Source organism: Chinchilla lanigera, unplaced genomic scaffold, assembly GCF_000276665.1.
Source record: "Chinchilla lanigera isolate Chin_1 unplaced genomic scaffold, ChiLan1.0 scaffold00013, whole genome shotgun sequence".
In the NCBI taxonomy this organism is placed as follows: domain Eukaryota; kingdom Metazoa; phylum Chordata; class Mammalia; order Rodentia; family Chinchillidae; genus Chinchilla; species Chinchilla lanigera.
This window is the reverse complement of record NW_004955414.1, coordinates 24,080,794-24,148,586: the sequence shown is the minus strand read 5'-3', so window position 1 is coordinate 24,148,586 and position 67,793 is coordinate 24,080,794. Positions and strand designations below refer to the sequence as shown.

At 49.9% G+C, this 67,793-nt stretch overlaps 1 long non-coding RNA gene across 1 annotated transcript; it reads right to left on the bottom strand.

Moving 5' to 3' along the window:
* Positions 1–18,633: 18,633 nt before the first annotated feature.
* LOC106148004 lies at positions 18,634–32,790 on the bottom strand. Its single transcript, XR_001233082.1, has 3 exons — positions 32,666–32,790; positions 20,597–20,664; positions 18,634–20,316 (listed from the first exon to the last, which is right to left on the bottom strand). It is a non-coding gene; the product is annotated as an uncharacterized LOC106148004 (long non-coding RNA).
* Positions 32,791–67,793: the final 35,003 nt, after the last annotated feature.

The following is a 67,793-nucleotide window of genomic DNA, read 5'->3' as shown; positions in this document are numbered from 1 at the left end:
TAGGGCTAGGGATAGGGATAGGGATAGGGATAGGGACAGGGATAGGGATAGAGACAGGGACAGGGACAGGGACAGGGACAGGGACAGGGACAGGGATAGGGATAGGGATAGGGATAGGGATAGAGATAGGGATGGGCGACAAATGTTCTGAAGTTCAGTGGGAGGAGAGACCCCTGAACAAGGCCTGGAGGTTGAGAGGCGCCTGGCACTTGGTCAGGAACGAGGGTGAGGAGGGCAGCAAGGAAGCTGGAGCGAAGGTGGGTGGACCAGGGGCTGGAGGAGGGGCCTGGGCTCATTTGCTAGCCCAGACTGGGGCAAGTATCTGTGGACATCTAAGGGCCAGGAGGGCTCCGGTCAGCCCTGAGGTGGTGGCTGCCCAGGAGGAGCTGGCTGTGAAGTAGAAAGAAGACCGGAGGCTGGATAACTGCCCACAGTGAGATGCAACAGGGAGCCAAGGGGGGAGGTCAGACCTCAGATCCGGCCCCAGGCTGTCCTGGGAAGAGGACAGTGACAGAGCCTCTGGGGAATGGGGGAGGAGCGTCCCCTTTCCCTCAGCCCTGCCCAGGCACTGCTGTCTGGAGCACAGGTGGTGGCTTTTCAGATGTTCCAGGCCCCTGTAATGGACAGGGTGATGCATCAGGATTTTTCATTTTCCTCTTCTTGAAGGTGTGTTTTTCCCATCCACAGAAATTCAGCTTGGCCGTATGTGGTAAGCAGAATTCTACAGATGGCCCATAAGCTTCCTGACCCTAGTTATTCAGTGAAAGTCCAGTCTGGGTGCTGCTGTGGAGTGGTCTTGCAGATGTAACTCAAGTCCTCTATCAGCTGACCTTAACAGGCGGGGGTTATTGGTTTGAGCCCATTAGGTGAGCCTTTAAAAAGCGGAGTGGTTTCTCTGGATAGTAGCAGAAAGGGAAGTCAGAAAGACACAAAGCACAAGAAGGATTTGTGAGGTACTGTTTGTAGTGTAAAGATGGAGGGACCACATGACAAGGAATGAAGGTGGTGTCTAGAAGCAGGGGCCATGCTTCAGTACTCCAGGGATGTGGATAGTCCCACAGCAGCAGCAGCAGCAACAGGAATGAGTTTGGAAAAGGAGTCCCAACTCCAGATAAGACACAACCAGTTGACACCTTCATTCTAGGTTGGGCAGAGAGAACCAAGACTTCTGTGCACTAGTACATGGGTGATGTTTGAAACCAGTAAGTGGATGGTCATTTTTTAATGCAGCAATAGAAAGCCAACACAGCGTGGGACTTCTCTTGGATGGTAGAAGTCTGAGGAACAGGTGTCCATGGAGTTGTACTTCCTCTGCTGCACCCGAGGAGCAGTCCTGGACCCAACAGAGCCCTGCAGCCCTGTGTGGCTGACCTGCCTCCTGCAGAGGAGTCAGCAAGAAAACAAACATTGTGGCTGTAGGCTCCAGGGTTCTGAAGTGGTTTGTCACGTGGTGATGTCGCAGAAGCATTACGGACACCTTTGTGTGAGCAGCAGCCAGGAGCTGCCTGGGACAGGAGCTGTGTGGGGATTCTGAGCAGCCCCTGGCAGGGGTGGGCCTTGGAGGTGGAGGCCTGTGCTGAGCAAGCTCAGCCCGAGCATTCAGATGTCAGCAGTGTCCTCCTGCCACCAAGGGCATCGTGTGTGCTTTGCATCAGCATCACTGCCTGAAGTCACCATGCACTGCCAGCGGCCTCCCTGGGGAGGGTTCCTCTGGGCACCTGGAGCCCCCTGGCCTTTTCCTTGCTGCTAGGGATATCTTTGTCTCTGTCCAGCCAAACTCTGCCAGCACAGACCCCCCACCCACAGTGGGGTGTTCTTTTCTCTCCACAGCCCAGGCAGCTCCCGCTGGTCTCTGGCCTTCAGACTTTCCAAAAAAGTTTCTAGTAGGTGTCCCGGAACTCACCATGACCCCTCAAGAACCCCTGGGCTTGCAAGAAAAAACTCTTCCAACACTGAGGGGTTGGAGGGTTGAGGGCACAGAAGAACAGCAGAACCGCCTGATCTTTCCAGGGAAACTTTCACTCCCAAGTCACTGGTCTCTGGCTTCGCACCTCTGCCAACTGCAGACAAGTGGCCCGGGGCCAGCAAGGGCCAGCACAGGCAGTTTCTTAGCAGGCTGGGGCTGGACCACTCAACATCTCCCTTAGGATTTGGGCGTCTGAGCCTCTGTATTCCCAGCTCTGAGCTGTAGCCAAGACAAAGACATCCCCCTCCTCTTCTAAGACTTACTTTGAAATAACCTCAACTTTGCAGAAAAGTGGTAAATTTAGTACATATAACTGCCTCTTGTTCCCTGAGATATTTGATAATAAGGTGGCTACAGGATGTCACATCACCGCCCCCATGCGTGCTTCTGTGTTTTTCCTTTGCTACTTCCTCCTTCAATACAGCAGCAAAACCTGCAAAGTGTCATAGATACACAACTAGTCTTCTGACCCTGCTCAAGTTTCACTGGTTGTTCCGATGATGTTCCCTGTAGCAAAAGAATCAACTTGTTGGATGATGTGTCTCATTTAGTTGTCATTTTTTTTTTATTCTCCTTCAACATGGGACAGTTTTCTGATCTTTCCTGATCTTGCACCTTCAAGACGACAGGCCAGGTTTTGGTAAAATGTCCTCAACTTCAGTCAGTCTAACTTTTCTCAGGATCCGACTTGGCTTGCACTGGGGTTAGGTGTACGGCGATGGCTCATGCCCCTCCCTCCACTCAGGGTACAAGGTGCTTTTGGGCCGGCATCTCCAGTGTAAAATTGCCTTTTCCTTTTTAATTAATAACCGCGTTGGGAAGGTCTTTGAAACTATGTAAATATCCCACTCCTCGTTAAAATTTCAATTATCCATTCATGTCAGTGTGGATTCATGGTATTCTGTTTTTTTCAGGTTTTAAACTGCTAAAATCATTGTTTATTTTGATGTTCAAATTGCCCCAGATTTGGGCAGTGGGAACCCCACCAGGCTGACATTGTATCCTTTTGATATGTCCCCATTATGCTTTGCATATATACTTACTTTGGGGGCAATAAGGTGTCCCAGGCTGGTCTACTTTCCTGCCTCAGACCTGGAATCAGCCAAGTCTTGGACGTGGTTCCTTTGAGTGGACAAGTATATTTAGAGTCCAGGAGTTGCGTGCAGGGTATGCTTTTGCTTTGGGTGCTGCTGCTCAGAGGCTTGTGCTAGGGAATGCATGCGTGTGGATCTAGATCACATTCAGAGATCACATTCACAGAGATCCAGAGATCACATTCACAGCTATCTATTTGCTCTGTCTTATCTATATCCACACATGCGCCTCAACCTAAAATGGGGTTATGTCCTGCTCTCTGCTTCTGCCCAGCCTGGCTCCAGAGAGTCTTGTACTGAATATTCTCAGACTGGGAAATAATCAAAATTCAAACTATGGTTTTTACTCAATGCCCATCGCTTTTTCATTACCATAAAACTGAAAATATTGTCATTGGGGATGGTCTGTATATTGAAAGTTACGTGTTCACATTGATACCTGGAGCTATAACCCAGGTCCCTTCTTTGAAAGGATCTGATTTTGGATCATGGGTATCACACGACTCAGGAAGGTCTTCTCCTCTCCCTTGTGGTCACTCCCTTCTTCTACCGAGAGAAACATGGATCCGCTCAGCTTTGATTATTTACATATTGGATCAGCCCCTGAGAGTGCTCAGTCCGCCTGCTGCACCGCCCTCCCGCACGGGTGCTCCCCTCACCCCATCTGCTCTGGTCCACCGTAGTGGACACCCCTGTCCAGATCAGGCTCTGGGCCACTGTGGTGCCCTGGCCTCTGGTACAAACACTGGCCTTGCTTGACCTCCCAAAGTTTTAGATAAAATTTTTCATAAAAAGAAGGAAAGGACAAGAGGGAGAGTGAAAATCCCCCCTCTCCTGCTGACCCCATGAGGCACTGCCTTTTGCTACCCTGGGATGTGAGACCAGTAAGTGGCTCTGCTTGTGCTGAGCCTTCCTCCGTGTATCCCCTCTGTGCCTCAGTCTCCTCATCTGTGAAACAGAGATGAGCAGAGCGGACTTCTGATCCTGTCCCTCCCTGGAGCAACCTGGACTCAACTAGCCCCTGCCTGGTGCCCCACCCACCAATGTGCCCAAGGCAGGACTGGGCTGTTGGCACTAAAATGTCTCTAAGCTTCTCCAGGTGTGGCCAGGTACCCCACCTGGCTCATTCCTGGGGCTGAGATGCTCTCCCATGGGCTTTGGCCCTGTTACCGCTGATGTGGGGCTTCCATGCATGGTTCTGTGACCTCTTACAGGAGCCCTATGAGTTGTAGAGGACGGAGAAGGCTACGTCTGGTAGCAGCCCTGTCATAATGGAGGGCATGAAGGCTTCTTTGAGCCAGAGCTGGGAAGAAAGGCTGAGTGACACCAGCAGCCTGGCTGAGGAGGGACTGATGTCCCTAGGGCCATACAGGCTGGGCCCTGGGAAGCCAGGTTTCAGAGGCGGAGCCCACTACCTAACATTTACTGACCTCAGTTCCCGTAACCTGCAGACATTTTCTGTGTCTCCCAAAGTCTTCAAGCCTTTAGAGGTTACAGACATGGCGAGAGCTCTTCTGAGCCAATGGCCCCACATCAGGGACCCCAGCTTCCAGAGTCAGTGTGCATGGCTCAAATGGGAGTGGGCAGGGGCTCCCTTTGAAGGCTGTAATTGCCTGCGATCCCTGTGGGATTCTTGAAGGAAGGCTGCCGGCCTCCTCTTCCTTCTTGAGCTCTCTCCTTCAGGGAAGGGGTCTTAGGACAGGAGACCCCTCAGGCACTGGGCCGGCCCTGGGCACCAGCCCCTGCCCCGTCCTCAGTCCTAGGCCCAGGTTTTGGCTGTGCAGAGGTCTGGAGCTCCAGGCTAATTGTGAATTAGGAGCCCAATTATGCCCGGCACAATTGGCTCCACGCTGCCTCCTCTTCCCGACAGACATGTATATTAATAGTTGGCACTTATTGAACCAAATATGAATATTCATCTTCATTTATATTTCAAGGCCTTTCCTCCTGGAGGCCCGCAGGGCTGCGACCAGCTCCAGCCCCGTCACAGCGCTGACAGCTCACACTCCTGGGCCCTGACTCCTGGCTTGAGGGCCGCCGGGCGGGCTCCCAGCTGTCCACAAACACTCATTAGGGGGGCCGGACCCAGCGAGCTGCGGAGAATGTGTAATCGCGCTGTGCGCTGCTAATTAGGGAGCTGATGGGGCATTGAGGGCGAGAGGACGAATTCTTTAAACAGAGGACGGGAAACTTGAAGAGCTGTAATTACTTGGAGCAGAGTTCATTTCAGAACTTGGGAGCCAATGAGTCTGATGACAGCCCTGCCTGGAGGAGGGCGGAGAGGAGGCGTGAGCAGCTGGCCTGGGCATGAGGAGTGGGTTTGGGGTTGGGGGAAGGGCTGGGGCTGTGCCGCCACCTTTATTTTGTTTAGTGCAGTCCAGCTGTGTGACCCTACCCACCCACCCACCCAGGGGACTGCTTCCTCTGCCTCAGGAGCCAACTTGGAGTCGGGCTGCTCAGCTCCAGAGGGCTTCCCTGGCATCATGGGTGTGCTGGGTACTTCCAGATCTTCCACAGGCCTTGGATCTTCACTGACGGCCACCACTGCCCAAGACAGTGGGATATAGCCCAGCTATCTGCCAGCTGACGCACCTGTTTCTCAGAGCCTGCAGAGATGAGGGACCTCAGCTTGCCCAGACTGGGGCCAACAGGAATAAGGCACGTTTAGGGGTCTTGCCAATGGCATGCTTTCCAATCTCCCTAAAGTCTTCACTCCTTTAGAGACTGCTTTTTTTTTTTGTACCAGAAACACACTCAGTACCTTGTGCTTGCCAGGCGGGTGCTTGTGCCGCTGAGGTATATGCCCGGTCCTTCAATCCTTTAGAGGCAGTGTTGACTCCTGGGGTTTGTCCTGCTTCAAACCTGCCTTCCAGTTCTGATGTCTGTTCCGTCCACCAGGGGTCTCCTTTAGATCTGTCTGAATCCCACCCTTGTCTCACAGGAACGCACCCCCCCCAGGGCTCCCCCCTCCTCTCCCTCCTGCCTCCCTGTACTGGTGGCAGGAGAGGACAGGGGCAGGGGACAGCTTGTCATTCCTCAGGCATCCGGCAACTGTGAAACTATGCAAGATTTTTCTCTCTTCTGCCTAGAGCTGTGCTGTCCAGTCCTACAGCCACTGACCCCAGGTGGCTATTTAGTTCATGAAATAAAATCATAAGTTTGGTTCCTCACAAGAGCCACTTTTTTATGTGCAGTAGTTACATGCAGGATGTCATAAGCCTGATCTGAACACGGGTGACCTGCAAAGCGTGTGGTAGAATTCTGAGCCCAGAACCTACAGGAATCTTCTCTCAAGTGCCCTCAGGGTCTCAGAGCACCAGCTGCCTGCCCGCGGGAGGGAACTAGGGCAAGGGCTCCGAGGAAAAGGTGGCGGAAAGACCCCACCCCCACCCAACTCCCACTCAAGCCTTAGGAGCTGCAATTAGCTGCTGCAGCTCGCTTGAGCCTGGAGCCGGCCGTTCTCTCCTCCTGGAGCTGCAGCTCCCAGCAGCTCTGTACCTCCCCTGCAAGAAGAGATCAGAAGCAAGCACTCAGGCTGCCCCCAGCTGGCTCATCTCTAGGCATGAAGTCTGTGCCCAGTCCTGCCAGGGTGGGCTTCCAATTATGGAAGTGAGGCTGCAGCACACAGGGGCAGGCGTCCAGCCAGCAGCCCACCTGACCTCTCCCCACTAATCAGGGTCTATTTGATATGGAGCGTGATCTGCAGAGGTCCCCTTAATTTTGCTCGCCCCAATTGATGCTTCTCAGAAGGAGCTCGGCCCTTTGCTCCAGCAAGTTTGAAATCATCTGGACAGAAGATGGCAACTCCGTCTTCATAGCATTCCACTTTTTTCATGCCCCTGGAGGAGACTGCGGGCACAGAATGCTCAAGCTGGTGGGGTTGAGCATGATGTGAGTATTTCAGGGATGTGTCTGTGTGTGAGTTGCCCCCCCCCCCGCCACTTAACTGAGGATTGAATTCAGGGCTTTTGGTACATCCCCAACGCTTTTGAGACAGGGTCTTGCTAAATGGCTCAGGCTGGTCTTCAGCTTGCAAACCTCCTGCCTCAGCCTCCCAAAGTGCAGGGATTACAGGCATGTGCCACTACACCTGGCTTCCGTGTGAGGTTTTATAAGCACATATTCTAGAGTGTCAGTCTGCCAAGGGTTAGGCTTCCGGCTTTGGGTGTAAGAAGGTGAGTTCAGACCCAAGCAAGGATAAGGAAGGGAGATGAGGCCTAGGAGTTAACTTGGAGGTGGAGCGGGATTCCCGGTGTAGCAGAGGAGGATTCCCGGTGTAGCAGAGGAGGATTCCCGGTGTAGCAGAGGCGAGGCCTGGCAGGGACTATTCCTCAGCAATATTGCCTCATCTTAGGAGCTAGTCCACACAGAGAATGTGTCTGGAAGGAAGGAGGGGACGTGGTTATACAGCTGCCTCCTCCTGGCATGTTTTTCCTCAGTTCATCTCCACAACTTTGATGGGTATGCGGGGCAGGGCTGTCATTTTTATTCTGCAGGAGGGGAATGGGTCTGAACCTGCTTCCCTCCTCCTCCACACAGCGCTCCTCCCACAGGTGGAGACACCAGGCTGCAGTTAGAAGTGCCAGAGCATCACTCTGCCCCAGGACGGCCCCTGCTACAGCAGTCACACTGGGCTTCTATGGACCTGGACTTGGGGCCATGGCTCATATTTCATTTCATTTTAGGAAAACTAGCACATTTGATTTTGAGTTATCTCAGTGCAGTCTTGAAACTACTCCAGAACTGTGCCATTCGGCTACAAGGGTAGCAAGGTACCTGACGTCCTCCCAGGAGGTCCCTGCACCTGAGGCAGCCAAAACAATAAGGAAGAGAGCTCGGGATGCGGATTAATACACGAAAAGGATTTCACTGAAGTTGAAGAATGTGAAGTTCAGATTTGGGGTGCTTTTTCTATCATGCCTAGGCTCCCATGGCGTCTCTTCTGTGGGGTTTGTGGCCTGCACAGGCAGCTGGTTGTACCTTGAGATGGTGGGTTTTTGGCCTAAGGGTGCAGATGGCTGAGTCTCTTAGTGTCCTGTCCTAACCTGTTTCAGAGGCTATAGGGTTGGGGCATAGCAGTGCTCCTTCAGGCCCAGAGGGAGGCCTTAGGGAGCTGGAAACAGAGCTGTATGGGAGCTGCTGCTGGTCCATAGGGAGGCAGCTGTGTCCCTGCTGGACAGACCGGAAGCCAAGAGAGACACAGCCTGAATGTCTGGAGAAGGAAATGTTTCTCTTTCCCTTCCCATGTCACACCTTCCCTGCCCACTGTCCTCCCAGCTTCCTCCACAGGGCCTTTGCAGGGCCATGGGAACAGCCTTAGCAGATCTATGGCATCTTGGTGACCCAGGCAAGTTGCGTGCCCACAGTCCTGTGGCCATCTCTCACTGCTCAGCCCTCTGGGTCCCGGTCGGTGGGAGGAGATGTGGATGCCAGAGCCCAGGCATGTCTTTCATCAGGCCCACCTGGAGCTACTGAGGCTGCACCTATATTTGGGGGAGTGAGAGGCCCTGATAAGGACCTTGAGTGACTGCTCCATGTTCCACTAAGACCTCTCTGGGAGGGGACCCTGGGAATTCACGCAGCTATGAGTAAAATAGGCTCTGCTGCTGCTTCCTCAGGACGCCTGCTGGCAAGGTGTTGGGGCATGGGGCAGGATGCAAGCATTCCTGGGTCCCCAGCAGAAAAACTCTGTAATGGCACCCAAACCTCACCCTGAACCTAGAATGGATATTAGCATATTAATTAATATTTAAAAACTCATTATGCCTTGATGATGGCTTCCTTAATCTGCTTTTATATTAATTGCAGCCACCCAGGAGCAATAACCATACTTATGTGGCAAAATGGAGTCGTTCTACTTAATTACCGAGGAGGTTTTACAGGCGGTCTTCAAAGCCCACAAACAATCAGAGAGTTGATGGGATGTCTTCTTTTTAGATTTTCTTTCACATTGGAGGCTGTGATGGTTAGGAGATTTTTCTTATACTGAGATAAAATCTCCCCATCTATACCTTTACCTTCTTCCCCATTTTGCCTCCTGGAGCATCTCATCTCCCCAGCTTTGGGACCCAGGAGGGCCTGTCCTAAGGCTGTGCCCCTGGGGAGTAGGGGCTCTAACACCCACCCAGTATCTTGGGCTTGCCAACCCCGGACAGTACCACAGGCCGAGGTCCCCAGACTGGTAACTCTCTTCTCTTTGTGGTAGGTTCTGCCTCTGTCCTTGGTGGCCTCAAGCTTTTTAGGGTGAGATTTCAACTCTTTCAGTCACCTGGAGTGATCCTGCCAGGCTCTGGCTGCAGCCTCCATCCTCCCTGGTGCCTGCAGGCCTGTTTCTGAACCACGTTTCCCTCACGCATTCAGGTCTAAATGAGTCAGAGATGCACTCGTTACCCACCAGCTTTGCCCCTACCCCTTCGTTCTGTGATAGCAGTAGAGGCAGCTTATGTTCATTTTGTTAGGACAGAGACCACGGCACGCCTCCTTGTATCCCTCCTGCCTGTCCAGGCAGGTGTCAGTCCTCAGTCTCTGGGCAGTCAGGGCATTTAGGGTCTCTGTCATGTTGCAGTGGGGCCAAAGACATGGTGCCAGCAGGGGTCCCGAGCATGTTGCTGCACCTGTCTCCTTCACAGTGGGGTGATGGAGGTGCATCAAGGCCTTATATAAGCCAGGAGTATTGCTGAGGCCTCATATAAGCCAGGAGTATTGCTGAGGCCACATCCCAGTAGACCTAGTGTGGAATGAGCCCAGGAGACCAGCAGAGAGTCACTGACAGCATCTGAAAGTGATCACACACCTGGGGCATCCCTGCTAGGACCTGGCCCCAAAGAGGCCGGAGGGGCAGGGACAGAGTCAAGTGGTGCCAAGAGATGGAATCTGCTTCTTGTGAGTCAAATGGTGTCAAGAGATGGAATCTGCTTCTTGTGCTTTGGAAATTATGGGGAAGTGACAGGCAGGGAAATTGGTGACTCCCTCCCATGGGGCTGATAACACCGAGCTCATCCATCACCCAGGCAGGGACAGCCAGAACCATTCACAGAACAAGTTGCTGCAAAGGGCCTCTTACAGCCCTTGGGGCAGGGCAGGCAGAGGCTGTTGGCCACCAGGTGTCCAGCATGGTCCTGATGAGGGTGTGGAAAAGCTGGATATCGGGCCCAAGGTCTCAGGGTGAGGAGCAAGGGCAGAGTAAGACGTGCAGTTGGGTCCGAGGTCAGTCAGGATGTTTTAGGGCAAGGCTGGGTCAGGTCAGAGGTCAAGGGAAGCTGCCAGGCAGAACTAGGAGAGAGGCTATGACTAGGGAATAGGATCGGCATTCAGTTTTGGATAGAAGGTATTCTGTGATGGGTGAGGGTAGAGCTGTGGTTATGTGTACATCAGGGCATGGGGGCTCCTCATTTAGGTAACACGGGCCTAGTATCTTGTCTGGGCACCTAAACAGAAGATATGACGTGGATGTGACCCCCAGGTATCAGCTCAGGAATACCTGGGGGCCCTCGTCTTCTTTCCAGCCCAGTGCTCTGTGCTTTCATTCCCGTCCTTGCACAGTTTCCTGGGGCAGGGATGCTTGCAGCTGATGACCCCATGGAAATCCCTGTGACTAAAAGTCCCCAGTCACTCGATTGTACCAGCATGGGCAGTTAGTCCATCACTTCCCTCTTCCCTTCCCCTCTCTACCCTTTGTCACACCAGCTCACACCTGCAGCTCAGCTGCATGCTCTGTCCTTGGTTCTGGTGGAGGTTCTTCTGTGACGGCCCTGATAGTCCTGTCTTTGCTCACCCCTTTCTGAACCGCACTGTCCAGCCTCTCCCTTCACCTTGGAAGGCCAGGCCACTCTCAGAGGCTTCTACAGCAAGATGAGTGTGGTACAGAGAAGACCAAAGGCTGTGCTAGACAGAGTTGAGTTGTGTGTTTGTCTGGGCCCCATTCCCATCCACCGTGCATCCTGGTATGGGGGCAGGGGTGTGCAGACTGCACTGTTCTCTGGCATGGACTCAAGTCCTCCTCTACTATATACTCACTGGATGGCCTTCAGTGAGTCACCTGACTGCACTAAGCCTCAGTTTCTCCATCTATAAAGTGGGACTGCTAATGTGCCCTATAAGGTAATGCAGTTGTGAGGATTTGGTAAGATATGGCATGTGAAGTGCCAGGTATACGGCAGGCACTCACCGAACAGCTGGTCTTCATGCCTTTACCTATGAGTGAGTACAATTCCTGCAAGCAGGGGGCAGTCTGGTCCTGCGGGGAGGACGCTGGGGTGAAACTGTCCTTCCCACTTGTCCTTCATGGGAGTGAAGGAGCTGTGCTTTCATTTCTCGGGCCCTGTTGGCCACAGTGTGGAGAGGTCAGTGGAGAGTTGTGTGTGAGGTGGTCAGAGGGGCAGTCTGCACACCAAAGCCGGAGAAACTCACAAAAATGGTGGTGATGATGTGAGGGGCCTCGGGGGGAGAACACCCCCGGTGCCCGCTGTGATAATTTTGACTACGGGGTCCAGCTGGGGTAGGAATGGGCTAACTCCCCAGTGGACTGAGACAGATACTGGGACACAATCCCACAAAGTACAGACGGTTCTCCAAGGAGGGAGAACTGGAAAACGACCATAATGAGAGTAGCTGACACTTGCTTATCCCTCCCTACACCAGGCGCTGTTGGAGGAGCTTTGTGTAATTTAGCACAACAGTCCCATGAGAGAGAGGCTATTGCCTTCCCTGATTCTCAGATGAAGAAAATGGGGCTTGGCTAAGCAAACAACATACTGGAGGCCACGCAAATAGAAGGGGGCACGAGCAGCAAGAGTCACCAGAGAGAAAACAGAGGCCGTCAGCAGCGAGACTCAGATCCCCAGGGCTGCTCTGTAGCAAGAAGGTGCTCGCTGGCTGGTGGGGAGCTGGCCGGGACCCAGCTCAGTCAATAGATGCCCTGGGATGCTGGGTTAAATGACCCGCTCAAGGGCACACCTAAATTAAAGGGATGGCGGAGCGAATGGAGTCGTGTGGCTTTCTCCTACTTCTTGTCCCACCGCCCCCAACAACCCTTGCTCACCCACTTCTCTGGGCCAGGGGCACCAGCTGTTTAAGGGGTGCTCAGGGTGGTGAGCAGGAAAGCAGAGGCAGACTCAGCGTGCAGACTCCCAGTGGACACATCACTAGTCAGGCTTAGCTGAGAAAGAAAGGTTTGCAAAGCTCCTAGAGCCCCTTTCACACAACTGGGTCAGGCCTATTGGGCTCAGGTCTTAAAGCTTTACCGCAAGTCATGGCATATGGAAGGTGGAGGGTGCAACACACAGAAAGCTCCTCAGACAGGAAGCGGAAGTGGAGCCAGAAGGGAGGCAGAGACTCCACCCTGGTTGCTCCTGGTGCTGAAGCCCAGGTGGAATGGAGTCCATCGCCTGGATGGGTTTGGGCCCTCCTAATGAATGGAGTTGTCTCCTGTCCTCTCAAGGCCCAGGCAAGGGACAAGGTCAGCTCCTCAGTGAAGCTTCCAGCTCCCCAAGCATGGGGCAGCAAGCACCACCCAGGCAGCGTCTAGAAATGGTGGTGGGAGGGAGGGGGCAGTAGGTGTGTGAGCCAAAGTGCAGCCTCACAGCGCCTCCACACACTCCCACACTCAGACAAGGGGAGAAAATACTCCGCTTTCCCAGGCCTTGAAGGGGTTCCAGGGAAAGTGATGATAAATTCAGAAGTCTGAGGTCTGGTCAGGGAGTGGAGGCTGCAGAACGTTAGTGCTGCTTGCCAGGTACTAATTATGATTTCTCTCCCTTTCCTGGCATGGGGTAAGACTGAGCTTCCGCTTCATCATAGGGCCCCATGACAAGTTTCTGGCCCAAGCACTGTAAGCAGAAATGACACGAGCCGTGTCCAGGGTGGAGCACTTCAAACTGCTAACATGAAGTCTTCGATGGCACTTCTTTCCCTCTGCCGCTGGCCACTAGCACAGGGGCTGCTGCATCAGCCCGGGGCCTGAAGTAAAGACAATGAAAACGTGGGACAGAGTCCACGGCCGACCCGTGCTGAGGTGTAACATGGACAAGAGGCAAACTTCTGTTGCATGCCACTACGAGGGGGTTCTGGGGTGTACTGGGTGGGGATCATCACAGTATAACCTGGCTTTTATGTACAGATACAGACTTCATGACCTGGGCATGGACTGTGTTTAGGACTCAGCACCTCAGTGAGCACCAAGATTGGTCCAACTACACTGTCTAAAACCAGTGAAGGCCAAAGGGCAGCAGGCTACCTGACACATTTTCCCTACCACCAGGAGCAGCATGAGCTGTTCTTGCCGGTGGCCGCGAGCTTAGGAAGAGGGTAGTAGAATGAAGCTGTACTGAAAGAAGAAACCATCCCCCAAGGGGGGATTGAATCTGAAGGACGGAGCATTTATGCACAAGCTGCTGAGGGAACCTGAAAGAGACAGTTTTCACCTGGAAAATGGTGAGCTCTCTTTAATTGGCAAGTTAAAGCGTTTCTTCTGCTCTTTCCCAGTCATCTGGGAGAACACAAGCTCAAGAGCAAGATGAGATGAATTATAGAAAACAAAGGTCTATGGTTTTACATAGACCTAATATATAAAATTTCACAACTTTGTGCATGACAAACAGTTGGGTCAGATTCCAGAGCCTGGGCCTGTTTGCCCCTTACTGTCCCCGTTCGTCTTGTCTCCATTTGTCCTCAGGTAGCTCACGTTCCCGCAGGTGCTGCTCCTCATGGGGCTCCAAGGGGCCATGTGCCTGGCTGAGAATGATGACAGCAAGAAAGATGAGCACTGGGGTGGGGGTGAGTAAGACAAAAGGAAGCCCTTTCACATGGGTGATGAGTCATTTGGTCCAGAAATAGAGACCTAGGACAAAATGACATGGTTCCATAGGGTCACAGAGTCAGCAAGGGCCATGTGGATCCTCGAGGTAGATGCGGGGCTTCCCCCCAGAACTATCTTGCTGTCCTTTCTCTTGGACTCTATCACAGACTACCCCACCAAGGTCCATGTCGGAAACCTGGGGCACCCTTGATTTCTCCTTCCACTCACAGCACTCACATTCTGTCCCCAGCCCTCTGGCTATGACTAGGTACTGGGCTCCCAAGGACTACCCTGCGTCTATGCCCCAGGAGGCTGATGGCAGGGACTGCCTTTATGTTCTTCCCTAGCTCCCACCCCAGCACAGCCACCAGGGGTTTACTGTGTCCCCAGCTGAAGGGCAACACCTTCTGTGTGACATTCGCCTGATCCCCTCTTGGGTTCCAGTATCCGTTCCCTCCCGTGTCCTCTCTGGTTTAGAATGGTAGTGGCACCACACTGTCCCTAACCCTAAGGTATGACACCAATCTTTAACATTTTTCTTAAGTCTGGTCACACTTGGGCAAATCAGTGAAACTCCTCTCGTAGTACTCAGTTGGAGGATGCCACCTGTTTTCTGCCAGGATGTAACGTACAGAAGCTCCCTTGAAGGATTTCGGTAAGGAGTGAAGATACTGGATCTAAAGCATGAAGATCAAACACTAATGCACAGTTGTCCCTTGATGCTTGCGAGGAAGCTGTAATTAACTGTTACCTCCTAAGTCCCTCTGTAAGCACCATTTCTCTCTGTTTTCACTGCCTCTTTCCTGGGAGAGGTCTCTGTTGCCTTTATCCTGCCCATCTTATCTTCTTGGTCTCCTGTCCCTAGTCTGCCCCTTGCTCCTCTGCAGAATGGTCTTCCTGTGTGCTGAAGCCTCCTCTCACCCCTAGACTCTCATAGGTGCAGCTTTCCAGCACCTTGGTGGAGCTCAGATTCCTTAGCAAAGCTCACGGGGACCCCCAGCCCTCCTTTCAGCAACTTTGGGCTGACTTGGAGCTGTTGGGTCCACCCTAAGGGTCTTGGCCAGGTAGCAGCTAGGACGCTCCAGAGGGGTAATGAGTAAAGCCTGGGTGCTGAGAGGGACGGAGGTTGCAGGTGGTGCCTGGGAGGAGCCCTTCCAGGATGCTCCTACTGAGGTAACATGGCCTTGGAAGGCAGGGATCAGAGCCTCCCCACCTCCAGAGGCATCAGGCAGCCATGGGATCTGACCCCATTCGTAGGGGAAACAGGTTTGTAATAACATAGATACAGATTCAAGGGCTCCTTTCCACGCAAGAGAAGGAAACAAAACCTGTAACCAACACCCAAGCCTATGAATATAACGTATAGTAGCCTTCTCTAGGTGGAGGATATATCCTAAGACCCCTAGTAAGTGCCTGAAATCTCAGATAGTACCAAACCCCACATAAAAGTACCTTGTTTTCTTCTATATACCCTGCGATATTGCCACATAATGCCAGTATTAGTCTGTCCTTCCATGTTTTATGCCTTAGTACCCACTTTGCCTCACTTCCTGTGCACTTTGGCGACATTATTAAGTAAAATAAAAGTTACAACATTGCAATACAAGGACAGTCACTCTGATAACTCAGAGGGTTACTAAGTGGCTGCTATGGTGTGTATCTAGATGTCCCCTCAAAGCCTCATGGGGTCATAGGTGGGGCTTTTTGGAGGTGGCTGGATATAGGGTGTGTGATACTGGGATTAAGTACGTGATCTGGATTAAAGGTATGATACTGGGATTAAGGGTACCCATCCTGGATGTGAGTGCTACCCACCCTAAGTATAGGTAACCTGGATGGAATATAAGGGACAGAAAAGGCGCTGCTGCTACTGCTGCTGCTGCTGCTGCTGCTGCTGCTGCTGCTGCTGCTGCTGCTGTTTGTTGCTGCCTGCCTGCCCTGCAATGGATTATTTCTCCCTGTGATGCCCCTGTGCCATGCACCCTGCCTTGGAGCCACCTGACTATGGTCTGAAATCTTTACTAATTGTGAGCTAAATAAATCTTTCCTCCTTTAACTTATGGGTGTTAGGTATTTTGTCTCAGCGACAAGAAAAATAACTAAAGCAATGACTAACAAGCATGTAGCATATACAGTGTGGATACTCTGGACACAAAGATGATACACATCCTGGGTGAGACAGAACTCAGAACAGCAAACAATTAAAACTTATGAATGATTTATACCTGGAATTTTCCTTTAATATTTCCTGACCACAGCTGTCCACCACTAACTGAAAGAATGGAAAGCAAAACCACAGGCAAGAGAGAGATTGCTATAATGGTTAAGACTCTGGAATGAGGACTTCTGAATTTGAATATCAGCTGCACTCCTTACTGGTGGTGTAAAACTGTCCCGAAACTGCTATCACATAGCAAGTGCCCCAGCAATGTACACTGTGGTTTTGATACTATTGCCTGGAAACTCCAAAGAGGAAGAAAGGGGCTCAGACAAAGCTGCACTGGGGCTTTGGAGGATTAACATATTTCCTGTGGAGGAGAGAATGAGTGGAAGGGCATTCAAAGCAGAGGGCAGAGCTAGGGTTGGTGATTAGATTGCCCTTTTGGGGAACAGGAAGGGTGTGAGGTACCTGAAGCCCAGGTGGGAAATGAGGCCAGACTGAAGGGTGGGAGCACGGCCCCAGGGGTGCTAAGAAGCCTCGTGAAGGTTAGTGCCAGGGTCAAGGTATGGTCAGAACTTGTTCTGGAATGATCAGCCTGGAGCTGGTGCTGGGTAACGGGATTTTCAAGTGGGGGTGGGGAGCAGGCCAGAGAGAGCAGCTGTGAGGTTCCCCCCATCCCTCCAGTCTCCCACCCACTCTGGGGCGGGTAGGGAACCCCTGCAGTAAGGAATGAATGCAGCGCTCCAGTATAATGGGGAGAACACCTCCCAGGTCCCCCACCCCACCCTTAAACCTTCTTCCTCCCTTTGCCCTGGGAATGCCCAGGACTCAGACACCCTCTGGGAGCTGTCCTTTCTTATGCCTGGCTGGTCTTGCACTTTTCCCTTTCCCTTCCTGGACTGCAGAGTGAGAAGCCATCTATTTCCACAACTTCTGCTCAGCCCATTCTGCTGGGCTTCAGCAGGCAGCTGCAGAGCCCTGACCAGGAGGCACCTGGCTGTGTGGGAACTGAATGCCCTTGGGCCTCCACTTCTTTCCTGAAGGCGGTGCTCACTTACCCATACTTTGCCTGTATGGAGGCCACAGACTGTGTCCAGCAGGAGGCCACCCAGCCAGCAGAGCAGGACTTGCTTGGACCCTAGGAGCATTCCTGAGCCCCTGTGTAGTGGCCTCAGGGACTCAGCTCAGCCATGAAGGACACTCAGGTGCATTACCCTGCATGGCAGGAGACAGCCTAGAATGAGGACAATGTAGGAACCTGGACTCAGCATCTGCTCCTGATGCCACTCCTTCCTAGCAGTGGGATGCTGAGCAGTATCTTTGGCCTGCCTGGGTCTCAGTTTCCCCATCTGTAAAGTGGGAATAACCATGCCTGGCTTACCTGGCTGTGAAAGGGTCAGCAGTACCCGCAACACTGCAGGCGCACAGAGGCCCCTGTGGAAGTGTCAACTATTGTTACTGTGCTGTTTTTCTGCTCCTGGATACACAGAGAGCCAACCATGTGAGAGTAACAACTGGTCCAGGAGAGAAGACATTGCATGGGAATTTGGTATCATGGGGTGGGAGACGGGGGAAAGAAAGGAGGAAGCAAAGAGAAGCAAAGAACGGATCGTGAAGGTTCACCTCAGCCTCTTCAGACCACACAAGAAGCCCCACGGCAGCAACCCTGAGAAGCTGGCTGGGCCCCACCTGCACACTTCCAGGGATGGGAAACTCATCACCATTTCAGATTACTTGACTTATTGTTAGACTCTCTGACGTTAGTGAGTTCTTCCATGTGTGACACGTGTCTCAGGCCTTAGCAAGACACCCAAACTTCTCCCCAAAAGTTCAGGTCTCTGGAGACTTTCCTCCTCCAAGTAGTTCTGGGGATTTTCAGTGGGACCTTACGTGACGCTGAGCTCACAGGGAAACTGACCAAACCAGACTTCTGGCCAGCCTTTCACAGCCATGGGCACCACACCAGTCCGTTCTTAACAATAAGCATGGTATTTATCTAGCGCTTATAGTGTGCCAGGCCTGTTTCCATATTTCCCCAAAAGTAAGACCAGGTCTTAACATTAATTTTTGCTCCAAAAGACGCAATAGGACTTATTTCAGAGGATGTCTTATTTTTTAATGTACAACAATCTGTTTATTCATGTATAACAATCTACACTTATTCAAATACAGTCGGGTCATCTGGAACATCATCATAACTCTCTAAACCCCAAATTCAGGCTTCAGTTTCTTGTGACTCCATTTCCCATAGACCCTTGGCCCCAATCTCTCATGCCCAGCAATAGCGTGATCCTTAATTGAGCACTTCTTGTCCATGTAGCCTGCTTGTAGTGCATTGGCAACACAGCGGTCAGTGATTTTATCCCACGAATTCTTCACCCAAGCCATGAGCTCTTGCAGGCCAGGCCTCCCAAAATTTCCATTAAATCAAGTGTTAACTGAAGACTTACGAGACAGGCATGGTAACAAAAATGATGACACGTTAAGAATAATGCTCCACACGAAAGCGACAAAAAATTGCAGGCACCAAAATTCAGAAAAGGTTTATTTCACATGACTGCATTAATCATGTCTGTTACAACACAGGCCACATTGAATTATGAAGATTCATGTTAGACACAAGCACATCTGTTCGTTATCAGGTGCACACATTATTCATGCATTGTATTGGTACTCTGATGGGTCATTTGGCAATAGGACTTGACTTTATCTGTTTACATAAGCATTTACCTCTTCTCCAAGGGTGGCCACTTGGGTATTTACAAAAACTTAATTATAATGTATGTTATCATTTAAGTACTAATAACAATAATATTATTTATATTTAATTACATGTTAGTATTATTACAATGGTCCTTTGGTTCATGATCATGATTCCAAAGCAAATTGGATGAGAACTGAATCAGATTTCCCCATAAGATCAACATTGAATCCAACCATTGAATTTGATTGGGTACCACTGTATTTTATAATTCCATAGGTACGTTGTGTGCTGCCATAGATGTTCTAAATGGGACTGTCAGGCTGACAGTCTTAACTAGGACTTATTTTGGGGTAGGACTTCTATTAGGAGCACTCTAAAGAATCATGCTAGGGCTTATTTTCTGATTAGGTCTTATTTGGGGGATATCCATTAGAAGAAGGGTACTTGCTTTCTGTGTGACCTTGGACAAAGTAACTTAATCTTGTAAAGTGTGTCTTGTTTTTCTGTTAAATGAGATAGTAGCTATGTCACAGATGTGGTGCAGAGTAAATGAATGGGTAGACTTAAAGTGCTTAGAATAGTACTGGGCATCTACCAAATGTTCCAAAAAATGTTAGCGGTCATTATCACAACTTAGTAAGTTAGGTTCTAGTAATCATTCCATTGTTCAGGCAAGGAAACAGTCCCTGAGAACTGGCGTACTTTCAGAAGTCTCACGGTTAGTTAGAGCACCCAGTCTCTCCTAACCTCTAACTCAGTTAGAGGCATGCATGCAGCAGAGGGCTGTTTGTGTCACTGAAAGCTCTAACAGGTTCGCCATCACTGCTCTAACTGATAAAGTGCTTCCCCTTACGGAATCTGGTCTCCTCTGGGTGAAACACCCCCAATTATTCTAGCTGTTGACCTCAGCTTTTTTTCTGGGCAAGTGTAGCACCCAAGGGGTAGTATCCAAGTTTCTTCTCTACAGCAGGTGAGGCCTCCGTCATTGAAGGCTGAAGGACTCCAATGGGTAGAGTGTGATAGAAGACAGGCCAGGAGTTGGTCTGGATGCCCAGGGTAGAAGCAAAACGTTTCAGAGGGACAATGGGAGGGTGTGGGACAGGTAGGTGCCTTTTGGTTGTCCAGAAGCTGCCTGGGATGGGTGAGGACAGTGGAAAAGCCTAGAAATTAGAGCCCAACAGAGGCAGCCTCCTTGCCCTGTGTGTTCTGCCCTCTAACAAAGTGGTCTTGCAAGATAAAAGGGGCCCAAGCCCTGGGACCTCCAAGAAAACCAAAAATGATGGGGATGGGATGCTTAGGCTGCATGTCAATGCCTAGAGCCTGGGGACTAGATCCCTCAAATTTGACCAGGGACAAGACCCCACCCTGGAGCCTCAGTTTCCCTGACTGTAAAATGGGTGTGTAGAGCCAAAAGTGCACTCTGAGGGCCTGTTTACTGCTAGGGGGTCTTCTAAACACTTCACAATGAGGGGACCAGGCTGATGTTGGGAAGTGGCCTGGACCAGAGATCAGGAGACCCGGGTTGCTCCCTTGCTTCCTGTTCAGATCCGCTTTGTCGCTGGAGCAAATCACTTAGTTTCTCCCAGGTTCAATTTTCTTAAGTGGAGAAAAAAAAAAAGACAGAGGAGAAATAGTCACAGCTCCAAGCTCGCTAACCCTCCCCTCTGCTACGCTCTGCCCCGCCGAACCGCATGCCTGAGGGAGTGAGGGGCACCCAGCCTCTGCGGTGAGGCTGGCTGGCGCGCACCATTTCAAGGCACACGTGTGGACACACACCAGTGCCCAAGAATGAAGTTCCTTGCCACGGTAAAGACTACCTGGGCCATGCATGGATTGGGGGCTTTGGGTTACAGTGTGCCTCGTGGAAGGCGCGTACCTTGATCTCCGAAAGCAGCCACGCTGGAATCCCTTTTGTAAATCAAGGGAAGCCCCTTCGTTTCTTTCCTGGAAAAAAAAAATAGCTTTTATAAATTGTATTTGCTTAAAGGGAAGCGATCAGAGACCAGCCCGTTTCCGGGGCTGTTGGGTGTGCTCATTTGCATATGGATATGCTATTTATAAAAGCACGTCTATTCATTAAAGCAGCTTCCCCAAGGCCCTCAGCTGCTCAGCAAGGTGCTGGCTGCACGGGGCGCGCCAGCCTCGCATTCTCTGGTTCTACACGACCTCACCAGCCCTTGCGATAAGGCGGTCGGTCAGGGGCCAGGAGAGGGAAGGAGGACTAACCTGGCGCGGGGCGAGGCGGTGGGGGGTGGGGCTGGGCGGGTGGAGGCAGGTGCAGAGGTGGGCTTCGGGGCTGCGCCCTGACCCCAGCCGGTGCCGGGGGTGGTTGGGGAGGCTTTAGCTTTCTCACCCGGCCTGGCGATCCAGGCCGGGTAACGACCTCCAGCCCGCCCCTCCCCAGCTTTGCAGACCCTTCCGCAGAGAAAGCCTGGCTGGTCGCGGTGTCCGAGCCCGGGTCAGCCCGGGAGGCTCCTGCCGGTCACCGGCGGGAGAGTCCACTCCACGCAGGGCCGCCTGCCTCTCTCGGCGCACCGCCCTCCACCTCTAAGCGCACTCTTTTCTAATGGGATTAGGCTTCACACGGGTCAGGGAACAATTTATTATTCTGCTGGCTAGAGCCAAGTTTCTCTTTGAAAAATGGTTACTCCCGGAGTCGGCAATTACTTCAAAATAAATTTACCAAAGACAAAATTGTGCCTCTTGGGTCAGTAAACGACTTGCCTGTTTGGGGCTGAGGAGACAAGGTGTTTATTAAGGACCACCTTCGTTTCCTGTGCAGGTTTTTCAGTTTGAATAATTGTCCAATTAAATATAATTTGGAAGTCAGTGCTAACCCAGTGGCTGGATTGCAGGAGGAAGAATCACTTGGAGGCGTGCATTAATAAATCCCTCGGAGCCCCACCGCTCCCTAAGCCCCTCCTTTGGTTTAATTTTGAGAAATTTTTTTGTCTTCCCACAGCCTATAGCCTCCCATTTGGAAGTGAGCTTCTTTTCCCCAGAAGAATTCCTAGGCCTTGCTTCCATCTGTCTGTCCGCGTCTCTCCAGCAAGCAAGGCCTGGGGTTTCTTGCCTGGGGCCTGCACGCTATGCTGAGGCTGACTGGGCGATTCTTTTAAGGCCTGTGCACTTATGGATTTCCTCTTTCGTTCTTTCATCCATTCAGTCAACGAACACCTCCTGAGAACTTCCTCTGAGCCAGGCCTGGGCTGGAGGAAGAGAAAAACCAGACATGGTCCTGTCCCTCAAAGATGACTCAGTTCAATGAGAGAGGGACATACGAAAAGGTCATTGACTCTCAGACCAAATCAAATTTCCCATAAGGTCAACGTTGACCCTAACCACGGAATTTGATTCGGTCCTCATCCGATTAGTTTGCTACCAGAATGGTGGAGAGAATTAAATTCAACAACTGAGGTACCACTGTAGGTGGCAGCCCTGGGGACCCCGCAAGATGCTCAGTCCCCTAGGAGTGGCTTGTGGAGGGCAGCTGAGGGATCCAAGGATTTATGTGGCACCATTCTGGCCAGCTGGGTGTGATGGTACAAAACCCCAGCACAATGGCCTGTCCCTGTAGGAAGGGATCAGAGACCTTGTCCTGGACGTAGAAGCCATCTTTCCTGAGGGCACTTTCCTTTCCAGGGACAGAGTCTAGGCCAAACCACTGGCCTAGGAAATGGTCTGAGCTATTTTTCTGGGAACCTGTGGCCTTACCTGGGATCCTTCGTGGTGCTCTCTGGAAATTCCTGGAGCACAGGAAGTGGGGCGCCAGCCCTGGATGGGTCAGGTATTGGCCCACCATAGCTGTTCATGCATTGTACAACGACTTACTGAGCACCTCCATGTACTTAACACTGTTCTAAGTGCTGGTGACACCGTGACAACAACAGGGGCATAGATCCCTGCTGACATGAGTGCTGAGATTTTAGTGTGGGGTAAGCAAAGGAAATAGTGTGTCAGTTGTAATGAATGCTGTTCAACAAACTATAATGGGAGGATGGTTAGGGAGCTCAGGGGCTGGGTTACAACTGTGAGGGGGGTGGTTGGCGAAAGTTTCACTGAGAACGTGGTATTTCAGTAGAGACTTGAGGGTGAGCTGGGAAAGGGAAGGAGAAGAGCTTTCTGGGCCTGAGAATGGAAGTCCCCAAGGCGGTAGTGCTGGGAGGAATATGTGGCTAGGTGGTAAGTGCTGGTGGACTGAGGAAAGTGGTGTGGACCCAGGTTGGGGAGTCACAGAGGAAGAGATGGCAGAAGACACAGGAAGTGAGGGAATAAGCTGAGGGCAAGGGCTTTGTCTTCTGGCTTCCTCTTCTAGGTTAGACACTGCCACTGACTGCCGCAGAGCCCCGTGGCTCCACGGTCCACCGTCCCAAAGGCTCCCCACAGGCCCACAGTGGTGTCCCCTGGCTCCTCTGAGGTAAGTGCTGGCTCTCAGGCAGCTCTGTGGAGCCCTGTGGGAAGGAGGCACAGAGCTGGTGGTGAGGGGGTACAGAGCCCCAGTCAGCTGGGCCCCCCTAGCTGCCACTCCCATTCTTCCTCAGCCCCACAGGGAAGGAAGGAGCAGTGTTTGTCTGCCCATATTCACAGCTATGGAGGTGATCCAGGTTGAAAGAAAATCAATAAGATGTGTCCATTTATGTGGCACAAAGGAAGAAAGGTCTGCAGACAGAAATAGGCCGGGATTCACACGCAGGCGACTTAATAAGACTTTCCCCCAGTTTGAAGAGGACGGTAATTTAGATTTGCCTTTGAACGTCTCCTTTTTTGTGCCTCAATAACTCTTAGGATCAGCCTGCTTAGGAAGCAAGGAAAGGAGATTGGCCGCCTTCTTAGAAGACAAGCCCGTTTGGGAAGGCCGCTTGCTCGGAGAAGTTCAAACAGCGGCCTTGAGAAAAGATGAAAGTGCCGCATCAGCACATCCTCGGCCCATTGATCACGATGGAGGCCTGGGCCTGGTGCATTTGGGCTGGGGCGGGACAATGAGAACAAGGCCAGGCTGCTGGGAGGCCTCCTCTGAGCCAGAGCAGCGAGAGAGACGCTCATTACTGGCCGTGGGGCTCAGTGGCCAGGTGGGGGCATGAGGCAGCTAGGCTCCAACTGCAGAACCTGGGCCCAGCCCGCAGGTCCGACAGCCCACACCCAACTTTGGCCCAAAAGGCAGGTGGCCTCCAACAACAGGCTGCGGCAGGCAGGGCTCAGGCTGCCTCTCCGGCCCAAGCCCGGCCTATGAGCAGAGCCAGTTCATCCCCTTTCACCAGGGATGTCTGCCAAGCCAGTCTAGAATGCCTTCAGGAAAGAGAAGAGGCTGAGTCCTGGCCTGCGGGGGCTCTGCTGCCATCTGTGGGAACATAGAGCTTTGCCTGCCTCACAGGACTGTGGGCGGGGCTGGCGCCCACTCTGTGCTACCTGAGTGGCTCTCTCACCCGGGCTGTCCACCCTGACAGGAAAAGCTTGGGCCCCAGGGCTTCCGTAAGCTGGGTGGGTCCTAGCTGCAGAAAGAGGGTCTGGCCACGTTCTCTGTCCTTCTTCACAGACCTCCTTAAGCTTCACCTCTGTCATCTCAGCCTGAAAGACAAACACCGTGTTCAGTGTCCTCGTCACGCCCCAGGCCCTCCCTGCTGCAGTCCTTATCGCAGTGTCATTGACTCAGTTCTTATCACACTGTGCTGTCCCTGACCCAGCCCTGACCATAGGCTCTTTCAGAGTGGGCACTGCCCGGAGCATACGCCTGGTGCAGAACAGCTGCTGTTATGTCTGTAGTTCCTCCTTCCTCAGCCAGCGAGGCCAGGGGGCAGGGACAGCTGGGGCCCTGTGCCCAAGGTGGTTCCAAATCTGCCAAGGTCACAGGTGACTGGGTGAGCTGCAGGCCCAGCATGCGGTGCCATCTAGCTTCAGCACAAGGCTCTTCCTCCTCAGTGACCTGGACCCCCTCAGAGTCTCCCAGGGCGCCAGAAGAGGCCTGGGAGCAGGAGTCAGGGGATTTCACTCCAAAGCCCAGTGTGCATTGGACCCTGCACAAGTCCCTTCTCCTCCTTCACAGTTTCCTCTTCTTAGACCGAGGTGCTGCTGTCCAGGCCTGGTACAGCAGCCATCGGTCACAGGGAGCCTTGGAGCCCTTGCAACATGGCTAGTCAGAACTGAGATGAGATGAAGGTGTAAAACACACACTAGAGCCCTAAGACTGATTACATAACAAGAGGATGTAAAATATCTAGTTAGATTCCCAGTACCACATATATACAATGTTATATGGACCATATGTTCAAATGACAATGTCTTAGGTTTCATAAACCCAATGATAACATCAGGTGGAGTAAATTATTAAAATTTATTTAATCTTTTTTTTAATGTGACTACTAGAAACTTTAAAATTACGCACATGGCTTTCAATGTAGTTCTGCCCAGCACTGGCCTACACGGTCTCTGAGTGGGAAGGTCCCAAGCATCCACAGTGTGAGATAGTAGGTGTGAACAGAGTCATTTTCCCAGGGGTGACACTGGCTCCTAAGAGAGACCAGACCTGCCTGGGGAAGGGTTAATGCCAAAAGCTGAGCCTTTTGGAAATCTTTAGGCTTTTCTAGTACTGGGAGCCAATGGCCGTTGTCCCGGATGAGGTAATGCTTGCAAGGGCTCTCTCATTGGTGGTTGAGGATGTCACTGGTGAGCAGAGGTGGGATCCTCCCATCACTTCCTTCTTTCCTCTCTGAAGTTCATCTGCTGTCCAATACTGTTGCCAGAAGGGGTAACCAAGACTACTTGCTCCTCATAAAGGGCCTGGAGACCTCTGCTAAGAAGCAGGAAAGAGGACCAGGGTGATAGGAGCTGAGAGTCTGGATCCTTCAGCCCCAGGCTCCTCTGGCCCAACCCTACTTGCACATAACTCTTCAACTGGAAGGGCCTTTGTTCCCTCGCCCCTGTATGGTGACCTCCTCCTGAAGCTCTGAGGCCCAGCTCACTAGCACCTCCCACAGGTCACTGCGCCCCATGGAACTTTCTGCTGTTCCTGTCTTTCTGCTTTACTGGCCCAGCCCTCCTGCTTGTGTCTCCCATTTGCCTGGCAGCAGCCCAAGAGTGGGACTGGACGCTGTGTCCTATGCCAGACACAAGCCTGGGCACAGAGCAGGCCTACACTGAAGAAGCAGTTGAGCAAATGAGCAGACACTAGATTTGGGTCAGCCCTGGGGGCGGGCAGAGGACAGGGATGGACAGAGAAGTATGACACAGAAAAGCGGTGTGTGTTAGAGGGGACAGGCCAGGGGGGAAGGCTGAAGGTCCAGGAAACCTCCTGGCTCCTACACGGACACTCTCTGAGGTGAGAGATCCTCCCTGGAGGTGTGAACAAACAAGCTGGGCAGCCCGGCCTAGGGGTGCATGAAGGAGCCTTGTGCCTGTCACCAGGCCCTGCCATGTGGCTTCTGGGGCAACCCCAGCGGGAACCAACAGAGAAGTGGGGAAGCTGGGTCAAGGGCCCTGGGATCCCAGGAGCTCTGTGGTACCCGAACCACTTTAGAAAGGAAACAGCTAGACACTGGGAGAGAGGAGTGTCCTGTCTGGAGATGGGTAGCTCCCAGTGGCCTTGGAGGCTAGGGTCTGAAACAGAAAGGTCTCTTGGGAGATGAAAATGTGGGGGGACTGGTGAGCGAGGGCTGGAGAGGCTCGGGGAGGCTAGGTTTTATGGCAGGCTGGGGTGCAGCAGTCCAGCAAGTAGACAGAGTGGACCTGGGGGTAGGCAAGGACACAATGGGTATAGGAAGCGAGGCCGTGGGAGTGGAGGGAAGTGTTAGAATCCCTGGAGTAGGACGCAGATGTGGCCCTGACATGGGCAGGTGTGTTGGCAAGACAGCCGGGCTTCATCCTCTGCCATTCACCGGTCCTGGGACAGCTGTGAACCTCTCCACACTCCTACAAGCCCAGGGAGCAGAGAACACCATTGTGGCCACCCTGGGGGCAGACACCTGGCCTTCACTGCAGCTAGGTTGCTGATGGCCTGTTATGCCGCTGCCCCCTCTAAGCCTTGGACTCCTCATCTGCAGAATCCTGGAGATCAGGTCCCCTGTGCATCCACCCTGAGAGCCCAGGCTGTGGCACAATCTTGCCGCTTTGAGGAGAGGTGGTCATGCCTCTCGGCCTGTGGGTGCAGATCCCAAGAGCTCCTGGGGTGGGCAGATGAAAGGCGCTCGCCTCCACCTCCTTCCCCCAGCCTCAGGGCCAGTCACTTCACCTCTCCTCCTCTCCCCTGCAAAACTGTAAGAATTATTATTTTTTAAATCCTCATTGGAATGCTAATTTTGATTTTGAGTGTCTGTCATGGGCTCTTTGAAGTTTTTCAGACAAAATGAGTATCTCCTTAACAGAGGGGATTAGCGCCTACTTGTTTAGAATCCTCAGACTGAGAGTGACAACCAATTTCAGAATCTGTTGGCTTTAGGGAGGCTGCAGGAAGAAGGGCTGTCTCCCTCCCTGTGGTCAGCTTTCCATAAATGGCTTAATGGGGTTAGAGTTTAACCCCTCAAACAGGGATCAGAGTCCCCAGCTTGAAAGCCAGTGAGCAAGGAGACAGATCTTGCTATTTAAATCCAGCAGGACTTAGTTAGAACTCTTTTATTCTCTTAAGTTTAAAGACAATAAACCCATTTCCCTTGCAGAATTTAGGACCCACTCCAACCAGCTGCTCCCAGCCTGCTCCCCAAAACGCAGGCCTTCGCTCCACAGGTAATTCATGGCCCCAGCTCAGCCCAGGCTGGGATGCTCCTGGCTTTATGATTCTGTTCAATCCGGGAGGGCTAATGGGGCAATTTGTAAAGGAAGAAATATAATGAGTTATCACAAAGCCCAGCAAGGACTCGACAAACTAGGCACTTCCCATCCATCAAGCATCCTAGCGTGGTCGAAGACCAGCAGCGCCAGAAATCTTGTGAGGCCCCTGGGAACACAACTGCGCCTCTGTCTGGATGTGCACACCCGGCAGCCACTATAAGCTGCTCCCTTTGCTCCATTGCCCAGGTTACAATCCTTAAGGGCCAGGTGACCTCGGTAGTGGTGTGAGATCCATGGAAATAAAAGGGGAGAGATGTAAGGGTTTATCCACTGAAGCAAATTATCATGTAGGTGATTTTTAAAAGAGCATTAGTACTATGTGAGGCCCACCAAAACCTGAGCGTATGGTGACATTTGCCCAGAATGGCCACTGTCAGCCTGTACCGGGGCTGCTAAGGCTATGGCTTGTCCATCCTTAAGCCTGTCATAGATGATACCAAATCCATCCATGTTACATGATGACAAGCTCCACCTGGACCTTGTGGGAATACCCCTTCAGAGAGCAGGTGACATGCTGAGGGTCCACTATGTGGAGAGATCAGGCTGTGAAGTTGAATCATAGACCCACAGGCAGTCCCCTGCAGAAGCGATCCTCCTTCAGGAGTGCACAGTGAGGCGTAGGAAGGGGACATGAATTCCCAGAGGACTCCCTTTGAGGAGTAATAGCTTGTCACTCTGTGCACACCATGGTCTGGGACAGAGTGTGGTTGATGGTGGGGGACAGCAGGGAGCAGTAGGAAGAGCAAGTCCTAGGGGCTTCATCCAGTAGGCGAAGATGCCAAGCCTGTGGGCTCAGCACCAGCCCAACCTGCTCATGCTTTGTGTTGGGGTCCCCCTCTTCCCTGCCTGGTTACCCACTGCCCTGCTCTAGCTCAGGGTGGAGACCGAGACCCAGGGAAGCTAGGGAAAGAGGTCTGCCCCATGAAAGGCTCTCCGGGCTGAGGTGGCCCTGTGCCTCTTTTCCTGCCCTACTGGTCTTTGCTGGACCCTGGGGATCTGCCTCACCTCACTGGGCCTTTTGCCAGAACCGAAGGCCCCAAGATCAGCGATGGGACAGGTAGCAGTCTGGCTTCTGTGGGGACTCCTTGATCCCAGGCTTAGTGTGATGGGATCCAGATTTGGTCCCCAGCATGGCCATGTCACATCTATTCTGGTCCCGCCTTTTTTCCTCTTGTATTTATAGACTACCTTGGGATCCCTCAAACCCAGGGAAAGTTAACCTGGAGCCTCAGAACAGGCAGGTTCCGTGGAGGGGGCCACAGTCATCTCTCTTGTATGGATAATAAATGACAGTAAAGCTGGTGCTGACTATGCACCAAGTGTGCTTCTGAAGACTGTGTGGTGATTAACTTACTCCTTTTCTTAACAGTAGTATGATGAGAGACTATGGCTATTATTCCCATTTTGCAGATTAGGAAACTGAGGTGTAGAAGGCTAACAAGCTTGCTTAAGTCATCCCACTAATGATAGAATAAAGGTTCAAATCCACTCTGCCTGACTCCAGGATGGGTTCTCTATTACAGAGCCCAGCAGAAACCTGAGACCCAAGCTTGGCACCATCTCTGCCAGTCCTACCATGTAAGGCCAAGCCAAGGGCACAAAGGCAGATTTCTGGGCAGAGGGATTCTCCTGGGAAGAGCACTTTGGCCAACCTGTTGGACCTTGAGTCCAGGTACTGAGGTTTCCTCTGTGAGGGATGAGGGAGAGGGAGAGGGCAGTGGACACAGGGCTTTGACTCAGGATTGAGGAGACCCCCAAAAAACTAATAACACCTGTGTGTGCCACGTACCATGTGCGGCACTTCACCTACATTAGTTCACAAAATCTGACAGAGCTGCAGGGTAGGAGCTACTGCCTTCACCGAACTGAAAAGACAGAGACCCGCCAAGGTTAAGTAACTGGCCCAAGGTCACACAGCAAATAAGGAGCACAGCTGGTTTTCAAACAAGTTCTATCTAGTTTCAAAGCTGGGTCCATGCCACCAAGCGCCAGAGACAGGTGGGAGGGGATGGGGGCAGAGCGGGACAGCGAGAACTCAGGTGACAATCCCTTGGGAGTGTATCGCTGGCGTGCCAGGAAGTCACACTTAAAGGCAGATGCAGACTTTAAAGAGAAGGAAAGACTCAGCTTTTGGATGAGGGCAGGCCTGAGTGGAAGCCATGGGGCCGCAGGGATTGACCTCCACACCTGCCTGTCACTCCAAGCTCCTCTGCGGCAGCAGCAGGAGGAGTGGAGACCTGTTGCTCGTGGGCGGAAGGCTGCACCCCGCCCATGCGGGCCAGGTGTTCTACCCCCCAGAGCTCCTCTGCTGCTTCAGGATCCCCTCCCCCATGCCCTCCCTCTGTGCAGCACACTTGTAGGCGTCTGTGTGTCACGGGGTCACCACTCCCCACATCTCAGGCTCCTGTCCTGGCGTCCTGTGGCCATCCTGGGAGCGTAAGGGTTACGGCTTCTGCTGCTGAGTGGAGGCTGCTGTTCCCCAGCATTAAGCAGCTTTAGTGTCTCCTACCCCAGCCCTGATTTAAAATTCATAAATGCTAATCCTTCATAATTTACGGTTTAAAAGCAGCCCCACTCACAGGCCCCGTGGCTACAGCTCTGTCAGTGTAATTATGCCGCCAAGCTGAAATTGGACTACTAACTGAGATATTAAACAGGGGGGGAAATCCTCGCGCTGGCAGCCGACCCAATTATTCCAAATAAGCAAACAGATTAGTGAGTAATTTTCCAGTTAAATTTGGTGATTGGTGCCAGAATTGTATGTTAAATATTCAGAAGTAAATAGATTAAAGATGAAATGTGGCCCCCCTCCCTTTTTCTGGGCTTAATTTACTGTGTATATTAAAACTTTTTCATGAGGAGAAAAAAAGTAAAAAATGATAATTAAAAAATCCAAATAAACCCCTCTGGGCCTCCCGGTGCAGCTTGGCAGAGGCCAGAGCTGGGCCCTTCAGTCTCCTCACTTCTTAGCTCTCCCAGGCAGGGCCAGCCACTTCCTGTGGCCCAAACTCCAGCCCTGTCCAGGGGAAATCAGAGGGGACGTGGGATTCTAGGCATCTGGGTGGGCCAGGGACCTCCTGGCCCCCATGTGCTGTGTGTATATTTCTTTGCAGAGATATCTCCAAACTACCAGTGACAAAGTCAGACAGGGCTGGGAAAACCCAGGCCTGGGTGGAGAGGGAGAGGATGCTGGTGAACACTCCCTGCTCCTGGGGGACTCAGAATGCTATGCAGCTCTTAGGTCTCTGTGATCAGGCTGGGCCCCTACCACCGTGCCCCCCCGGCCTGGCTATGGCACGGGTCTGCTCCTGTGGGACTGCGGCTGCCCATGTGCAGCCTCTGGGGGGCCCTCACCCCTGCACACACACCTGACCAGGCTCCTGCTGCCACCTTCTGACATTCCTTCCCTCTTCTCCTTGGTTCTTCACAGCAGCCCACAGATGTGTACCTGACAGTATGACCCCAATAAACAAATATGGGAATGGAGGCCCAGAAAGGCCCATGGGTTTTCCCAAGGTCCCCAGCCCTTTAGGGACGGAAATGAATCCAGAACAGGGTTTCTGGCTGTTCCGCCTGTGTTCTCTCTGCTGCCACCTAGAGGACACAGGATTGTAGCACAGGCTTACCCTGAGCAGGGGCACAGATAGCCAGCAGAGAGGGGCAGGAGCGGGGAAGCAAATAGCAGGCTGGGTCAGGACAGAGGGTGGAATGGATGACGGCCCATGGGCCCAGCCTAGGAATCAGGCGCTGTGGTGAGAAGGGCCTGCCGGTGGGGAGTGGGCAGGGAGGACAGTGTTGGGTCAGGGCCTCCAGTCTGAGTCCTCACTCTCCTGCCCCTCAGCATGCCGACTCCAGGCCTGGCACCAACCTCAGGCCCAGCCTCCTCCAGGGCAACTCCCTTTGTGTCAGGGATCCTCCCATGAGCCACATCCCAAGCCAGGAGAGGGAAGAGGGAGAAATCTATGGAACACAAGAGCTGCCTGTGCTCTTCAGAGCTTCCTTCCTCTCCCATCAGAGGTCTCCCTGTAGCCCAGCAACATCGGGAAGACCTGCTGGCCTATGGGCCCACCTGAGAGGTGGGGGTGGCTCCAACTGCTCCTCCCTAGGAGGACACTCTGAGGTTGGAATCACAGGACGGCCTGGCCCACATCGCAGCATCCCACATAAACACAGGCCGGGCAGGCCGGCCTTGGAGCCCACAGTCCAGCAGAGAAGATGGTGTGGGAGACCAGAGAGGATGTGTCCTGCCCACCTTGGGGCCACCCCTGTCAGCTCTCTCTGACCTATTAGGCCTGGGTCCCAAACAGGGCGTGCAAGGACTCCCTGTGAATCTTTCATAAAACACTCCCCCTATACACATGGAATCCCCTGAGGGTATTAACCAACCTGCACAATGAAGTTGCTCCTCCTAGACCAATGCTTTGAAATTTTTAAAAAGTGGTCAAACCCCTTCTGCAAACAAAATGTTATACAAGGCCTTCATGCAGTGCAAGTAAGAGCAAAGCTCGGGTAAACGTCTTAATTTTCCATTCCCTGCCTCCCACAGCCTGAGTCACCTCCCAGGGAAGCCCCCAAATTCCGTTATGGAGGAGGCAGCAATGCGAAGTTGATCTTCCAGCTCTGGGTGCCCAGATTTCTCCTATCAAAGGCCCCTTTATCAACAGGTCCGGCCAGCTAAATGTGCTGGTAAGCATCAGAACTGTCGGCAAGTAGAGGCAAAGCCCTGTCCATCAGGGGGCTCCCAGGACAGTCATGACGGCCTGGAGGGCTTGTCCAGCTGGTGGTCGGCTATGGCCTCACTCTCTTTCTCAGAAAGTTTATAACTAAATTCTTACAGAATTCCCAAGGAGCCACCAGGTAGGACTTAGAGAATGAACGGGCCTTACCCTCTTGCAGGGTAGAGGTCTCCCTGGTTTCTTTTCTGTGGGGTCAAGGCAGCGAAGGCCTCCCTCTCGGCCCCTTGGGGAAAGATGGGAGGAAGGGCCTGCATCATTGTCTGTACATCCTGGGCTCTGACCAGGGTGCAGGGAACCCAAAGTATACAGATTTCCTGTTTTTTAGTTCTTCTTTCTCTAAAGAAAAAAGAATCCACAAAATAATACAACACCACAACAATACATTTACTTACCTCGTGCGGGGAAATGACAGGTTACTCATCAGCCTGCCCAGTGGGAGCGCTCCCAGGTGTGCCTGATGACCTCTTTTGACAGAGAGAAAAAGTTCTCACTTTCTTCCACAAGCGCCTGGCCCAACTGAGTCTTGGCATAGCCCCCTCCTCTCCCAGTAAACAGAAAGGCTTGTTGCCATAGTAACCAGTCCTCTCCATTTCCACCTTCTCATTGATCTGCTTTGGATTTGGTAGAAATATAATTTGGCATGAAAAGCTAAGATTATTCCTTAACTAATTTCCGGTATTTTTAACTGTTTCCTACTTAAGACTTTCCAAGGGAAGTAAGCTTTATTTTCTATGAGTATTAAAGATAATAATAACCACCAAATGCAGCAGAGCATTATGGTCAAAAGAGTTTGCAAGTGACTCTTTGACCGGCTGCTATGAGTCAGGGGCTTCTGGATTCCTTTGCACAAAAGCCCCAGCCCTTTTAGGCCACAATTAAGCTTCAGTTGGGGCCTCTGTGATTGGGTGGGAAGAGACTTTGAGGTCACAGGCAGGCTCTCTGCGCAGGGACCCTTGGTAGACCTCGGAAGGACAGTTCCCCTACAGTGGGAAACTCTCGCCACATGCTTTTGGTCATCAGAGAACCTATTCTGCTGAACACAGAGGATCACACACATATCATGTATGGACACATATACATATATAGACGCATACAGAGACGCCCACGTGAACAAACACACGTGTACCTGTATGCAGTGCACCATGCACCAAGCCTCCCTCGTGCACACAGGCTTTCCAAACACTTGATGTGATACCCACACCAGCAGATCTAAGCTACTAACAGTTTGATAATCAACACACAAAATTTCGGAATATTTATCTCAGCTCTTGCTGACTCCAGTGGGCCACGTCTTTAGGATACTGTGTCTTCCTGTCCATTTCCGGTTGGTGTGGAAGTGACTTGGCTGAGGTGCTCTGAGCAAGTGGGAAAGCAAGAAAGGGTGTTAACCTGGAGCCTAAATTTGCTGTGGAGTAGGAAGTCATTGAGCGCCCAGTGGCTGAAGATCCGATAAACCCTGAGAGGCTTCAAGGCCCTGGGTAGGCTCTGAGGGGAGGAGCCATAGGCAATAGATTGGGAGCTGCACAAATAAATAACATTATTACAGCCACCCCAGGAGGGCCTGGGTTTACTATCACTGGGGTCTGATACAGGGTCAGGGGACCAGTTAGCTGGGACACTGAGGAGAGGTTCACACCCACCTTCTCCTACTCCTGCCCCACAAGCCTGCTCTCAGCTCCCCTGCCCCAAATCATATCAGAATAATAAAGGGCTTGGGTTGTTGGTGCTTCACCGTCCGGGATTAGAAAACGGAGCTCTCACTGGTAGAGACCTGCTAGCCCAGGTGGGTGTTGCTAAAAGCCAGGGCCCTCTGCTGGTTTCTGGCCTTTAGTTGGCCTCATAGGAGCTGGAGGTAGGAGTGGTTGGGGACAGTGGGCATCCTCTCACTGCTGTGGCATCTTGGCACCACCTGTCCTCATTTCCCCGGGGGCCCCACGCTCCCTGGGAGTGCCCTTCTCAGCACCGTCTCAGGAACCTGGCCCTGTGCTGCCTTCAGGGCACATTCTCAGCCAAAGGTCCAGGAAAGGGTAGATGTGTGTGAGGTGATGCATGCTGGGATTTGTGCACATATGTAAACGAAAATAATTTCAAGAAATAATCTCTTACTGAGCACTTATTTTAGCAAATGAGGCAGAATGGTACAATGGTCAGGAACAGAGACGCAGAAGCCAGAGTATCTGAGGGTCATAAGCCTGCTTCTTCCTTTTACCAGCTATATGATTTGGGGTAAGTTCCTTTAGTCTTTGAACTTCATTTTGTCCATCTGTAAAATGGGTGTATAGGAGTGGGAGCCACTTGACAGTTATGATGAAAACTAAAGAGGTTGCTAACGTGTGCAAAACACGTTAATGTGCCTCTGGGGCACATTCTCAGCTGAAAGCGAATTCACGTGGGTGTCTCTGTATGGTACCCGGTACAAAGGAAGTGTCACACAGTGTCAGCTGTTGTCCTTACAGTCGTAGGGGACAGAGATTGGCTCCCGGAGACTCCCTCTCACTCCTAAAGGTCCCGAAATCCACAGATGTTCAAGCCCCGTCTATAAAATTGTATCGCGTTTGCACAGCACATCCCCCCACACACTTTAAATCACCTCTACACCGCTTATAAGACTTGTACAATGTAAACGCTATGTAAACAGTTGTTCTACTGTATTGTTCAGGGAATAATGAAAAGGGAAAAAAGTCTGCATTTGCTCAGTACACATGCAAATTTTCCTCAGATATTTTCAGTCCATGTTGGTTGAATCTGTAGAGCTGGACAAACAGATACAGAGGGCCAACTGTATTATTATCATTGTTCAATAGTCCACGCAATGTCAGACACTCAGCTAAGCAAAATTTGGAGTTCATTTAATTTAATCCTCCCAACCATGCCATGAAGTTGACTATTACTAGTCCCAGTCTACAGACTTAGGGTCTGAAGTTCAGAGAGGTTAATGACTTTCTCCAGGCCCCACAGATGTAAGTAGCAGAGCCAAACCTCCAGCTTAATTTCCAGAGGAACCTTAGTGATGGTGAAGGTCCTAGTAGCAACCTAAGCCATAGGTAGAACACAAAGACTTTTTCTTTTTCTTTATTTTATTTTACTTTTTAAAAAATTCCCTGATACTGGGGATTGATTGAACCCAGTGCCTTTGCACAGAGCTATGACACCAGCCTCTTTTTATATTTTATTTTGAGACAAAGTCTCACTAAGTTGCTAAGTTGTGCAAGCTGGGCTCAAACTTGTGATGTTTCTGCCTCAGCCTCTCAGAGTGCTGGGGTTACAAGCATGTGATACCATGCCTGGTTCCAAAGCCCTGTCTTCAATGAGCAAGTCCAAAGACATCGAGCCCACAAAGACCCCCTTAAAATCCGCAAGACGTGGCAATGATACACCTGTCTCTTACTCACTCTTCAGTGGCCACACAGCAAATGAGAAGTCGGAACAAACGCTGGGACAGCCAGGAAATGGACCGCTTTGATGTGAAGCCCCAGGTGTCTCACCCACCATCCCTGGTGACCTGGTGACCTGGTGACCTGGTGACCTGGTGACCATGGGGATGTTTGGAGTGGAGCCTGTCCTGCCGACAAGAATCTCATGTGACTGAACTTGGGACGCCCACAGCCGCCAGGGATCTTGTTTCAAAATGTTTCTTTCTTCAGTCATTGGTCAGACCTCCATCCTCAACCCCACCCCTTTCCCTGGGGTCTCCATCTGTGGGATGTTGTTTGTATCAGTGACAGCCAAACTGTTTTACTAATGTGAATCACTAACACCTTCAGAGCACAAGCACCCCACTTAGAGGACCGCTGGCCCCGCCAGGACCCACTACATGATTTACTGACTGAGGACTCACCTTGGTGCTGTCAGAACAGGGCAGGGGTGGTTGCCACCTTGCTCTGCCCTGGAAGTGCTAGCACGTGCATGCACCTGGCTCCCTTGTGGGGGCACAGACCCAGCTAGGACAGAAAGCAACGGCAGGCTGCTGAGCAACGCCCCAGGAAGGTGGTGGGAGTGGGACTGTGCCTGGAGCCCCAGCACATGCTCAACTGTTCCTTCAGGCTTCAACACAAAACATAAATTCAAAGATAAAACTAAGGATTTCAAGGCAGCAGGCACAGAGCCTGAAACCCAACGCACAGAGCCCTTCTGGGCCTGGGCCACCACGTTCAGGCCACAGCACGGTTTCACAACTAGGTGTCACCAATCCGCACCTCCAGTTCATCAGGCCCCTGCTTCGTCAACCCCTTCCCAGTCCTCTCTGTCACCTCTTGTCCACCGTGTGCCCCATCACGCCAACCAGCATTCACGTCACCATTTTTTTTTTTTTTTTGGCCTTTCCTTCTTTGCCTGTGTTGCCATCTGCTGAGTGTCCCTTCCCACACCTAGGAATAGGAGTACTCCTATTCCACCCGTGGGCATTTGTCCATTTGGTCATCAGCCTTGTGATGTCTTTCCTGACCTCTAAGAAAGTGGGGAAGATTCCATTTCTTTCCTCTCCCTGAACATTATGCATGCATTTCCACATTCAGTACTTACTTGTTCAATATGTATTCATCGAGCATCTATTATATTTGGCTATAGCCTGGCTGATATTCTGACTCTCCCCCGAAGAATAATCAGCTCCCACAGGTCACTGTCTGATTTCTAGTTATCTTCATAGCCTCAGAGCCTGGAGGCAACTAATAACTATTTTGTTATGGGTGAATGAATAAATATCCAGCCGAGATCACCCCTATTCTTCCAGACCTGTCTCTACTGATATTTAAATACAGTACTCTGAACCAGTAACTGGCTCTGGTACTGGTGTCAGGGCTTTGAGGTATAAGATGGTGGCATGGGTAGCCTGTTGGGGTGAGTGGGCTTTGAGGAGGGCACCTGCGAGAAGCAGCAGAGGTCAGGGAGGCAGAGGAAGAAAAAGTGGGCAGGCACAAAAGAGGACAGGGTCTAGAATGCCTTGCAGGCAATGGGGCGCCATTGAAGGTTGCAGGTAGTCCAGTTCCTTGACTCTGTTTTGGACTGTGGCTCTCGATGCTGTCATAAGATGGGTTGGAGGGTACAGAACAAAGATAGGGAAATCCACTCATGCAGTTACTGAGGTAGGCAGGAAGGTAGTTTGGGCTCAGTAAGATTAGCTGCAAGGGCATGAGAGCGGAGGGATGGGGCTGAGGAGGGTGTTCCAGATGCGGGGGATCCATTCTCTATCACTGCCTCCTGCCCTGTGCCCAGCCAGTGGGAGTGCATGCTTCTAAGGCCAACTAGGACCAGACTTCACCTCACCCCATGTTGCCTCCGAAGTTCGCTGACCTTCATAAACTATTAGGAAATGTAATAGCATGCAGCACCATAAGATAAGACGTTTGGCTCTAGATTTTCAGGGCATTTATTTGGTTTCTAGTTATAACATTTGATGTATTTTGTGATTTTTTTTTTTAGAAAAAATAGCATGCACTTCACACTCTATAAAATATGTACCCATGTACACAAGTGAGCACACGATGCATTTACTAAGGGACATGTCATACACGTGTGTACACACACAACACACGCATCATGCTTCACCCCCCTCTGTACACGTGCACACGTCGGGGTGGAGCAAGGGACAGCATAGGTCTCATAGTCACCACCCAGAGTGCCCACTGCCACCCTGCTTCTGCAGGGGCCAATCCACCATCACCCCATTCCAACCGCAGCCCCCAGTGTGTGATTCTGACCTCACCCTGCTCCCTGGGGGCTTTCGTGCATCTGAACCTCACTCCTTCTTTAACGTCACCTTCCAGTCTCAGCCCCCCAACTCTTCATCTGACCCTGACCTCACCTCCGCACCCCCAGTAACACATCCTGACCTGACACATCTCGGCCTTACGGTGACCTCTGTCCTCTCTGGCCATACCCCAGGCTCTTGCCCTGTGCCCGCTGAGGGGCGTTGTCACTGCGGGCCTTGGAGGTGAACTGAGCTCCAGCGCATCGTGAAAGAAGCGGGTGTGGCCCCACTTACATGCTCTCTCTCTGGCTCTATATATGATCACATGTCTTCAGCTGCCTTAGACTTTTTGGAAAAGAAGCAGGATATAAACTGAAAGCAGTAGGCAACTCCATGTACTGAAGTCTCCTTGATCATTACAAAAACATTTTAATGCCCCTCCCCACTTCATCTTGGTGCCTGCACCCTGGACTTCTGCCTCCATCCTCCACTCCCTGCTTCTGGGTGACGCTTGCCCTGCCTCCTGTGCGGACAGGCACAGAGGTTGGATTCTCACCTGGAAGCCTGGTGGCAGCTGGTGACGGGCTAGGCTGGGGCTCCAGAGCTGGGGGGCAGCCTGGCCTGTGGCGATGCTCTGACTTTTGTTCGTATGCCAAAGCCAGTGCTGTGCCTGCCTCAGACTTTTCAGTCCCGCTGTCAACTCCCTTCCCACTCTGAACAGGGAAAGGGGACACAGGGTAAGGCATTCACAGGGTTCTGAGACCGGGCTGGGAGCGCTCTGTGGAGTGGACACTCAAGGCAGGCAGGGGGCGCCACAGACCCGGGGCCTTCCAGGAGCAGCAGCACCGGGGAGGTTGGACATTCTCGGCTCCTCTGATGGGAAAATCAAAACCAGCTTTCCACTGTTAGAGCAGAGACTCCTTCTGTTGTGTCTCCTGGTTCCTCTGTGCTGCTGGACACTGAAACAGCTCCCTGGCCATGGTCTGTGCCCTAATCTGAGCCCTGGCCCATATACCTAGCTAACACAGGTTCTGGACTCTGCCTCGAACCTGAGCGCCACCCTTAGCTATACTCATCCAGCCTTGCCTTCCAGTGCTTCCATGCGTGTGTGTGCGCGCGCGCGCACACACACACACACACACACACACACACCTCTCAGGAATGAGCTTTCAAGTCACCTGCATTTTCCAGATGGTGGAAGTGTGGCCATTTAAGTACAAACTATCATTTTAATCCTTTGAATGAAAATCTTCCTTCCCTAAATGTTTTCAAATCTCCCTTGACAATCGCTATTTTTATTTCTATGTAGTCAAATAATAGAGATGCAAGGTGAAAACTGGGTAACTGGAGGCGATTCTGAAGCCACTGCTAGGGAAGGAGATGCACACAGGTGGGCACACACCTGGGCGCTATGAGGGTGAGCCCCAGTGGCCTGGGGGGGCGGCAGGGAGGTTCCCCCGTGCCCAGGATGCTCGGAGAAGGAAGGATAGCTGTATCCGGAATCATTTTTCTGTTTTGTACCTCATGGAGTTTTCTTCATAGCAGTTATCTCTCTCTCAGATTTTCTGACTTCTTTGTTGTCTGTCTCCACAGCTGCACTGCTGTGCGATTTCAGGCCGTGCTGCTCACATCAGAGTCTTTGTGCTCCGTGTACCCCTTTTCCAGAGCTGTGCAGCGTGCAACCTCTGTAACCACATACAGCTGCCCTGCTGCCTTCTTTCACAAAAAGGCAAACTTCACAACTGATCCAGTGTCCGGAAGGCCTGGAATATGGCAGATGCCTAACATACATGGTGTTTGTTGAGTAAGTGAATGAACATGCTTCTCCCTGAAGACACAGCTTCTTATATCCTCTAAACCCTCTCCTAGCCCCAAATCAGCTGAGAATCAGGAAGGAGCCAAAGTGCTCTCAAGAATACCTGTGTCCCACCCAAATCTTACTTTGAGGGGAATTCTCATGCACTTGGCCAAAGTGTATTTCATCCTCCTTCTCAAGGCATGAAGTTTGGGATTTCTAGTCTAAGTGCTCTAAGGTTGACTCCAAGCTCACTGAAGATGAGGAATAGCAGGAGGAAGTGAGGATGCTGGGGACAGAGGCCATGAAAACTATGGTCTGGGGTGTCTGTTAGGAGACAGAGACACCATAGGTGTCCACCTATAGAGAGCTCAGACATCCTACTGCTGGGAGATTCTGCATAGGGACAAAAGCCCTATAGCCGTGATAGCCTAGTAATGCGTCAATATATTATTCCTCCAATCATAATGGTGACCTTGGTCATCACCAGAAGATTAAATCCTGTGTGGAGTGCTGTCTTTAAGAAAGTATGTGGTATTCATTTTTTATATGATTCTTCCAAGCGGCTCCCACCCTAGTCATTCTGCACACTCTGGTCCATGGCCCACACTAAACTATCCAAAAGCCAGGAGAGTGAGGCACCTGTCTTGTCTCCAGTGATTTAGGGTGATCTGTAGGCACTATCACAGCACTTTGCTCCCATGGCCCCCGCATCTTCTATCCTGGTTTTCTAGCCCTTTCCACCCACCCTTGCTCCCCAGTGGAGCGGATTCTTGTGTCCCTGCAACAATGATTAATTGGCCCTAGCAGTTTAAGAATGCTTATTTGCACACAGTTATGAAGTGTCACAATATGTCTCAAATGCAAGCGGCTTCCATTAGAAGCGGAACGGCAGAGCGGGAAGTGCAAGCAATATTTCCTTAAAAGTTCATCGTAGGCAATGGGGTAGTGTGCGAAGCTAAACAAATCCAGGCAATAATGGAAATGTAGCATGAAATTACTTCTGTAAACAACAACCATTCATTATTTGAACATTTTTCATAAACCAGCAGGCAGGGCGAGGGGCAGGGGCAGTGGGTGGGAGGGAGGCTGCTGGGGGCGGGGTAGGGCCTGTGCACCCACTGGAGATTCCAGGCGGAGCTTTCTCGGGGCTCCTTGCGCCCATGTGTCTTGGGAAAAATGCTGAGGCTCGGCTCCATTCTGCCCCGGCGCCTGCCGTCAGGTTCCCTTTCTTCATTACGCGGCATCAGCGCAGGCAGAGGGAATGAATGATTTAAGGAGGAAAGAGAGACCCACTACTTCATGTTGATTTGGCAGAGTGTATAACCCCGGAGAGAAATGTAAATAGCAGCCTGCAATAACATGACAGCCCACTAATCATATTTACAAACGATATTAAATCTGTCCACACGCAGGCCTGCCTGCGGATTGGCCGGGCCGTAATTGTCATTGTAACCAGCGCCGGCTTATGGGAGGATTTAACTGCAGTGATATAAGGTGAGTCGCGGGCTTATTATGACTTTATTATTACCCGGTTTATGTTTATTAAAACAATTTGTCATGCAGAGCAGAAATGGAGGAATGGGGGCATTAAATCGTGCCATACTCAACCTGGAGAGATGACTCTGCGGATGAATGGCAGCAGGCTCTGATCCTCCTCTCGGTCCCTTCTGGAGCTGGGGGCCCATCACCCGTGGCCACTGGGAGCCCTGACCTGGCTGAGGGTGGTCACTCTGCCAAAACCTCAGAGCCCAGTGATACAGAGCTGGGAGATTTTCTGCAGCTCCAGCTGCCTTTTAAGTAGGTGTTGGCTCAGGACAGCGGCAGGAAGGACCAGGCCCCAAGTAACTGCAGGGTGTTTGCAGGACTGGCCGTAAGGGCCACTCCTGGGACTCCCCTGCTGGCCAGGCATGAAGCCAGGCCTGTAAGGGCTCCACAGATAGAGGAGGCCGAGGCTCAATGCAAAAGGTTTGGAAGAAGTTTAATAAAAGCTGCTTTATTTTCTCTGGGGGTCCTTACTGGTTATTATCAAATTTATTTCATCCCCAATCTTTGTTCTTTGGCAAGGCAGAGAACAAGGAGGAAGGGTGGGTGGGCCTGAGAGGAACAGGTCCACACAACTCTTAAATAATATTCCCTTTCCCCAATCCAATTACCCAAGGCAGAGAGGCACAGGAGGTGGGAGGCCGGGCCGAAGTTCCCCATGAACAGAGGCTGCAGCCTCATGTACAGATATAAAAGCCACAGCACCTGGCTGCCAATCCCAGGGAGGCGCTGCAGCCGGAGTTGGAGGACCATGGTTCCCAACACTGACATTAGAAGAAGGTATCCCTGTCTCTAGGCAGGGGCAGGCCATGTGGAACCCATGGATTGGTGAGTACAGCAGAGTTAGGTTTCCAACCCTCATCTGCCCCCTTAACCCCTTGAAGTGAACAACCTATACAACTGTACCTGTGGGGCCTACTCCCTGCCAGCAGCCTCATGGGCTGAAATAGCATTATTTCAGGAACTTGCTGGCTGAACAAAGTCTTCAGCTCCATTAATGTCCTGGGCAATGAAGTAGGGCTAGGTCTCCAGAGGGGACAATGGGGAGCGAGAGAGGATGTTCCCCCATCACTAGCTGCTAGGATGCATTTATCAGGCTGCAGGCCTCACGGTGGCTGAGCACAGGGTGGGAGAGACTACGTACGCTCCGCTCTGGGTTCCTGAAGGCTGCTGCCTGTGGGACGTGCAGCAGTGCTCCCAGCAGGGGCTGCCTTAAGACCTGGTGCCCCCTTTCAGCCCCTCTCCTCCAGGGCATGGGATGCCTGGCTCCTACGTGGGCATAGTACCACTTAGCCACCTCCAGTATCCTCTGCCCCACCTCTTCTCTGCCCAGCCAAGAAAGCTTGCCTGGGGGTCCTAAGATTGGCTCTCTCTGGCTCTGGAGGTCCCCTCCTTGGCCAGAGTTCAGTCTTCACTCTGGATGCCCTCTTGGCTTCCGCCTGACCTGTGCTCCCATACCTCCTGCATGGGGAGCGCACTGTCTCCTGGGGTAGCCTCTGTGGATGTCCAAAACCTTCTCCAGAGAGCCCCACTTCCCGGGGGCTCCCCAGGGTCTCTTGCAGCTTCCTTGAGTAGCTCCCTGCAGCAGACTTCTGGATCCTCCCTGTTGGAATCTTGCTTCCTGGAACTCTGGGGTTCCCCCAGGGCTCCCTTTGGAATGTGGGTCCTTCCCAGCAAAGAGTGCCCCAGGACAGACTCCCTCACCCCTACAAGTGCAGCCCAGGCAGAGGTGGAGGAAGTAGGCCCCCACCCTCAGGGCCTGGCACTAGGGTGGCTATGAGGACACCCGCTAATTGTGGACCCAATTCTCTAGGCCTGTGGAAGCCTGTGGGCCTTGGGTTCCTTTTGTCTCACTTAAGAAAAGAGTCGCCCAGCAGTGGCTCAGAGGAGGAACAATAAGCCTTTATTGCAGCTGCCCTTCTCCTCAAACACTCAACCTGCTGGCCGGCGGGAGAGACGTGCTGGCAAATTAAAAGTCTCTAAACTTTCTTTATGTCTCCTTGGACACTCCCGCGGCTTTAATGCTGAACTGGTTGGCCTGGCTCAGAGACAAAGAGGCCGTGCTGAGGTCAGGGCCAAGGCCAAAAGGGCAGGGAGGATCTGAGATGCTGGGTGGGGTGCGGTGGGGTGAGGTGGTATGGTCTGGATGGGGGTGGCTGGGGGACCCATGGGCTTGGGAAGGCCTCTTGAGGCAGTTGGTTCAGGCAAAGGTGTGGGTCCCTGCATTCTAACAGGCCCCATTGACTATGAGCGACAAATATGAGTCCTCCTGTGACCTGTTCCAAGTCTTCAAGGGGTCTTAGCCCCCTGCAGCAGCCCCCACCCCACTGCTTCCTAAGGTTGATTGTGTGTTTTGAAGGCACTGGTAGGCAGGTCGGGGTCTTGCCAAGGTGAGCCCCAGCTAGGCCCCCAGTCTTGGCTTAGCCTCTGAGCCCTCTCTGTCTGTCTGTCTGTCTCTCTGTCTCTGTCTCTGTCTCTGTGTCTGTCTCTCTCTCTCTCTATCTCTGCTGGCCAGGAGGTAGCAGGGCCCAATAGTGAGTGAGACTGGGACAGTTCCCAGTAGCATCTATTGTCTGGACATTAACAACAGGCCTTCTTTTCATCCCCAGAGTGCCAGGGTCTCCTCCTTCTGTGTGCTCTTGGGCCTGGGGCCATGTTGTCTTTCAGGCAAGAGCAGAGTCACAGCACCAGGCTAAGTCCCACTAGACCATCACATTCCACATCCCGCCATATCATGCATACAACAAGTGCCAGGATTTGCCAAGTAGAGATGACTTTGCAAGAGTACTGACCAGGAGGCAGTACCAAGGAGCCCTTTGGAATGCTTGGAAGTCTAGAGCTTGATCTGGTGGTGGTCACATGAGCAGATATAGATGCATCAAACTATCTAACTTCTCTGCTGTATGCTAGTGTCACTTACCTTCTTCTCATTGGCCTGAGCACTTACTACATGGAAATAAGGACCATCCTCGACTCTCCACTGTATTCTTCCTGGCTCCTGCTAAGGGTCTGGCTCCAAAAACTGATAATATAAGAGCCTCCTCTCCCCAGTGCTGAAAAGAACAGTCCAGGCCCCACTTCTTCCTAGGAAAACATTTTACCCTGTTTTACTAATACTCCAGTTCTTCCACAGGAGCTTGGGGAGCCAGGCCAGAACTGGGTTGCTGAGGCTGAAGCAAGGCCTGGAGTCTTTGGAGGTGTTGGGCATGGAGTCTGGTTTGCAGATGGCCAGAGGGCAGGGTGCTGTCCTTGGCAGGGTAGATTGGAGCTGAAAAGCTGAGCTGCTGGGAGGAAGGCCCAGCAGTGAGGCCCTCACTGGGACTGGCTCTCTGAGGTCTAGGCCAGGGGTGCCCTGTGCACATCCAGCACATGGATCCTGCCCGTAGGAATACACTGTCTGTCTCAGGCCCCCATAGGGTTGGACTTGCAGGCTCCTCTTGGGGGCAGGGCCCCTTTCCTCCATCACTCTATCTGATGGTCCGCTAGGCTAGTTTTTGGCAATTTCTTGCTCCGTTTCTTTAATCCCTGATTCTCTTCAAGCACAGAAGGCAGAGAAAAAAAAGCAGAAGGCCCAAGGTGGGAGGTGTGTATGGGGGAGGGTGCAGAAGCAGTGAACAGAAATGCAGGAAGCGGCTCAGCCAAGGCCTGATGCACCAGGCATGGCAAGGGCCTGGGAGGATCAAACTGGAGCTCTGAGACCCAGGGCTGAGGTGGCCTCCTCCTTGACCTCTCCAGGAAGGGAGGTCAGTGTGAATAGTCTGTGTGCCAAGGCTGTGGGGCTGCAGTCATTTTTACAAGGCTGAGGAAAGAGCTTTGGTGTCAGCATCATCAAGGGCAAAAGCCAGACAACTGGAGAGAAGATGCTCTCAAGTCTCCTCAGAATAGCAAGCCCTGAGTTAAGACTTCAGCAGGATCAGTCCAGAGCTTAGACACAGTCTAGGCCAATGAGGAGGATGCACAGGCCCCAGAATGGTGACTTCAGTGGATGCTTGGGGCTGGGGCAGAGCAGGTGACACTGTGGACCTGTATGTATGTCCCTAGTTGCCCCGCCTCTGCATGAAAGCCTCAGAAGTCTCCTAGTTGCAAGGAAGGCATGAGAGGGGTGGTAGCATGAGGGCAAACTCTGGAGAGCAGAGCTCAGTGGAGTCTGCAGCTTCTTAGAGGAAAACCCTATTGAGAAGCTCAAATCAAAGCAGTAATTAGGCCACTTATTTTGCAAAAGTCCAAATTAAATGGAAAATCTGGTGCTAATGAAAATGTTCCATTTTCCTTTTTTATTAAATCTAGCTCTGTGCCGTCAAAGAGTTTGGGAATAGCCAGCCCCTGATGGCTTTCTCACAGCCAGTTCATATCCTCTGACTGTAGAGTTGCTGAGACAGAACGCACTCTCAGGGCCTCCAGTTACTGGCTCAATTGAAAAATGTCCTTCATAAGGCAGCAGTGTTAACCCACACCAGCCATCTTCTCCTTCAGTCCTACCATCTCTGCCAGCCTTTTCTGGCCAGGCACCATCAACTGTATGGGAACCCAAAAAGGAGGGAGTAGGGCACGCTCCCTGCAAGACTGGGCTTCTGGTATACCCCTCTTTTCCAAAGATCCTGTGACTCTATCTACATTCTTCCTGACAGACTCCTGGGAAGGTTGAGACTCTTAAGGTTATGATCAGACCTGTACTTGGAGTCCACGCTTACCAACAAGGAGCAATGGGCAACTTAATTTGCCTCTCTGAACTTCATTTTCCTTCCTCTAAGTTGAGGGTAATGCTACTTTATGGCTCTGAGAGTGTGGTGGGAAGAGTGGGTGTGAGGAATTGTAGAACCCTGACCCCCAGGTCCTTCAGTATCTGTCTGTGACCAAGTTCCTCTTTGAAGCATAGTGTCTGGGGTGTGGGATGGGGGTGTCAGGACATGAGTCCTGGCTCTCTAACCTGTCCAGGATTTCTGTTTGGAAAGACTGTCTCAGGAAACACCCACTCCCACGTGGGCACCAGGGGAAGAGCAACCTATCCGGCCTGGCCAATAGGATTCTTGGTTTGGAAGCATGGCTATCAGGTATGGAGAGATGACAGGGGTGCGTGTAGAAAGTCCTTCCATACAAGCAAACAAAAGAATAGGAAAAGGCACACAGACAGTGCTACTTTTGGAACTGTCCCACCAAAGGGCTAATTAAAGGCTTGGTTGCCAACCCTTATGATACTATTAGAAGGTGATGGAACCTTTAAGAGGCGGGGCTTAGTGGAAGAAAGTTAGAACCTTAGAGGTCATTGGAGGAGTGTCTTTGAAGGGTATATTGGTATCCTGGCCCTATTCTGTCTCTCTTTGCTTCCTGGCCACCATGAGTTGAATAGGTCTCTTCTGCCATGCACTTCCACCATGATGCCATAAGCCCTGCCTAACCACAAGCCCCAAAACAATGGAGCCAATTGGCCGTGGACTATGAACCAAGATAACCATTTCTTTATTTTAAAATTGATTCATCTCAGGTACTAGTTACAGCAGTGGAAAGCTGACTAACACAAACACATATATACACACAGGGTCAGCCCGTTCCCTCTTCAATGGCACTGTCTAGGCCTTCTCAATGGAGCCCCAAAGAGACCTGTGCCTTGACGCATATGCTATACATTATCATTTGACTCCTAATTATTCTAACAATAGTGGTGTTTTAAGAACATGTTGTGCATCCAGCACTGAGCTAGAGGAAGTTAGGAAGAAGAGCACCCCTACACACACACACATACACACACAAACACTCACACCCCTGACACCTAGATGAGACATGAGGATATCAGTTGACTCCTCTTTCATCTTTCCATCCTTTGTTACCCCTTTCTATGGTTTCTATTTTCCTAATTTTCTACATTATCATTCCCTAACTCCTGCCCTACGAGGTTGCCTTTCCATCTACTTCCCTCCAAGCTCCTCAACAGGATTGTTACAACAGTCTTTGCACTCCAATCCCTCCTTATCCAGGAGAATTCTTCTAAAATGAAGATCTGAACTTTTGACTGCCTACTTTGATTACTGTAAAACACCTGGGATATTTAAGATAAAATGAAACTTGATTGTTCACATGTTTCCCACCTCTGTCACCTGCTAACCTTCTTCTGGTCACGTTCCCCTTCATCATACCCTCCAGTCACACCAAACAGATGTAGTTTCTCAAATGCAAAGGGGTTGCTCATACTTCAGATAGACACCAGCTGTTTTTGCCTTTTAAGATTTCTTCTTACTTCTGGGATCAGAATCCTCTCAGGCGAGGAGCAGTTCCATGTGGTTTGAACAAAGATGCATGGGTGATTTAGATCTATGACCTAAGTGTATGCCTAGAACAATAAGACACTCCATTCTTCAAGGCACAAGAATTAACACACAAATGTGAGTATGACTTAAACAGTGTCCATTAGAATCTTCTCTGGGGTTGTTGGATGGAAATTATGAAAAAGACCACCTCCTTATAATAATACCAAAGCTAGCAGAAAGTGAGCTTTTGAGGATCTTATGATTCACTATGCAGAATAAGCCTATCTGACTGATGAGAGAGATGGATCCTGGGAACTGGAGTCCCTAGGTCCAGCCATGCGTGAACCCATATCACACAGACTTTTCACTTTTTACATGTTCAAACTTTTCTCTCCTTCGCCTAACCTAGTTTGAATCCTGACTAAGACAATGATTGAAGTGCTTTTCACTTGGTGTTCAACTAATGGCAATTCTCACATCCCTTGTTTTATTAGAAATATGACAACTCATTTTAAGACTCATTTTAAATGCCAACTCCTTTGGGAAGTCTTTTTCATAATTTGATTCTGATAATAACCCTTCCTTGTGCTCCCACAGTTTACTTCTTCCTGTGTCATAATTATCCATTGCCACAAAATGTGACAATCTTGATGGCAGGATCCTACTTCTATCTTCCCTCTTCTCAGGACATGGTCAGAAACCAGGTTAACATCTAGACACAAGACAGAGTATAGACAGTGGGATTCCACTAACATAAATATTAAAACCAGGCAAAACTAATCAACACTCCTAGAGAGAAAGAAGAGAGTATACCTAGAGAGACACATGGGTGATGTCTGAGCTCCTGGATCTATACCACTTTTTAATCTCAGTGATGGTTATACTTTTTATATTTCCTTAAATTCTGTGCCCCCTCCATATCTATGGGTTGTGCATCTATACATTCATTAACTGAAGATTGAAATTTTTTTAAAAAAAACTGCATCTATACTGAACATGGACAGACACTTTTCTTGTCATTAACCCTCAAATACCATAGTATAACTATTTACATAGCATTTACATTAGGCATCATAAGTAATCTAGAGAATATTTAAAGTATATGGGAGAAGGTACAGAAGTTACATGTGTCACACCATTTTATATAAGGGATTTGAGCATCTGCAGATTTTGGTATGGGTGTGCAGGATTCTTGGGACCAATCTCCCATGATTATTGAAGGATGACTGTATACTATTTTATATAGTATAGTTTGCTACACTGAGGACAATATGTGAAGTCTTTTTTTTTACCTAACTTTTGTAAATTTTTGTGATTTTATTTCATTGGAGTCATAGAATGTGTTACTAATTATATCAAATTTTTAACATCTGTTTAAATTTCTCTTGTGGCCCATTATATAGTACAATTTTAAAAATGCTCCACATGTTCTTAAAAATAAGGTATGGGGTTCTAAATATGTACATAATAAATGTTAATTGTGTAGTTCAATCATAGCTAGTCAATATTACATGTTCTTCCTAATTTTTTGTCTGTTATATCAGTTTCTAAAAGAAGATTAAAATGTTTCATTGTGATGGTAGGTTGGGCAGTTTCTCTTAGGGTTCTATCCATTTTTTTACTGTGTATTTCCTTTAGTATTCTCTGTCATCTTTCCCTTTGTAAGTTTGTTATTTTTAAGGTTTTGTTATTAAGACCAACCAGGTTCAGCATCTCTGTAGGTTCTTATAGAGTTATTCCTTTATTCCCTAAAGTTACCTTCTTTAAGTCTGAAGACTTTTTGCCTTAAAAATCTCTTTTGCTTGCTATTAATGTTGTAATATATCATTTCCTTGATGTATTTTCCTATCCTTTTACATTCAAGCTTTCTATATAATTATGTTTTAGTTATTATGCTGCTTATAAATAACTTATAACTGGATTTTAAAAGTCTTATTGGAGACTATCTCAAAACAGCTTTAATCCATTTAAACTTATTGAGAGGATGATAAACTTAGACTTTTATGCCATTTAAAATTTTTTCCCATATATTTTTCTTTGGTTCTTCTCCTTTGGTATTCAGTTGGATTTATTGACTTCTTTTTTCTACTTGTTTTCTTCACTATACTGGCTTGGATGTTGTATCTTTAAAAAAGTCTAGATTTAATCAACATTTTTATTCATCTCTACCATGTAAGTTTTTTGAATGTTTTAACTCTAATCCCTCCATCTTCTTGCTTTTGTTATAAAATATTTTAATTCTATCCTGTTTTCAACCGCTTCCAAAGATTAGACTTTATTTTTTGTGACCAGAGTTTATTTGGATTAACCAAACAGGTTTTCTAATTTATTTGCTTATTATTCCTTCCTTTCTGGTTCCATTTCCTTCTTACTAATCTATATTGCTTAGCTGTTAGTTCAGAAAGAGCTGTGAGTAGTAAATAAACACTCTGAATTTTTCTGGTATGTTTATTTTTGTCTCTGCTCTGAATGGATTATAATTTGCCAGTTATTTTCCTTCATTTCTTTGGAGATATTATTCCATTCTCTTCTGAAATCAGTTTTGCTGGTGAGAAATCTGCTGCCAACTCAACTATTGTCCTTTGGGGGGGTTTACTGTTGTCTCTAGTTGCTTTGCTCTTTTACTTGCTATTCTGAAGTTTCTTCATGATGTATCTAGTTATGGATTTTTCTTTTCTTTCTCTTTATCTTAATGAATTTGAGGGCTCATTTCTCTCTTCAGCTATGGAAAAATCCTAGACATATTTTCTTTCTTATTTTATTTTTTCTCTCTTCTTCTGGAACTAATATCAGGAATATTTGAACTATTTCATTTCTATTGATTCTCCTACATGGTACTTCATTTTCATGTATGTCTTCTATCTTCTTGCTGAGCTCACCTTTAGCAAGGGTCAGGTTTCTGTTACAGTATCATGTGCCGTGATTGTCAAAATATTCTTCCCAAGCAGTGTCATAGCTGTTGTTCCTGGATTCCCTAGAGCCACTTTTATTCCCCCAGCTTGTAAACTGTATACCACACAGATGGCATGCATTTGGATTTCATACCTGCCACAGCCCAGTTCCAGTGTCTCAACTTCTCGTGGACTCTTTTCTTTTTATCCCCTCCACTGCCAGAGTCATACAGTATCCTTTTTTGTTGCATTCTGAGCTTGTGGATTCTGTTTTCCTGGTTCCAATTTCATATAGATGGCAGCGTTTACTGTTCCCAGTCATCTACAAGAGACTTAGTTCTAGTCTTCTACTTTGCAGAGATAACAGCCTAACCTTCTGTTTCTTTATGGGTGTTGACTCCACCACCGGCCCCTCAGGCTTATATTTGTTTTTGAAAGCCCTCTTCAACCACTGCCACCACCACTGTACAGCACTGCAGCATCACTTCCTGCTCACCATTCTGGTAGCACAAACACACCTTACTCTGGTCTTAGGGATTTCCTTTCTTCTTCTCTTTTTAAATTAGTACATGTCTGCAGTACATAATGATTACATTTATTATGGGGAGTTGGTACATGTACATAATACATCTTAATTTTTTTCACCCTCTACCCTGCCCTTCCCTCCCTGCTCTTTCCAACTTTTGGTCCTCTTCCTATTTGCAAAAACTCTGTTTTCATCATTTTTCCTCTTCTTTTTTTATGTGGTGCTATCTTGACTATCCCTACCCATTTTGTTATTTTTATTTAGAGACTTAGTTAAAGCTAAAACAAGATGCTTTCTTTAAAACAAGTTAACTTTTTTGTATAGTATTTTGAGACAGAGTCTCACTATGTAGTTCAGGCTGGCCTTGAACACACTACATAGCCCAGGCTGGCCTTGAACTCACAGCAATCCTCCTGACTCAGCCTCTCAAGTGCTGAAATTATAGGCATGCACCACCACCCCTGGCTCAATTTTTTAAACCTATAAAATATAGGCACCATAGGAGGCTGGGGATTTAGCTCAGCGGCAAAAGTGCCTGCCTGGCAAGCGCAAGGTCGTGAGTTCGGTTCCCAGTACCGGAGAAAAACCAAAAAACCAAAAAAAAAAAATATATATATATATATATATATATATATATATATATAGGCACCATTATTATTTTTTATGTTTAATATTTAATTTACTAATGTGCTTGTAGTACTTCCTTGATCACCCACTATTTCTTTTTCTTTTTTTTGATATTGGGACTCTACCTGAGAACCATGTCCTTGCCAGGCAGGCACTGTGCCTCTGAGTTATATCACTGGCCCCATCCATGATTTCTTGTATCTCATTTTGCTTTCCCTTGATGTCCACTGTTCTTCTTACTAAGGGAACATGTTTATTTCAGTGAAGGGTAACAAGAGCATATTAGCTTAGCCTTTGTATATGTATAAGGGATTTTAGTTTGCCTGCATTTTAAGTTGATAGTTTAGCAGGGTATAAAATTCCAGGACAAGTATTTTTCCTCTGCTCTTGAAGATATTATTTAATTTTTTTGTGGCATGTACTGATGAAGAGGATTCTATTTTTGATCTGATTTATATTTTGTTGTATTTTTTCATTCAGGTAATTTAAAAAATATCTTCTAGAGTGAAATCTTGCTGTCCTGAAGTTATACTATAATGTTTCTAGACATATATCTATTTTTATTTTTCTAATCCATAAAATGGATACATTTCTTAATCTGAAAGGTCACATAATTCTTGACAATTATTTCTTTATATGTTGTTTTTCTATTATTTCTTTCATTCTCTTTTTACATAATTTTATTAGATGCATATTGGAGCTCTCTGATCTTATTTACCTGCTCCTCTATTGCTCAATTCTCTTTCCCTTTGTGATGTAATTTGAGTGAATTTATCTAGTAGCTTCCAATTCAGTTCTCTATTGCTCTGTTTAGATGTGCCCAGTCTTGAATCTGTTTCATCTACTGAATGTTTATGACTGTATTTTAACTCTCCCAGATTTACTTGTTGTTTAATGCCTATATTTATTTTGTAACTTTTTGTTTTCTTTTAATGAGACTTTTGCCTTTACCTCTTTAAACTTCTAAACATTCCTAAAGTATCTGCCAGACCCTTCTACCAAATGGATTACATCTAGAGTGAACTTCTCTTTAGACTGCTAATTTTTTTCTTTGCAATAAATCTCACCATATATCTTGGAATACTGATTTGTAGACCCACGTTAACTGGGAGTTTATTTTACCTCTCTCGGTTCTTTCCTCTTCATTTTCCCCCTCCTCTTCCATTTCTCCTCTCTCTCCTCTCTGCTTACACACATTTTAGTGTGGCGCAGGTCATATAGCAGTAATTTACGGTTCCTTCTCCTTGATCAGAGTAGGACTGCCACATACATTGTCAGAGTGAGCAAGCAGTTGGACTTCATTCCTGACCACAAAACTGCTTGCTTACTCCTTCCATTCTTTTGGAACACTTAAGTCTCCTTTAACTACCTGAGTTGAACTATCAGCTGCACTGCTTAATGCCATACCAGGACTTAAAAAGATTAAGGCTTTGGGTTCTATTCACCATTTTAAGTTTCCAATTCCAATTAGATTCATGAAAATGCTAACTGGTTTGTGGGGGGCAATGGGGATTAAACTCCTAGTTCACTCCTAGTGAACCCCTAGTGTGCTCTACCACTGAGCTACATCCCTAGGCCTTTTTACCTTTATATTTTGAGACAAGGTCTTGCTAAGATGCCCAGGCTAACCTCAAACTTGTGATCCTCCCGCTTCAGCCTTATGGGTAGTGGGGCTTACAGACTTATTTCTGAAATGATCTACACTATCATTTCTCTTCATGAAGACTAAATCAGGCAGAGTGTGAACAAATACATTATTCTGTAGTTAACAATCCCTGTCCCACAATCTCTATTTAGAAAATCTGTGCAGGGAATGTGATAGGCTCAGCTTGCATCACTGGGGTCAAGGAGTGTGGTGCAATCACTGGTTCACCTTGGAGCATATGACTACATTGAGGGAAGGGGGAGGTGGAACACAGTCACCTGGACTGACAACCTCAGAGAGAAGTTGGGGCAGAGAGAAGTTTCCAAAGGAAAGGACAACCAATTCACCCCTCAAAGGAGATGGGATCATGTTCTGAGCAAAACACAGTCATGGCTGCAACAGACCATACCAAGAGTCATGATTTTCATGATCCTAAGCACTGGAAAACTAAAATTTATCCTTGTGTTTTTATATTAACACTTTGTGAGTGTCCAGTGAAGTGTGGAGTTCTCAGGGGAGCCCAGCTGGGCTGACAGGAGGATGCAGTGTGACAGGAGAATACTTCAGTGCAACCCAAGAAAGAGCCAACCTGGGAAGCCCAGTTTCTTCCAAGGACCACACAGACCAGGAAACAGATCACTTGGTCACCAGATAAAGTCCCCTCAGTTGAGACACTTTCTTTATATTTCCTCAAACCCCAGAGATAGTCCAGTGGACAAAGAGGGCTGTGGTTCCAGAATTAAACAGTAAGAAGCCTGGTGCTGAGCTGTGGGCTCAGATGCCATATAGTCTCCACAGCAGGAATAATCATTTGTTTAAGCCCTAGCTTGAATAACTAGCCCAGAGTCAGGGGAGGCTGCGCTGTTGGGCAGGGGCTCTGGTGAAAGAACAGGTGGGCCATGGATATTGACTGACTGAGGCAGAGACCCCTGGCACCCCCCCCCCCACTGCTCTTGGCTGGGGCAGGAAAGATGGAGATTGGTGGGTTCCCAAGTCAGCTTTTACCTTACCTGCCTAGTCCCTTGTTTGAAGGTCTGCTCAGGACTGCCACTACCACAGTCCCAGTTAATGGCATCTTTCATTTCATTTAGAGCTTGATTTGTTTACAAACTAATAAATATGATTTATAAAATGTGCCCGTGGTTTGCTAATTACTGCACATATGGCGTTTTCATTTTGTAAAACTGGCATTTGCATTCTTTGTAGATTATGACTTTGTGTCCCCAGTGCTAATTAGTCTGATTAGGCAGATAACTTCTCTGTTACAGGCTGAGAGGCCGAAGGCTGGGGCACTGGGGGTGCGGGCCAGGGCTGCAGTTGGCCTTGCAGGAAGGAGCCAGAGAGGCCCAGGATTTTGCTGAGGACCCTGGAATGTCAAGCAGCCCATTTTGTGTCCTTCCCCAAATCCAATTAAGCACAGTTCGTTAGCACAAATTTCTTAATCAGGCCTAATCTTCCCACTGAATGCACAATTTCTGGATTGTCACAGAGCTGGGTCAGCCTGTGGGGCGATCAAGGGGCTATGAGGAACTTTGGCAGAAGAGGCAAGGAAAGGCTGCTGGGCCCTTCCCGGCGGACTGGTGAGAAGGATGCACAGCACTGGGCTTGTCCACAAGCCAAAACCTTGGATGGCCAAAGGGGATTCTTGGGCCTTCAGGGCTATGTACTTCACATGGAGGCACAAGTTGTCCAGACCACAGGATCTGTCCTCAGGCCCCAGGAAAGCCTTGGAGGTGATGCTTCCAGCTCTGGCGGAGGAACATGGGGAGGGCTGAGCATGACGCTCTGACACTTTGGGAGTGGGTCTCAGTTCAACCACCTGTCTTTAAAAGGGCAAATGTAACCACGTCTAGGGATGAAGGCCACTCTAATTTTCTAAAAGGTGTAACACTGAGGTTCTTGTGAAATGAAATAAGGGAATAAAACTCCCTGCAAATGATTGGTGTTGGGTCTCTTGGCAACCTTGGTGAGCTTGGCTGGCACCAGATTTGTGTTAGGAAAGTAAGAAAACATGTCATTGCTTGCACCCCAAGTGTTGTGGAGCAATTTGTACCTGCTTCATGAGCTCTAATGGAGATGACATCACTGAGGCACATTTCTTCCCAGAGATCGTTGTGTTTTGAGTAGCATCTAGAGAAAGGCCTCCATTGATGAATGTGCAGTGGTGGAATTGCAATGGATGTGCAGAGCAGTCAGGGTCTCTGGGCTCCAGATGAGGTCTGGCAGAGACTTCCTAGAGACTCAGAGGTAACACTGTAGAGGCAGTCCTCAGGGCCTAGCCATACATATTGAAAAACCAGGCCAACATCTCCAAGCCATTCTTCTCCTGTAATGTATCTCTCCTAACCTCTCTTCACACAGGTGGCTCCTTTCCACTCGCCAGGGCTCAGGGGGCCTCATTCCTCACTGCACAATCGACAGATCTTTGCTCCTCTCGTTCCCTGTGCTTTTCCTGTCATGACACTTAGCCCACTGGGTTGTAATGACTATTTTTCTGCCTGTCTTCTCAATTCATGAACCACATGAGAACTGTGGTTTCCTTGGTCTCTGCTGTAACTCTAGTGTGGCTGAATTTGCTGGATGAATAAATACAGTGGAGGATGAATATGTGGGTGAATAGATTTCTATGAGTTCTTGAAACCACTTCCTCCTGCCTTTCTCCCTGTTTGGGGGATTACAAGGGTCAGTGTGGGCAGGAATGATGTTATGGATTGAATCTTATCTTGGTTATTTTTCTCTCGTTGCTGAAACAAAATACCTGATGCCCACAATTAAGGAAGGAAAGGTCTATTTAGCTCATAGTTTGTGGAGGTTTCGGTCCGTAATCAGCTGGCTCCAAGGCAGAGTGGCATGGAACAAAAGCAACACCTCAAGGGGGCAGAAGACAGCAAAAGCAGCAAGAGCAAGAAGGAAGAACAAACCTCTTTTCCTCTCTTATGTTGTAAGCAGGCTATACCCCACCTCCAGGGCAGGTGAAGCACTCACACAATCTCCACGCCATCCTCTTGCACAGGATGAGGATGTTTACAAAGTGAAGACCCTGGCCCCCTGTTTAGTCATTTAGTTAACCTTCTAAACTTCTCAAGTTAACACAATGTACCAATCATTACAGATCCTAATTGTCTCTCAAAGGCCACGTGTTAAAGGCTTGGACCTCAGCCTATGGCACTGTTGAGAAGTGGTGGGACCTTTAAGAAGTGGGGCCTACAATTAAATGCTGATATCTTGTACTCTAAGTAACTGATTTGAAGATAAAAAGACCCAAGTGTTGACCACTGTTACCCACCTATCATATTTTTTTGGAATTTTGGGTTTTTGTTTTTATGTTTTCTCTTTCTTCCCCTCTAAAATAAAAAAAAAAAAACAAAAAAAAAAACCACTTTCAAAGAAGTGATACCTAATGGAGGGAAGATAGGTCACTGGAAGTTAAGTCCCCTTGAAAGGCATATTGGGACCCTAGATCTCTCTTCTCTTTCTGTTTGCTTCCTAGCCAGTACGAGGTGAGCAGCTTTGCTCTGCCCCTGGCTCCCTGCTGTGAGATTTCAGCCCCACCACAGACCCCAAAACAATGGAGCCAGCTGACCATGGACTAAAACCTCTGAAACCATGAACCAAATTAAACCTTTCTACTCCTAAGTTAACTTATCACAGATAGTTGTCACAGTGACAAAAAGCCAACACAGAGTAGGTGGGGCAATGGCAGCAGCATTCAGTTGGGCCTACTTCTCTGTCTCTATGGCACAGTAGGGTAGGAAGGTGCTAAGATTCTGGGATTGCCTGAGCCCAGGTTGGCCTATCTCACGGAGTCAGGAACTTGGGAGAAGCCTCAGACCTCCTTGTAGATCTGGAGTTCCAGGAGAGTCCCGACCTTGAAAAGTGAATATTTCAGATCTGGTTCTAGTCGACCATGAAAGGGTCACTTTGCCTGTGTGAGCTTCAGTTTTCTCCTTTAAACAACAGATATCAAGTGGCCATTCAGGTCTCCTCCCTAAACATATGATTTAAGGGAATAAAGGTAGGCATCAGCATGTGCATGTGTATGTGTGGGTGTGTGTTGTGTGTGCGCATTCCGGGGCACATATGTGTGTAGATAAATTGTGAACATGCAGGGGAGGAAAGCAAATGCTGAGCAACCCAGGCAAGGCTAAATCTGGCAGTGCCTTCAGGACAGACATGTTTTACCAGCATTCAGGTGGGTCCTGGGGACTCTGCAGGGTGGACCGGAGACCCTCCCCCTCTCCCAGAGTCTGATGTGAGGGAGGTGCTATAAGAGGATTGCCTTGGCCCATCTATTTGAATTTCATAACCCACATCCTGGTGTAAGGATATTATTCTTTCTCTTTCTTTAAAAACCTTAATGCATTCTGCTTTAAAATTGTTTTGAAGTAATAAAAGGATTTTCACAGGCAACAAACGAGTCTCTGGACAGACTGAATCTGAGGCCAAAAGCCAGAGACCAGAATTTACCTCCCATAAAAGCTCCTTTCAAGTGAGACAAAGTAGAAGCACAAGTGTGACTCCTGAAGAGGACCCACAGAGGGGCAGAGGAGAGCACCCCAGTAGCACCCCCTACTCCAGAGCCCAGAAACCTTGGATATGGACAAACAGAGGCCCACAGCCCCCAAACCTTCTTTTAACCACCTCCTGGTGATGCCTTAGCTACAGCACTGGCACACTGGGCCTCCCCCATGGGTCTGGTTTCCATCCCCTTCAGGGTCTTCTCCCTCTGTCCTGGTTGGCCACAGCTAAAGCTGGGGTAGAGGACAGAGGGCATTAAAGCTGAAAGCCAAAAGGCAAGTGTTACAGAGGCAGGACAGAGATCACGAGCCCAGGGCAGACCTTCTCCCAGGCTCCAACCTACACACATCACTTCCTGGGTACCTTCTCTTGAATGTCCCGCTGGTGCCTCTGACTCCCTTGTCCACAGCTAGATGCCTCACAGTTTCCAGACCTGCTCTATCGCCTGTGTCCGTTATTATCAGGATGGCATTGCCCTTCTCCCAACCAGGGCAGAGCCTGCTGGCATCTGGAAGGGAGTGAGATGGGGTCTCTGCTCCAGAGACTGCAGCCTCAGAGAGGGCCTGACGATGAGCTTGCCCTGAACAGAAGTCACCGTTCCCCTCTCCCTGGGGACCCAGTTGATTGGAACCTGTAGCACAGCAAGGTCTACGGAATAGAAAATGAAGGGCCACAAACCACCCTCAGGAGGTCCATCTCCTAGGCCTTCCCATCCCCTTCAAGGTCTTCTCAGAGGCACTGAACCATCTTTCATAGCTTCAGTGCAGCCAGTTTGGCCTCTTCTTTTCACTCGGTTCAGTGGGTAGCAATAATAACGCACACCTTTACACAGGCACCCATACTCCCACGGGTACACATTGATTATGTGCATAGGTGCCACACAGCACCCCCAAACAAGCGTAACACCCAGGTACACACGCTGCTGAGGAGCTGCACACTCACATCTGCATACAGAAGAAAACTGCACTTAGAAATCTCACTTTGCAGCCTAGGGGTAAAAGCAAAATGAGGGCCAATAGTGGCTGATGGGCCCACATTTCTAGATAAAATCTTGAGATGAAAAAGAAAGGAAAAAGGAAATGATAGCACTTATTTCGTAAGCCGAGGCCAACAGCCCCTATGGCCTCTGCCTCTGCTGGCTGCTCACATGTAGGTCATGGGTCACAGGCTGCTCTAGGGGTTGATCAAATCCTGGCACTGGAGGCAAAAGGACTCTGCTATGGTTTGAACACTGACTGTCCCCCAAAAGTCCTTGTGTTAAAGACTTAGTTCCCAAGGTGATTCTATTGGGGGATAGTAAAGTTTTGGAGAGGTAGGGCTTTGTGGAAGGTGCTGAGGTCATTGGGAACACACCCCTCCAGGAGGTTGTGGCCTTTCTCCTTGTTTGTACTTCTGCTTCCCAGCCATGAGGTGAGCAGTTTTGCTCTACCATATGCATCTGCCATGATGTGCTACCTCACCACAAGCCCACAGCTACAGAGCCAACCAACCTTTTCTCTTTGTAGATTGATTGTCTCAGGTGTTTTGTTAGGGTAATGAAGAGCTAACATACACTCCATACCCAGAGATGCTCTCAGAGCATCTTCTATGTCTCAGATTTTTTTCTCAAGGCTTTGGGGGAAGCTATTGTAGTGTGGGGAAAAGTCTCATTGGATTGGACCTGGGTATTTCATCTATAAGACGAGGATAGGAACATCTGGCTGTCTTATCTCCAAGGATGATGAGAATCATTGTCAGTGAAAGTTCTTCAAAGCTGTGAGGCCTTGTATATACTTGAGGAATCATTAATATGCTCTGCTCCAAAGCTGGCCTTTCTGGAGGACACAATGCAGTGTTTTTGAACATGGAGTGAGTTCCCCAAACTGTACCCTCCCCCTCTCCAGTATTTCTGCCGTGGGTTGTCAAAAATGGTAATCTTCTCTCAGGCCTGAAATTATGAGCCTGCTTTATTGGTCAAAGGCCATAATAATTTGAGCTCTTATTTTATAAACTCATTTCTGCACAGTGATATCCTGATAGGAGCAGGAATAATAAATCACAAACATGTCCCTCAAGATTGCATTGTAAATGTCAAACTAGACAGGAAATTGTAATTAAAGAAAGGAAATTGCTACAAAGAAGCACTTGATTTTAAAATGAGCCAAGCATAGAATTTTCTAAGCATTTAATTATAGTCCAATTTCAACTGACTTGGCTTTTGCAGTCATATTTCTTATTATAACTCTTCCACATAATAACCAAATCTCCCTGCTCACATAGGTCTGGCCTGTCAGAGGGTAGGGACACTGCATAAGTCCAGGGATTAGGAACTTTATAGGGACAGTAATCATGGTGGAGTCTGGGGTGATGGACACAGGTGCTGGGATTTTAAATCAACCACAGTCAGATTTCCAGTGAAGAGAGGGAGGAACCTCAGACCTGTGTGGGACCAGATTTGGCCAGACTTCAACATGGTGAAAAATTCACCCAGGCATTTGCTTCTGTTAGGAGAAAAGTAGCTCACACTTCCCTGTCCTGTTCTGAACCCCTCAGACATGCACGGGAACAACCTGGCCAACCCTCCACCTACAGGCCTCATGTTCACAGGCTATGGTTTTCTCTAGGCATCGTCCAAACCCTGCATCTGGCACCTGGACGTCAGGAGGTTGGGATGCACCTTCAGCCAGGTACTCAGCACCCAGAGGCTCTGGAGTAGCCAACCATGCATGGCCTGGCGCCAGGAAAGCCAAGTTAAGTTCTAATTATGCCCTTGACTATGAGTGAGGTTAATTCACACAACCTCAATGAGCCTTGGTTTGTTCATCTGTGAATAGGGGTACTGGTGGTCTTCATCCCCTACCTGCGTTAGGAAGTGCCTGCTACGTGGTTAACACATGTAAATAAAGTGCTTATCATTTTATCACAACCTGAGCCTGTGTTGTGCCCAAAGAGAAAGAGAAAGAGGAGGGATTGATGGGTTCTCTTGATTAATACAGGGGACCCAAGGAGATGGAGCGGAGCCAGTGCAATTAGTGATAGGGAAGGGGTGGCACTCAGATGTGACCCCACACAATGATGAGGGAGCAAACTGAATTCAAAAGTCTTTGCTGGTGAGGCACTCAAACCTCCCCGCCAGGTCTTTTATCTCTCCATCAAATCTACAGGGCCCAGAAACTGGTGAGCTTTGGGTTCAATTCCTGGTCCGTGGGGGCTCCCACTCCCACCTGGGGCTCCCCAAGCTCACCTGTAGACTTAACCTGTGCCCCTGGAGGGGGCAGGAAGACTCATAACTGGAGGTGGGGCTGTCCTTCTTTCTTTTCTCTTCAGACAAGTCAGCTGGCTGTGGGCAGCAGAGTAGGTAAAGTCTGAGGTCAAAGCCCTGCTGCTGTCTTAGTGGAAACACTGCCCGAGGAGGCCCTACGGATGAGGATCTAGCAGGTCTGAGTTTCGTGCTGATTGTGCACTGCACAAGCACCAGGGAATAACAGACCTCAACTAAATGTCCCTTTTTCGAACTGTGCAGTGTATACTCTGCACAGCTGACGGTGAACCTAGGCTCTGGGCCCTGAGATAAGTGAAGCTGGGGAAAGGGCTGGGTTGGTGAGGAGTGCAGAGCAGTTTGAAGATGAGGATACGAAGTGTTGAGATTCCTGTGGGTGGAAGTGGAAATCAGAAGTAGAAAATCCTACTGCAAAGGTGTAATTGGAACGGCAGGTATAGGGGAGAGGGATGGAGGAACCCTCCTCCTTTATACCCCTGTTATATGGGTTTGTCTCATCTGTGTCCGCAGGCCAGCCAGGGGGCATGGCTTCTGGCAGGAAACTGAGGTCAGCACCTCTCCGTCCTCCAGCAGAGGACCCCGCATCTGTATTGGCACTAAGTCATATGCAAGGATCTCAGTACACAGGGAAAACTCTGTGTGTGTGTGTGTGTGTGTGTGTGTGTGTGTGTGTGTGTGTGAGTGCGCACGTGCACACCAGTGACATGGGACAAGCTTTCTGGGCTGTGGCCATCTGGGAGGAGTGCTTCGTGGCAGAACACCATTGGAGGTTACCACAGGGTGCATGCGCTGGAGGAAAGGTTTTCCAAGGAGATGGAACAACCAGGCACAGGCAAGAGGTACAAAAAGACTTTCATTCATTCAAAAAATACTGATGTGATCATGCGCCAGGCACTGTTCTAGGCACGGGAATACTTCAGTGAACAACAGAGATAAAAATCCTTGTCCTTCTGAGTCCTTGTCTTTCTATCCCAGTAGGAAGAGGAAAATGACAAGTACTATAGCAAATTGTATAATACACGGCTATTTAAAAACAAAACAGCAAAGCAGAACTGGGCATAGTGGCCTGCTTGTATTCCAGCTACTGGAGGCTGAGGCAGGAGGATGGGAAGTTAGATTCACACATACACCCTCCTTCAGTTCCTAGTACCAAAAAGAAGAAGGAAAGAAAGAAAGAAAGAAAGAAAGAAAGAAAGAGAGAGAGAGAGAGAGAGAGGAAAAGAAGAGAAAAGAAAAGAAAGAAAAGAAAAAAGAAAAGAAAAGAAAGAGAAGAAAAAGAAAAGAAAAGCAGGGAAGGAAATATGAAGTATAGTGGGAATTGCAATTTTAAATAGGGTGTTAGTCAAACTTTTCTTGGAGGATAATATTTGGGCCAAGACATGGAAGCGGTAGAGAAGCAAGACAAGCTGAATTTGAGGGACAAGCACTCCAGGCAGCCTGAAGAAGTACAAAGGCTCGAAGGTCCAGCATGTGTAAGGCACAGCCGTGGAGCCTGTGTAGAGTGAACAGGAAGACATAGCAAAAGACGGACAGCAGAAATGTAATGGGGGCCAGGGTCCTCAGGCCTTGTAAGTATTTGCAAGGACTCAGAAATGATCAAGATCTTCCTGACCACATCATTGAGAATGGACTGAATAGGATCAAGGGGGGATGTGAAGACAGTCTTTATTCAAATCCTGGCTGAACTACCTACTGGCTATGTAACTTTAGCAATCCTTTAGCTCTTCTGGACCTTAGCTTCTCTGCTGTAACCCAAGGGCTGATCATAAGGTCAGTTTCACAAGATGATAACAAGGTTTAAAATAGCGAGGAACCCGCATTACTAGATAAGTATTAGGCACCCTGTTTTAGAAGAGAGAAATAGGTCAGCACTCCGGTCACAAGCTGCCCAGGGAGTCAGGAGGAGGCAGGGAAGCCAGGCAGGCTGAGATGAAGGCGGCCTAGACTGCGGGTCAGGGCAGGAGGTGAGGGGCGGAGAGGACTGGGAGGTTGTGAAAGGGTGTACCGGGTGGATTTGGTGATGGGCACGTGGGGAAGGCAGGGGAGAGAATGGAGAAATGGGCTTGGGTCCTCCTCCTTGTCCTCATAGTGGCCTCTTAGCCCTGTCCTTCCTGAAGCCTTACTGCCCTCTCTGTCCCAGCAAGCTCTTCCCTGGCAGGTCCACCAGTGCCCAGAAGGCCCCTCTGATGGGATTCTGACAGGATTCAGTCGCCAGTGCTGAGGCACTTAGTACTGGGACTCCAACCAGCCATTTTCATAACTGGCCCAAGTCCCAACCCCGGAGACCCTGCCTCCTCCCCCCCAAAGGCCACGCTTCTCCCACCTGCGTCTCCAGGGTCAGACTCCAGGACCCCGTCCTGGAGATCACAACCCCTCTTCCCCGTCACGGCAGCAGTCTACTGGCACTCCTGACTCAGCACTGGCCTACGGTTGGGAGGTGGGCACCCCTCTCTGTGTGACCGGCTTTGCCTGCCCAGGGGTCCTCAGGGGCTGCACTAAAGGGAGCCTAGCCACTGCCCCTACCCTGTGCCACCCTCTGGGGCCACCCCAAGCCAGTTGTGAGGGGGGCAGATACGAGCTCTGGATTATAACCTACTGTCCCATAATTTGTGACCCTTTATGATTGGGGGACCCCCGAAGACTTCCTCTATGAAGACAGATCTTCAGGAAGGGACCTCCAACTCCCAGTTAAAATGAGGTTTTACTGAGGGCACTCGCGTCACTGGGGGAGGCTGCCAGGTCTAGCAGCAGCGGCAGCTTGCCTGGCCTGCCCTGGGCACAAGAAGCCTTTGTTGCCTGAAGAGAGAAGGGGTCCACAGCTACCACCTGTGTTGTCACATCAAGGCTTAGTTTCATTCCACCCAAGACAGGAGGCCAAGTCTAAAGGTCTCGTCCTAGCCTCCAAAATCCCCTATCATCCCCCCCGTGGCCCATGGAGCACTCTGCAGCTGGCCATGCCCTCTTCTCCTGTCCTTCCCGCCTGGTACACTCCGGCACTGCACTTTCCCAGCCAGCTCGGGCACCACCTCTTCCCAGGAGCAAGCCTCTCGGCTCTCCTTCACCCACCTCTCCTTCACCCTCCTCTTCACCCCGACAGCTGCCCTCCAGCCCTCACTAGGGAGCCCTCAAGGCAGAGAAAGCCTCAGGCTCCAAACCTCAGCCCTGCCCATCCTAAGGCCTGCCAGGGGCTCCTACAGGCTTCCCTACTACCAGCCAGCTGTGAGCCTGCTTTTCTGTGTCCCCTCATTGGGCCTGACTCCATGAGAATGTGAAGTAGGTGCCTGACCTGCATTCACTTGAAGAAAGAACAGTCGTCCTCCCTCAGCCTCAAGCCCAGAGCCATGGCTGACTGGGAAAGGCAACCTGGTGGGGACCTCAGGCAGCAGAAGGTGATGCCAGAAAATTCTGAGGCAACAGAGGAGGCCTTCATGGTAGACCAACAGGACCTTCAGCAAGAAGACCCAGCCACATCTAAGGGAAAGGCAACGTCCATTAAGTCCATTAACTTTAACACTGAAATCAATGTTGCAGCCACCAGAAGTAATTAGCGTAATTCACATTTCAGATCAGGAGATTTTTGAAAACCAAGTTTAATTACATTGAAAAATGACAACTTCATTTTCCCTCCTTGGATAGGTTCCCCTGATGTTCCCCACACTTTCATTAAAAAGAGGACTGGTTGCAGGATTTTTTTTTTAAATGCTATTAAGCAAAAGAAATACTTTGGCTATTTTAGAGCTAATAAATCAGCTCAGATGCCCACAACACAGTTCAAGTGGATTTGAAATATTTCCTTCCTCGTTTCAGGACAGAGTGTGTGGTTTTAGGCCTGAAGGAATCCAGCAGTGAGGGCGCTCACACAGCCAGAGTGGCTCTGTGTGATCACCAAATCCATTTTACAGATGAGCAAACTGAGGGTTGGCCTAGGCAGGAGATTTGCTCAAGGTCACCTTGTCCTGCCCTATGCTAGGAGCAAGGGGTGCAGAGATGGTCCCTGTCGTTCAGGAGTGGGATGTAGTGGGTACAGCACAGACCAGCTTGAGGCGTCTGGAAAGGCCAGCTGGCGTCTGAGGCTTGTGAGATCTAGAACTTAGCAGAGGGAAGGAGGAGAAGTGCCATTTCAAGAGGGTGAGAGGTGACAGCAAAATCCAGGCAAACCCAAGAGACTCTGGAGCTCCTCTGGGCCTGGGTAGAGGGTAGAGGATGCCTGCTCAGGCTTTCCCAGGAGATGAAGTCTGTGGATTCCACAGCTCACTTGCAAACTCCCAGACAGGTACTCACCTGCACGGGAGGGTATCAGGGTTCCCGGTAAACCGTACATGGCATCCAGGCAGTCTCCCCAGCCCCACCTCCTCCCATCCCATCAGCATCCCTTCCTCCAGCAGCACTCCTCTGGCTCCCACCCGAGCATCTCACCCCATCTCTTTGTCACTCCCTGGTCCCCAGCAATAGTCGCATCATCATCTTCAATTTCAGCTTCCCTCAAATCAACCCATCTCTGCAGTCTCTGGCCCCTCCAACAGATGAATGAGCCTCCCCCAGCCATGACTGGGTCCCATGTGTTTGTTTAAGAGGCTGCCATGGTGCTAATTGCTATGTTTATTCCTGCTCACCAAATGTGCTCGGTTTTGCAGGCATTTGCTTGGATGGCTCTTGAAGCCTGGTCTAGCTTGTTTTTCTTTGGAGGGTGGGGAAAGGAAAAGCATCCCTCTGACCTATATTTCTCAGTACTGCCCTTCTGGGGCCACAGGGTGGAACCAGGACGGGGCCTGTCCCCTTCTCTATACTGTCCCTCTTCTCTCAAAGGGGGCCCTGGGCTCTGGTGTGGATTGGGGGAGTTTAGGTTTGCTGCCGGGGACTGGGGCAGTGTTCCCCTCCATGGAATCGTGTCTGTTTTCCCAGCAGCCCCCATGGCCAGAAAAGCAAGCATTAGCTCATTGGTTGTGCAGTCTGGCCTGCCCTGTTCTCTAAGTAAAGGAACAACCTAGATGAGAATGTTGTGCTTCACTGGATCTCAGAAGATGAGGCAATAAATGTGAGCCATCCCAGCCTTCAGGGATCCCCAAGAGGGCTGCTCAGCCAGGCGGGCCCCCACCTCCAAGCTGCTCCATTGTGTGAGCTTGCAGGCCAGGCTGGGGGACGGGAGGGTCCAGCCTGCCGGGGTCTTCTCATCACAGCCCCTTGCTGAAAGGCGCCTCCCCCCTCCCCTGGGCCCCACCAGCCAGGCCAGGGTCAATGGGATTAAAGGCTCAATTCACGCCAGTCAGTTCTCTGGTAACACGATTTCATTAGAGGCAGGCAGGGAGGAGAATGGACGGAAACAGCTGGTGTATAAATTATAAAGTCTACTTTGTACTGAGTGAGCACACCTTTCCCCAGCCACATGACTAATTAATGTGGCGGGGAGTGGACTTGAAGTCAAATTGCCTTTCCCCCTCTCTCCTGGGGCTTGGTTAACAACAGGTCCCTGCAAAGCTGGGAGAAGGGAAGATTATGCAAAGCTATCATCATATGAAAATAGCATATTAACATACTGCCTGTGAGCTGTGTCCAATCAGTTCCCTCCCAGTGGCGTGTGTACGAAACAATTAGGATGGCATTTCTACCACGCTTCTTTAATACATTTTGGCATTAATATAATCAAGGAGTGGGGGCCTAGACATCTTGCAGGCGAGGTTTTCTGGAACACCCCTGGGACGTTGGGTGGGGAGGGTTAGTTCGATCCTGGGGGGCAGGGGTGGGATGCAGACTGAGCTCCTCTGGACCAGAACCTTGGGCGCTGCTTTCTGGTCTCAGAGAGCCCTGGGCTCTGCCAGCCACCCACAACCTCAACGTGCCTGAGAGCAGAGGCTGCCCTCCTCCAGAGGGGGAGTACAGACCCCACGCTCCTCAACCAGCAGCAGCAAGAAGTTACCGAGATAGAGCGAGCCTTTAGACATGCCATTCATATCTCTTAATCCTCTGCACAAATCCCCCAATGACTTCCCATGTTGCTTCTAATAAAACGCACACTCCTCACGGGGACCACGATCCATCCCCTGCTCCCTTCCCCTCTCCTACACCACCTGCAGCCACTTAACTTTCCTTCTGTCCCTCACACACTGAGATCCAACCTGCCTCAGGGCCTTTGGACTTGCTCTTCCCTCTGCCTGGTGTGATTGTCCTTCTTGTCCCACTAGTGTAGGCTGCTGAGAGAGGCCTTTCCCAACCAACCTGATCTAAATCAGCCCCACCCAGTTGCCATCTGCTTCTTTGCTTTGTTTCCATCTCAAATGTCTCATGTATGGATTTTTCCCCGGCTTGTTTGCTGTTTCCCACTAAAGAATGTGGACTCCTTGTCTGGCCGGTATCTGAAACATTGCAGTGGCAGCTAGCACAGAGCAGGTGCTTAGAAAATCGTTCTTGGGTGGGTGAATGGATGGCACCCATCCTGGCATCTGGAAGCTCCAGGGGGGGCCAGCAAGACCTAGGCGGGATCCTGCCTTTGCTGCCATCTCCTGCATGGCCCTGAGCAACCCGACTCCCCCTCTTACTCAGCAAGCCTTTATTCAGCACCTGCTGGTTGCCTAATCTTGAAGAACTGGGAGAAGCAAGAGCTAGATGTGGTTCCTGCCCTGAGGGGCTCACAGCCTAATTGGGGAAGCAAGTCGAGATGCAAGAAAAGACGACCAGCTGCCTGAGTCAGGACTTGAACATAGGGTTCAGGGTAGGAAAAGGTGGGAGCCAGAGTCTGGGGCCGGTTTATCACTAGTCATCAATCCTCAGATCCATCGTCAAACTCTCCAA